Source organism: Cydia splendana, unplaced genomic scaffold (genome assembly GCF_910591565.1).
Source record: "Cydia splendana unplaced genomic scaffold, ilCydSple1.2 scaffold_73_ctg1, whole genome shotgun sequence".
Lineage (NCBI taxonomy): Eukaryota > Metazoa > Arthropoda > Insecta > Lepidoptera > Tortricidae > Cydia > Cydia splendana.
Window position 1 is genome coordinate 182,644 of NW_026946903.1, and position 72,089 is coordinate 254,732.

The 72,089-nt window shown below is 37.0% G+C and overlaps 1 protein-coding gene across 1 annotated transcript; it reads left to right on the plus strand.

The window, feature by feature from the left end:
- The first annotated feature begins 42,155 nt into the window (after positions 1–42,155).
- Positions 42,156–49,049, plus strand: LOC134805888 (uncharacterized). The gene is made up of 3 exons (XM_063779087.1): positions 42,156–42,769; positions 47,615–47,941; positions 48,860–49,049. Exons 1-3 carry the CDS (start codon positions 42,496–42,498, stop codon positions 48,967–48,969), a joined length of 711 nt encoding a protein of 236 aa, XP_063635157.1. The 5' UTR covers positions 42,156–42,495; the 3' UTR covers positions 48,970–49,049.
- Positions 49,050–72,089: the final 23,040 nt, after the last annotated feature.

Consider the following 72,089-nt stretch of genomic DNA (forward strand, 5'->3'; position numbering starts at 1 on the left):
CCACCTTCCGGCTCCATCATCAGACCCTGAGTACTATCTTGAGTCAAATAAATACATATAGAATGTCAGGTCGTTTCAAATATTTTTAATCCTGTCCGGTAGTTTATTAAACTGTACCATTATAAATTATAATACTATAAAAACAGTGCTAGGATCAAAGTCTCTCGTTGCGGTTTACACGCACACAGTATAGCGTTTTACACGGCGCCCGCCGCACACAATGATAAAAAACCTCGTCGTCGCCGTTGAAAATGTGCGGAGTCGACCGACACACGTCCTGCCTCTACAAGCTCTGCCGCGGCACTGAGCTGGCGCAGCGCGCGTCATCGGTAATATAGAGTAGTTTTCAAAAAATTGCCAAAAAATTATAGTAGAATTTCATAAACACTAATGTATACCAACAGTATAAGCAAACGTTGCAGATTGCTTGAGTATGAAAATGACTTCGATATTAAGTAGATTTTCGTAGGAATTGACACTTGTTTCGGAGAGAAAATCGAGTTCGTTTTACTTTGATTTTCTCTTTCTCAAAGGTATGTAGGAAAAATATAGTTTGATATGCCTAAAGTACAGGGTATTAGTAATACAAAATAGCCAGGTTTAGCAGAGTAAAATTCTCAACATTTCCAAATAAGAGCTCGCCATTCAGTGCTTCACGGGGTTTTTCGGAAACGACCATCAGAAAAAAAATCATTACTAATTGAATAAGTCCTTTTTCTAATATTTACAACGATATTTATAAAGATAAGAAGACGCTTTTACTGGAACAAGTACTCATTGTTTCTAATAATGAGCGCAAAGTCCTGAATTTCGTCGACTAGTATCATCAATTTTGCATTATTTCGACTTTTCTTGTAAGAGCGCTCTTAAAATAAATGTTGGTTATTACTTTTATTAGAATTTTCTTTTTATCCCATTCTATATAAATATTACTTATTACCAACTAACAAGTTTTTCATAGTGGTTGATTGTTATTTTTTAAAATTTTTAACTTTGAAGTGACTGAATAAGAAAAACTTATTAGTTAGTATGAATATGATATATAAATAAAACGCCAAAGTACTCACATAATATTTATTAATAATTTAATATTAAAATACAACTTTAATAACTAGTACTGTAACCGCAAATTTTTTTTGAAATTTTATTTATTAATGCCTCTGTGCCATCAATAATTTCATCATAACTATCACTCGCAACATACTGCGCGCTTAGTAATACATTTTCGCTTTGCTCGTCGTTTTGATCCGTTATGCCTTCTTTGATGTCGATTATTTGAATTTTCACCAGTTTATTGCCTTTGCTGGCCTCATTATTTATCACGAAAGATGGTGGATGTCCTAGACTCCTTTTCACTATTTTATTATTAACGCTGACTTTATTACGTTTCTTGGCTTTAGGGTTTTCAATGGTTTTCTTAATTTTTTTATATAAATCACTATCATCAAATTCCTGGGGTAGCTCAAACTCTTGTGCGTATTGTGAAAATGCAATTTGAGTGTCTTCGTTGTCTGCCATTTTTGAAAAATCTAAAATAGAAACCGTAAAAATTAGTAACATATAATAATTGAATGTGTTACGATTCTAGACAAACTACGATGCACAAATGTAAATTTTGATGTTTGTCTTATTTATGTTTGATCTTTTTATGACCATGTCTTGCAAGTGAAATTAAAAACAATTTCATAAAATCTTAATTAAAATGGCTTAAGTTTGTAAATAATATAACAAGATAAGTAAGAAAAAGTAACTTACAAGGTTGATGTTCAGGATTGTCAGGAGTAATATTTGTCGGCGTTTGATGCTATCCAAGTGTTAGAAGAATTCAATTTAACGCGCTTATAAAGGTTTACAAATCATAACTCAGCGAAATTCGAATGCGCAGTAATGCTATATGATAACTTCACACGTGCATACCTCAAACAACATATTTTGATTCAGGTTCGAACCTGTCGTACTTTTATTAATTGTATCATGTAGGTATCTATGACATAAGTAGATTGAAGCTTAGGTGTGCGGGAAAATGACTGTCTCATCATGCATAACAGTCGTAACAGCCATAGGAAATACAAATCGAATTTATAGGATGGTAATAGAGGTGTGGTAAACAATTGTAGTAAGTATTAATGTTTGTTTAGCTCTTATGCATGCTGGATCAGAAAATGGTAATAAAAATGAAAACAACAACATGATAAGACAAAACATTTATTTATATAAAATCATATTTAAAAAAAATATATACAAAATTATTCATACACAATTGACAATTCGTAGGATTTCTCTAACGTAGAGTAGTAACTAATACAAAATTTAAAGATAGATTTAAACTAAGTTACATTTGTAGTTTCTAGAACTTATCTATTAAACAATATTGAGTTATGCCCCCAAGCTTTTGTTGATATTTGGTTGTCACAAATCAGACGTTTATCATCTTTAGCTGAAAGTGCAATTTTATTCACACTTTGTGTAAATATCTCATGCTTAATTGACTTGAATAATACATTTCTTCTTTTAGTTACATTTCTTACAAATAGTGTTATTTCGTAATCGGAAATCCCAAAATCGCGTACAACGGACTTTTTCACTCCTTTAGCTTTTTTAATAACATCATCGGTGGTTTTAATAGAATATACCTTTGATCGCAGCCCTACGAATTGTATAACCATTTCTCCTTTCATTTCATCCTTAAAAAGTCCTGGTACTTTTTTATTTTGAACCGGTAACGAAAATTTATTATCAACATCGTAACAACTAGTATCGAAATAAGACAAAAAATGCGTTTTTAAATCTTTAAAATAGTCTTTGGTCTGTATATAATACACAAAACTATCTGTATCCGTGTAGCACATTTGCACACGATCTTCATAAAAACGTTTAAATACTGAGTAATGAAAATCATACATATGACTTTTAGATAACTCTAAAACCGTGAAACCGATGTAAATGGGTTTATTCAAAATTATGAGATCTGGTTTCAATTGCACTGCAACTAAATTTTCATTAAAAACAGATACACTGTGAAAATTAGGCCTTGCAATCAACTTATCGGCTGTAATTTTCTTTTTTGTTTTGTTATTATTGTCGGCCCACTGATTAACTAAACGCACATTTACCCTTTTCTCGTTATTTTCTAAAGTCTTACCAAATATACTATTATTCATCAATTTACAAAAGTCCTGTTCAAAAACAGACGATGTCATTTGACGTAACTTTGTATTCATATCAATATATTGTTTTAAATAAGGGGCCTGTTTGAATGTTATTACTCTGTGTATCTTTTTTAATTTTAAACCATGTTTAAGACAAGTTTTCAAATGTGTATAATGAATCACATACGAGTATTTGTCATATAAATTAGGTACAAGTTTGGATTGCGTTCCACCTGGCGGAATACATTTTTCGGGACAAAATGGCAAATCGTTATGTTTATCATGTAAATCTTTAGGGTAAATAATATCCACCTCAAGAATATAACCATAATCCGAATCATCAGGGATTTGTGAGATATTTAAAGCACTTATTTCATGGTTTTCTAGAAATCTAAAGTGTGATAAAGGCAAGTACTGGCACATACTGTAACCATATAAATTATTACAGTCGATATAAATAAGGTATGAGTCCATCTGGGTTGGATCATAGTGAGGTAAGTATATATTATTAGCTTTAGCATATCGTCGAGAGACCATACAGACTCCACCTCTTATTCCAGATTGGATCATTCTCAGCATATCAAAGTCATCTATAAGCTCTAATTCTATTCCAGTTTTCAGAAGCATGGCATCAAATGATAAACTAGGTGTAGTTAAATAAAAAGCGGGGTCCAAGTCATAGTGCCGCTTGCATGTAGCGCGAAACTTTTCAAATATATCGGTCAATAGAAGAACATCTGTTTGCAAATAAAGGTCTGTGTACTCGCCTAAATTACGAATTTTAAACTGGTTCCACACTAATTGCGCATGGTCATAATCTTTTTCAGAAATTGTTTCATTAGTAAGCGAATTGGAAAAGGAATCAATACATGGAAGATATTGTTCTTCAAATTTTTGCCATTTATTCATATACTCATAGGGAAACACGCCTTTTCGTGTAAGTAATTGAAATTCATCATCATTACAAAAATACTTACGCAAATGAACAAAGTCAGTTTTTTGCATAGTTTTAGTTAGTTTGTCTAAACTTGTATTTAAAAATTTGAAAGAATCTACGAAACGAAGCTGAAAATATTCGTTCTCGATGGGAATAAATTTAGTAAAAGAAATATAGTTTTCCTTGGTTTTAGGCACAACTTTTACGTCTCCGGGTGCCTCACCCAATTTTTTAATAAATAAATGACAGTCATAACCAGATAGATTATGGAAAAATATGGGTACAAAACATGGACGCTTATATTGCAAGTTGCATAGGCTATGTGCTGCTCCGCGATATCTTCCTGTAATATGACAGTGATCTCGAACCCGATCAGAAAATAGAAAATGGTCACAAATATGACATTGTTTGGCGTTCAAAAAGTTTAACTCGTCATTCTCGTTGAATATTATTTGATTATTTTTGGTCATAACTCTATAAATTTTACTAACATCTTCATAGATTGCACCAATAAATCTGTCGACACAATCAGTACCGCGATAAGAGACATAGCGATTCTGACTTGGATCTGCATTACAAACAATATAATATCCAAATGCAGCCGGTATATGATGATGCAAAGTAAACGTGTTAGACATATTGGTAGTATCGGTTGAATCAGTATCATAATTACTACTACTACTTTCAGGTATCTCGGTTGGTTGTAGCAATGATTCGAAATCTGCATATATCACGAATGGAACATTCTGTTTACGATCAAAATTTTTGAATTTAATTACTGTTCCCTTCTCTGGTAAAACGGTAACTATCCCTGTACACAAGTGGTTAACTAGTTCTTCCTGTTTTATAAAAAATAACAGACAGGTTTCACAAAAGTATATCTTACTATTATGTTTCGTTATTTGTTTACGCACAAGACGACTCAAGTCTTTGATCAGAACATAATGCGGTGGGTGACTACCATCATCCAATAAAAGCAAATTTATATGTTTTCTTTTTTTCTGACAACTGGATATATCAGACTTGTAAAGGGGGCCAATAACAGTTTTATTATTTTTTAAACCAAAAATCGTCAATGAAATCGTTGGGTTATGCTTTTCAAATATTCTAATGTCATTAAATGTGATCGGAAAAGTAATCTGAGAAATATTCAAAACGTCACGAAAATTAGGATAAGATGATACTCTTTCAGGGTGTTTGATAGAGGGATACAAAGCGGCTGTTACACACCATAAAAAACAACATTGATCGTCGTTTTGTATATTTATACAAGCTTTTTTGTTTTTAATGAATTTTGGCAGGTCAACATAGCTTGAACCCTGTAATGGTTGATATTTGTTTATGTTAATTTCTAAATGTGAGCTACTAACAAAAGCCCACCCACTATCACGATCCTGAAATTCCTCAATTTTTTTCTTTAAACAGTTCACAAGCTCGTAAAACAGTGCTTCAAAATCATAACTTAGATATAAAATTTTATTTTTAGTTCCAAACGACTTGATCGATTGACTATTATCTTTAAACATTAAAAACGTTCCAAAAAGCTCAAAATTAACTTTTACGCACGTATGTTTCATAAGTGAATAATCTAAAAGCTGCTTTATTTTGTTTCGACTAGAGTTCATAAATGCATCGATAGATCCGAGACTTGACGCGTTTTTTGCTGATATGCGATAAGTTACAATACGCCTCCGGAATGCTGACTCTACGACTTCAACGCCATCGTTAAGTACTTTAACAGAACCAGCAATTGTTTTGTGCTTATTGCTTCGAAGATGACCTACCCAATTCTTTTTTTCTACAGACGTACTACACGGTACACAAAAAGGCATAATGAAATGATAATAATAACACGAAATATGTAACTAAACGTACGTCCTAACTAAACTAGAGTACTTCTAAATAGTTAATTGTTTAACACGATCTAATGTCCTTATTTTAAACCACCGATGATGTTATTAATAGCATACGTTGTTATTACCTACTCAGAACGGTTGACGAATGCAAATTATATCTCATGAATGTAGAACGCTATTCAAAACATGGATAAGCCCACATGGTTAACAAAAATGCTCCATAAAACTAAGAAAATACCACTTAAAAAAATACAAAAAAATTGCATGACATGTATGTAGTTAGTTTTTAAGTCCAATTAAAGAAAATGCAAATTTCACTTTAGAATAATATATCTTTTGTCTGATTTAAGTGATCTGTATCTTGTTAAATATTAAATGAGAATATATAGAAAATCTATAATGTTTAAAATTACTATAAACATATAATTGTGTGTCTAGATAACAAACACGATCTATTTTTTAGTGCATTAATCAAAGTCGTATCCATATTATACTGTCACTAACTTGCATTGGCCATCTATCCTCTTATAAGTACCTAACGTAAAACATGCCATTGTATTACAATAATAAAACAGTTTTTTTGTAATCAACAGTTAATTACATTTGTTAAGTTGTTTAATTAAAAAGAAATGTCTGTGTAATATCGGTTTCTGTGTACTGACTAATAGTTTTTGTAATTAGTAAAATAAACAGGCTCACAATCTTCAAAAATATTGAATGCTTGACCCAAGAACTTTTGCATTTGATCCCACTCTGGAGAATTCAAATCACATTGCAATTTGACAGATGCCAATGCCTTTTTATAGCGTTCTTCAGGGTTAGTCTTTTGATAATCATCGATAGTATACACTTTAAGATCAATAAAATAATTACCGGCTGCTATTGTAGTACGTCGAGAGGAGCCCGTAGAAACGCGACTTGTAAATGTTGATGTCGTCTTGATGGCTTTCAAATTAGGGTCACCGCTGATTTTCTCCTCTTCTCGTATGATTTTAAAGATGTCCGTTTCAGCTGGATTCTTCGAAGAACTGAAATAAAGATATATTATTTAAATGATATTTCTAGCAAACTCATTAAAATATTACAAGAAAGTCACATTCAATCTCTTTTAAATAGTATCATTTAAGTGAATACATACCTAGAATCAGATTTCTTGCTTTTACTGCTCGATGCTTGAACTTTGCTGGAAGTGCTTCTCTTTTTGGTGGGGGGCGATGGTGATGGGGTGCGCCGTTGTTGGTTAATCAAATCAAATTCGGACCTGATGAAATAAAAATAAAAATTAGCGTACTTAAATATTAAATGTAACTTTAAATACTACATTACATTCATAGAATTCATTAGTTACCTGGATGTCGGAGACACCTTTCTTTTCTTTAAATTCTTTGTAGTCTTTTTCTTAAGGTCAGGCGAAGGCGTACGTACATGAGCGGAATATTCAGAGTCGGACCTTCAAAACAGAAATAAACCAAAATTATGCAACAATACTTTTAACATATTTCAGAAAAATAAATTATCAAAGTACTTACTTACATTTTAAACGAAGGTCACAGCGGCTTCACTTAACAAACAACGAACAGCTTCGATACGGTATGCAGAATATTTAAGAAATAAATGCATAAAAACAGTATATTTGTTCGTTTTATAATGAAATATTTGATGAGTAGATATTTTACCTAAATATAAGATTATATGACTAAAGAACCATGTTCGTGTATTCAAATTTAAACCTAAATGTAAGCATTATTTACCAAGTATAAAATAATACAGATTGCGTACATAACTGCACATACTTAGTCTTCAAAATATGTTTATTTCTTGTTTTGCACAAAGCGCCGACAAAGTATCAAATTATCTAATGAAACCGTCGATTGCATTAACTCGTATTTCAACACCTTACAACGTGTTCATGTATATTAAACCCAAAGAACATTTTATTTCAATAAGTAATTATAATCATCATCATCGTCTTTCCCGTACATTCGTCAGAAATCAGAAATAATTTATTTGTATTGATACAGTATGTTACAATATATGGTGTTACAGATCTTGTTGTACACCTAGCTTGCATGCAAGCGTGCAAATTCATCATCATAATCATAAATTTAAATAAATATAAAATGTCAAATTGAAATAATTAACATAATAGGCATATCACAATACAATTAATAACTAAATATCACTAATTTGAATATTGCTGGTATTCGAGATACGACTCTCTATTCCCTATTAAACACATTACTATAACCTACAAGTGAAAATAATGAAGAAATATTAACAGTTTCTCACGGCATATCTATTAAAAACCTTGAATGTTAAACCTAAACTATCAGTTATTATTTACTCTTTGCTGAGCTCTATATACCTACATATTTATTCAAACTTATACATTATTGAAATTGTAATAGGGAAAATTTCAAGTTTCGTTAAACAATAAAATACTATCACAAAACATAACGCACCTATTTAGACAGTCGGGTAATAAATATTTCTTAACTTGTATCGTGGTACAGGGTCGCATTGGTAAACACGCTGACACAAAATAAATAAAACAATGCTCGAATACTTCGAATTGAAATGTGATCCGTTATAGCGTGAGTAACGATACAGAGGCGTCATGTGTAGGTACTAATTGTTATTGTTACGTTGAAAATATTTTTAAACTATTGTTCCTATATGGAAAATAATGAACTAATTCAGTACGAGTTTTATTTACAAATCATGTTTATCGAGGTAATTTTCCTAGTTAGGTAAATTAGTATTATATTTTGCTAAAGGTTTTCAGACATTAAAATTATAGCTTAATCAAATGTCAATGTAATTAGAGTTAATTGGAAATCATACTTTAAAAGTGTAGAAACATTTCTGAGGTTTACCCTACAAAGGTTGAAACAGTAACCAGTCTGTTTATTTTGTTCTTTGATCTGTTTAATTAAATATCAACACACGCTTGACTCTATCGTATCCCATGCTTTGTCTCTTGTTTATTGCTTGCCAAGCTTGAAGTAAAAGAAGGACGGAAGCTTCGACTATTTACGATTAACGAACACGGTTTCGAGTGTTAATTCACACGTACTGTATTTCACCGTGTATTCACATATACCTATGAAACTTATGACTAAAATAAAATGTAACTTTATTTTTCAATAAGTAAGACTGATTTTGCATTAACCAAATTTTATGATTTGACTATTTAGCATCATGCAACGAAGTTTACGTAGTTTTATAAATGAATAATATATTTTAAACTTTAATATGATTAGACTAAGATTTAAACTGATATGTTCTCTAACAAAACTGAATTCAATCGTCACATTTACGTCATAGGACGTCATAGGTATTGACCAATAGGGTGCTTGGGTCTGCATCGCGCTTTTAAAGTTTTTTGAATCGTTTGTATAAATACAAATAACATTGATATAGCTCTCGGAGAATCCGTGGCTATTACAACCGCTAGTTCACGGTGACTCTTACCATCTCAATGTTGTGAGGTCTGGCCAACCTTGCGAGATTGGTTTGGTAACGCGGTGGCGTGTGCATATCATGCTTGGTTTTAATAACCCTACCTTGGGCAGGGCATGTATGCACGACACACTTCAACGCGGTGGCGGTTAAACACAAACACGCGGTAGCGTATACAGTATCCTGCTTGGTTTTAATAACCCTACCTTGGGCAGGGCAGGTACTGTACTATACAACGGTTTATCCATGCTATAGCGGTTGATAGTATGGGTAACCGATCCACGTTCACATCAAAGTTTCTGGCCAATTCTGTGATGTGATACTGTGACAAACACCGTAATAAACCTAGCCCGGCAAATCTCTACCCGTTGCAAATCTGGGCAATGATGGTGCGTTACGAGATCCTTTTCGAATCAGAACAAGATCTGGTGGGTACAATGCTAGCTAGTACCCGTTGTGTTAAGCCTTTTGCACTTTAAAAAAAAAAAAATTTTAATAATCAACTTAAGCGAAACCTAAACGATGACTTTAACGAGTTGTAATGCAATTTGGATTTTATATTCAAAATCAACTTTGGATTCTACCCCACATCGGATCATCAACAACACAAAAACTGTAGACGATTATGGATACGTATTAGGAACCATCCTAAATATGCAATTGGATTCTACTCCACTGTTGTAGCTAGGATAATGGCATTCTACGAGTACTTCACTTCGGAATCTGCCCCACTGTTGTAGCTAGGATATTGGGACGATTTGGACCCTTTGGAACGAGTGTAGCGAAGCGAAACGAGTTCCAAAATGGGGGCCAAAAGTCCCAATATCCTACTACTCAAGTCATAAATTTGAGTATAAGATAGGACAAAATATAAGAAAGAGGAAAAATAGAGATGAAAATATATATGGTAATAAAGAGAAGAAAAGGAGACGACCTTGCATCTTCTGTGAAGGTGCTCATTTACATAATGAATGTAATGTAGTAAGATCCTATGACGATAGGATAAAGAAACTAGGTAACAAGTGCTACAAGTGTTTCTCAGAAAGACACATAAGTAGGTCATGTCCTAAAAAAGTGAGATGTTGGACTTGCTCGGGACCACATCCAACTGCCTTATGTCGAAAAACAGGTATGTGTAATAAAGATTCTAATCCGCTTACAACATTATCTTGCCAGATTGTTAACAAAAGGACATTTTTACAGACGGCCACGGCAAAGATCCTGAGCAAAAATAAACAAATACCTAGCAGAATTCTCCTTGACAGTGGGAGCCAACGCAGTTATGTAACGTCACGCTTGGGAAAAATGCTCAATATATTACCCATTAAAGAAGAGCTGCTGATGATTTTTTCATTTGGATCAAAGAGCCCCACAGAAACTCCAAGCTCTCTAATAGAAATAACTATAGAAACCAGAAGAGGAATACAAAGGAAATTGGAGGTGAACATTGTACCAAGCATAACTGATCGCATACCCGCTCCAAGTATACCATTAGGCCTCGTCGATATTTTTGCTGATGATGGCTCACACGGTCAAGGTATTGACATTTTAATCGGCAATGACTACTATCTCTCATTCTTCACTGGACAAATGATTAAAGTAAATGAAGAATTATACTTGGCTGACACCGAATTTGGCTGGACATTATCAGGTAGACTAATCGTCAATGAGAAAGAGGATACTCTTGCCATAGTAACTTACCACCAAAGGGATCCAGGTTGCTCATACTTCACAGAACCAGACTTACCTTTGCGCAACTTAGATATCCAGTTCCTATGGTCGCTAGAAAACATTGGAATAATAGACTCTGCAAAGGCAACAAGAGAAGATGAAGCTGTACATCACTTCAATAATACAGTTGAGTATCAAGGTGGCAGATATTTTGTGAAATGGCCCTGGACGCAATACCCTCCCGAATTGCCATTAAATTATGGTCTGGCATATGGCAGATTAAAGGGATTGTTACAAAGATCTGACACAGCTACTCTAGTAGAATATGAACAGATATTAAAGGAGCAGTGTGACCTAGGCGTTATAGAAGTAGTGGAATCACGACTGGATACTAGAACTCAAACAGTACCTCCAATCCACTATCTACCACATCATATCGTGAAACAACCCGGCAAACGAGGACGCATAGTTTATAATGCCTCAAGCAGACTCAAGGATGAATCCAGCTTAAACCAATGTATGTACAGGGGCCCGTGTATGCTACAGGATCTGACAGCCCTTCTGATAAATTTTAGGATGAACAAAATTGGATTACTTGCTGACGTAGAAAAGGCATTCCTTCAAGTTGGATTACAACAAGATGACAGGGACGTAACTAGATTTTTATGGGTAAAGGACACAAGTAAGCCCTTATCTGATGACAATATTATGCATCTAAGATTCTGTCGTGTACCTTTTGGTATCATAGCTAGCCCATTTCTATTGACAGCAACCATAAGATACCACCTGTCAAAAACAAATCAAGATTTAGTACAAAGAATTGCAGATAAGTGTTACGTAGACAACCTAGTAACAGGAGCAAAGACAACACAGGACGCTTGCAATCTATACTCCGAAGCCAGGACAGTATTTCAGGAGTTATCTATGAATATTCGTGACTGGGTTTCAAATGATAAAGCAACAATGGAGAAGATACCTACTAAGAACTGGGCCGAGCGAATTGACAAAGTTAAGGTCTTAGGTTTGTTATGGAATGTCGAAAAAGATACTCTTCAATTGAACACCAAAGAGGACGTCTTTAATCAAGACAAATTGTCAGACACCAGTAAAAGAGAAGTCCTAAGAGTTATAGCCTCAATTTACGATCCTTGTGGATATATATCGCCATTGATAATGCCTGCAAAACTGCTTTTGCAAACCTTATGGCAAAGGAAATGTAAATGGGAATCACCACTACCAGACGATCTACAAGTTCAATGGAAAGAAACTATCACCAACCTACGAGACATTAAAAACTTAGTAGTACCAAGATATATAGGGCCAGAGAGGGAAGATGAGAACACAAAATATCAATTACATTGTTTCACTGATGCGAGCCAGGATTCATATGCCGCAGTGGCCTATCTACGCACTGAAAACACAAAAGGTATTAAAGTATCTTTACTTATGTCAAAAACACGAGTAACACCTTTGAAAGACCGAGAAAATCTAAAAATACCGAAATTAGAACTCCTTGGCTATCTGATTGGAAAAAGATTGCTTTCATATTTGATGAAAACCATGGTAGAAATAAAAATAGAGCAGTTTCTATGGACCGACAGTTTAATTGTTCTAAATTGGATGGAATCAAAAAAGTTACTGCCTCCATTCGTTGCGAGACGTGTAGAAGAAATTAAGCAAGGTACTCAAGTGCAAAAATGTTATGTTCGGTCTGAAGAAAATCCTGCTGACATTGCAACGAGACCAGGGACCTGGCCTAAGAGGAAAGTCCTTTGGTTTCAAGGTCCACCATTCCTGGTAAATGATCAAAACGCGTGGCCACAGAGTATGCACCTAAGCAGTCATCTCCCTTCTGTTTCTTTGATGGCGGAGGGTCTGGATGTCATACAACCAGAAATTGATAGTGGTGTACTCGAAGAGTTAAATCCGGAGCCAATACAAATCACTGAAAATTCGTTCTCAGAATGCGTTGATAATGATACTGCGGATATAACGCAAACACACGTTTTGGAAGATACGCCTAAAGTACAGGAGACAATTGTATCACCAATAAAAGACCCACAGATCCAGGAAATAATGAAGTTACAGTCTAGCTATTTCCCTAAAGAATATAACGGTGAAATAACCCATTTTGCCAAACATTTAGGACTGTTTAAAGACGTCGATGGGCTCTTGCGTAGTAAAGGACGTTTGACTAATGCATATTTGTCGTATGACACTAAGCACCCGATACTGCTGCCGAGACGTTGTGATTTCACTACAAAGATCATTATGAATACCCATGAACGCAACTATCATGTAGGAATACCACATACATTGAGTATAATACGGGAACAGTATTGGATCCCTCAAGGTAGACAGGAAGTCAGACGGGTTATAAGCAAATGTCTACAATGTATAAAACATGGAGGAGGCCCGTATCAGCTACCTGCTACTCCGGCCCTACCAGCTGAAAGAGTAACATATACTGCACCATTTACCTACACAGGTACTGACTATTTTGGCCCGATGTATGTGACAACCACACATGGAAAAGATAAAAGATGGATTTGCTTGTTTACTTGCTTAGTGGTAAGAGCCATCCATCTTGAGATAGTCAGAGATTTGACAGCAGAAGAGTTCCTATTAGCACTAAGAAGATTCGTGGCATCAAGAAATAAGCCAGTACTTATTATGTCAGATAATGCACTTCATTTCAAACTTGCAGCAGAAGTTTTAACAAGTAGATATTGTAAAGAGAACCAAATAACCTGGAAGTTCATCCCTCAATTGGCTCCATGGCATGGCGCTGTATATGAAAGATTAATAGGAGTGGTTAAGCACTGCTTGAAAAGAACACTAGAGAAGCATCTACTTAATGACAACCAATTGTTAACTATAATGAAGGAAGTGGAAGCTATAGTTAATACAAGACCTTTGACTTATGTAGGTGAAGAGATAGATTATGTACTCAAACCAGCTGATTTCTTATCACTAGGTAAATGCATTACTTTGGATATTGAAGATTCACAAGGTACATCTTCCAGTACGATCACAAAAGAGAACTTAGTTGAAGGATGGAGACGGGGCCAGAACATTGTGAAAGAATTTAAAAACATGTTCATTGGACAATACTTACTTAATCTTAGAGAAAGATACACATGCTCCCCGAAGCAACAAAGAGTAAAATCTTATCGTACACCATCAGTTGGAGATATTGTCCAAATAAAGGGTGAATCAAAAAACCGAGAGCTATAGAAGGTAGGTCGAATAAGTGAATTAAAACAAGGACCGGACGGCGAGACTAGAGTGGCTAAAGTTAGAGTAGAGAATACAGACTATACCCGGTCTGTTGGACACCTTTACCCTCTTGAGGCAGATATCGGAAAAATGGAAGTCACTTCTCCTAATACTAGTACCCCTAATGTATCTATACAATCAGAACCTTCTCATATGCAAGGGAATGAGAATGTAGGAGAGACATCAGGAGATGTGGCAGAACAAGGCATAATAAGGGATATAGAAACAGAAGAAATAAGTCCGGAAGACACAGTATCAGAATCAAGTAAATGTGATATTGAGGTTCCAGCTACGAACTCGAGTTCGTTAGAGAGCAACTCAGTAACGCCGGACACACAACGTAAAAGAGAAGCAGCCTTAAGGGCTAAAATTAAGATTGCTGAATGGACAAGCCAACTTTTTTCCCGGTTGTCGTGAGTTGATTGGCCGCCCCGCGGAGTGTCGCGAAGGACGCGATTCATGAATACTTTATATTAATATTATATATTTGTTTAATCACTTAAATAAATGGGATGCCTTATGTTCTTATCTATGGTTTTATTCTGCATTCTCTATGACTAAAATTAAAAAGTGAAAGTGTCAGAATGGGCAAGGTCTTGGTGAGGAAAGAGAGTAAGTAAGACAACGAGAGATAAATAACGTAATTCTTTTATTCAGGTGAGTAATAGATATAATAACATGTAATTGCAGTTGTACTGGTATCCTGGAGAGACTAACTAGAGGTATACAAGTATCTGGAGGTCAGGGGTGGTACAAGGGGTTCGGAGGTGGTACCACAGGGCTCAAAAGCCCTAATCTTCTGTTTGCTTAGATGGAACACTATTAGCCGTATAGTGAGAGCTAATTCACAGATTCATTGTGACTCTCCGGTTAGAGTGTTAGCCTGCTATAGCTTGCAGGGGATTGGATGTTAAGGTTGATGTAGTCTGTAATTGATTTAAAGTCCATATCTCTCCATAATATCAAGTACATATTATATTCTGGGTGACAATTGATAAGTGCTGAACCCTGGGTGAATTCAATTCATGATACTCAATCACGCCAGGCCAGGGTTCGCCACACCAGTAATTGAAATTGCAAATGTCAAATTAGATGCAAAATGCAATCGCAGTTGAGACAGTTATTTATGAGTTTATCTCTTTTCGTCCTGGTGGTCATCTATACCAACCACCTATGTACATACATCCCCTTCAAAATTGACTAAAAAATTTGAAGGGGATGTATGTAAATAGGTGGTTGGTATAGATGACCACCAGGACGAAAAGAGTTATAAGGAAATGATGAACATTATTTACTGTTTTGTTTGTGAATGACATTACAGCAAAGGGGTAAGTGCTAGAGGCTAAGTAAACACTCAGATGACCGGCATCGGCATAGTTAAAATTAATCCTTTGTTTTAGCTTATGGACATGCCCTTCAAGGTCAGTCTTATACACCGTCGAACCTAGCAAGTTAGCATACAATATCAGCATTTGCCCTAGCCGGCGTACTTTCAGATTAGCAAAAATCCCAACCCGTCGCGGGTTAAAACTCAACTGGGCGTCCAACACTTACATAGTATCAACTTAGATAGAATTATATAAGAATTATAGCATTTAATGTAGTTTATATATTGGTCACCGGCGTTTCAATTATCATTGTAAGGCTTCAACACTTAACAAAACTATGCCATTTAAATAATCTCCTTAAAACGTACATAATACTTAGCCATGCCCCGAAGTTAAATATCGGAATTCAATAAAAGTCCGTGTTTTGACAACCTATATATCTATATAGGACCCGACAGCACGCATATGCACAAGGAACGGAAGCTCCCGCGCCCTTTTATGACGCCAGTAAGTAGGAGCTGCGTCTCCGAAGCCTTTGGGGAATCAAGCTCCAATTCTGTAAAAGGTGACGTATTCGTATTGTCTTCAAATTTTACTCGTAGCGTGAATATCGAGTTAGGCAAGTTCCATTTGAGATATAGCGGAACTGTATCTACAGCGATCAATAGCACATCTAAGAGGCTTCGGAACAAAGTATCTATATACTAATATTATAAATGCGAATGTGTGTCTGTCTGTCTGTCTGTCTGTTACCTCTTCACGCTTAAACGATTGAATGGATTTAGTTTAAATTTGGCATAATAGTTTAATTCCAGGGGAAGGGAAGTTTTTATGTCGGTAGACATCCCTAAAGAGGGTGACAAGGGGGGTGGAAATGGGAAAATGTTAATTGGTCTAAGCAATTAAGCATTTATAGTATGCTAAAAGTTATTGCCATTAGATTTTATTCAGGCACTATACTTACCAACTGCTGGCGGATTTAAATCCACGCGGACGAAGTCGCGGGCAAAAGCTATTACGAAATATTAGCGTAATTTATATGAACTATTGAACTCTCAACGTCCAATATAGCCGACGATAGCAGTTGGAGAAGGTAACTGGTCTACTGGCGCCTCGCTCGAAACCGCAGTCGCCCCAGCCTACTAGATGCCCCGGTGCGAAGCCCTCGACGAATATCTTCAACCGCCTCGCGTTAAGGAATAAACTACACGATTCAAAAACTGACTTTTATTTACGCGGTACAAATATAAAAATACTCCTATAACGATTAGGCGGTACAGCTTCGGATCCCTCAGGTCTTCCTTGGTTTTCTTCCTTTGGTTTTCTTCCTTTTGGTTTTTCCTTTTCGGCTGCTCCTGGTGTACTGTACGATCCGAAGCGGTTCCGTCTTACTTTTATACGAAAAATCAAGAAAGAGAGTCACCTACGATAGGGAGATAAAATCATGTCTTAATTCGCGGAATTAATCGGCCTGTGATTGGTCGATTACGTCATACGGTCATTTTCGGGTGAATTTTCATTATCCCGCTATCGTTCTGCGACTCATATTACATACATCCGATTAATTACTGACTTAAAACTATTACAAATAGTTAACTACGTTCATTAGTTATAAAAACAAACGATAACAAGTTCACTAGTCCTTACGACTTGGCTTACAATAGATAGGAAAGCGGCCGAAATGAATACAATGGATGGTTTATGGCCCTTTGCCGACTCGCAGGCCTTTGTCTACCTGTGACTGCCTTATGATTCTTATCTAACTAGGTGACTAGGCTAACGACCTATAATATCTACAAATATTGTTATGATGTAACTTTAACAGGTTACGAATTAATTAATGAAACGTGTATGTTTCTAAGTAAAAATTACGCTGTATCGGAGCGCTGAGCTCGAATTTGGCCGACCAATGAGAAGCGGTCAGTCTGTCCCTTTCATATTGAGACTTCCTTGTCTTGATCCGCCTTTCTTTGGTTAACCAATGACAGAGCCTACATTATTTTACCAAGTTTATAGTGATTACTTGGGAATTGGGAAATAGGTTTAACCATGTTTTTTCCTAACTTACTGGGTGACCTAAAACTTATTACGAACCTACGAGTTAAATAACGGATATTTTGAATACTTATGACTACTGACAATCTAATCGCGGTTTTCCCTACCTATCAAATAAATCTTTATTGAGAATACAGTCTTAATCGAATTTGATCTTAATCTAACTTATAATTATCCGCGTCTTGTCGTAGCGTCGCTAACATGAACCTAATTAAGAAACGTGCTTGATGGTTGTGTACTATGCTTGATGCCGTGTTTTCCCAAAAATATGGTAAGGAATTAAAATCCTTTTAAAATTACTTAGGCCCGCTCTGCCGTGTCACGCCTAACTCCGTTAACTCGAGTTACATGAGTTACGGATAACCAGTCTAAATCGTCTTAAAAACCATTAAAGATATATCTTCTAAAAGAAAATTTTGAAAATCTTCATTATTTACTGAGAAAAGCATATGACTAACTCATGCAACTTCATTTTTTTGCCGATGGCGTCAGGCACAACTCAGTTAACTTCAGTTGCATGACTGACACAACAAAAATGTCACCATCGTTTCTTAAGCTGCCGGAGTTAGGTATGACTGGCGGAGCGTTGGTTTATACGACAACAATATTGGTCAAGTAAAACGTGTCACGTTTGATCACGCGTATGTCATGTAACATGACTTACATGACTTCGTGTGACCACTATAGTATGGAAGAGTTGATCATGCGGAACCATTTAATTCGAATAAAATGAAAACGATTCAATTATGCGAAAAAAAAATTAAAGGGCCTACTTTGTGACCATATTTCCTACATGTAGATTAGAAAAAAATAACAAAATTACGATGAACCGTCAACGATAACAGCATTTGAATCTTTAAAACTTTAAACGTAATTATCTCGAAACTCAACTTTTAAAGTTACATGAGATGCGCGTGACACGGCAGCGCTTGCACCAACCCCGGGTTAGTGAAATGGGCAGGTGGGCCTTAGTCATTCATATGTACCTATAGTTGGTAGAGTTAGTGGACACACAAAAGGCAGTAATTCTTGTCGCGAGGCATGAATTATCTGTCTGCATGGGTTAGCTGTCATTATAATCTATGTTTGATGGAAAATTTCTAAAGCGGAGGTTGGGTTAGGTCAAAAATAGAATATGTAGGTACTTATTAAACGAAATTGAGAAAAACAAAATTGCTGGTATTTTTAACAACACGACGATTACTAATCGTAATCTACTAAACTAATGTTAAAAATAGCCAGAGAGGAAAGTAGTGACAACGTTTATATGGAGAAACGGTCGTTCACTGTCGTCGTAAAAGGGAACTTCAGATCAAATAATTACTTACAACTAAATAAAGGTAAGAGGGCCACTTGCACCATCCCACTAACCCACTAACCCGGGGTAACTGGTTAAACCCAGTGTCAAATTGTATTGATAGGTAACCACGGTAACTCAAGGTTTAGGCAAGTGGCGCTAATAAATGTAGGTATGTTATGTTTAGATGATTTATCTTGAAGAACTTTAGGAATACGCCTGGTTTTGGAGGTTTTATTAAAACTGTTTCAACTTGCCCCCAAAAGAAAACTTAAATGCAAATGTTACGAATTGATGGGCAAGAATGAAGCAATTTCTTCTTTGTCTTGACGTCATATAGGTAGGTACCCTACCAAGTCTTCCCCGAAAAACTGCTCGGTCTGAATGGACCCAAAACACTTGCCCTTGGTGATCTTGATCAGTGTTTAACAATGTCATGGACGAATACATTCATTTTTTACACAATTAGCAGGTCAATGTTTTATTATATTAAACCAGCAAATAAGTACCTATTCTACAATAAGACATGCGTAGCATATAGCTCAATCGGATTAGGACTAACTTCGAAATCTCTAGAACAGTCCTGAAATTTGGTATGTGTATAAATTAAAGGCCCCTTTTTCATCTCCACACTATTTGACATTTGGGGACCTCGAGGAATCGCAGCCATCTTGGAAAATGTCCACCATCATAGACAGAAGTGGAATTCATATTCCTCTAAGTTTCCTATTCAGAGAATATCCACTGAAACGCTAAATCTGGATTCAGCAAGTATTTTGTATAACAACATGTATTTTTTTCGCAAAGTATTCTAGGACTTTTATGTAGCATTTAATACGCTTTAATGTTGCCTTACACTATATATTTTCATAGAAAACGTAGATTTAGAGTAAAACGCGAATTCATCCAGGATTGTACACATTTTCCAAGAAAGCTGCGATTCCTCGAGGTCGACAAATGTCAAATAGTATCCATATACCGGGTGTGGCCTGTAACACGAGCAAATACTTAAAACATAGATTATGAGAAAGGGGCCTTTAATTTATATAGGTATACTTACATATCAAACAGGACTGTTCTACATATTTCGAAGTTAGTCGTAATGCGATTGTGCTAATTTTATTATTTATAATAAGGGCTGATGTGAGAGCGTGGTACAGGAAAACAAAACCTTCTGTTTTTATTATGTTCCATTGCTTTTTTGCACAAGAGGGATAAAAATTGATATAAAAAGAATTTGATTGAGTTGCTTCAAACAAAACATTATTAAAAGTTGCTCCGATGGGCCACGCTGTTTTAACTGTTTTTACTCGCTCATTAAACTGTATAGGTAAGACTACTTCTGCTAAGATGAATTTGTAAACACAAACCTATTTTGTAATCGTAGCTTTGTTAATTTTACTTTTACATATATCATTTGTATTGTTACCTTGCGCTATATACATTGTAGATTTATCAGTAGGTAATCTAGTAATCTGTGGACGATGTTGTTGGGCTCACACTTTATTATCCTTTGTACTTTATTTCTGTGTCTGAACCCTGTGTGTTACTGTTTTTTGTCCCAAATAAATTGAAAAAAAAGAGCGTTTCATATACATAATTCTAACGTTTTTCCAATTGCAGATTGGAAAGTTCACAGACATGTTTGAGCTTCTTTGCGGATATAACAATCTATTAGAGTCAGACCAAGCTAATAATATTGCAGAAATTCTGATAGCATAGACGTGCAAGTATTATTTTAACAGTAGCACAGTCTGTGCTATAAAAATCGCTTCAGAGTTGGCTTGGCCTGATTCTAATTGGTTATTAAGGTGAGACGAGCGAATCTTGGGTTCAAAGTCCGGTTCGTACCAATTATGGACGAAATTGAATATCTTTTGAAGATACATTTTATTTTCCAGTCGCGTTGCGGCGAAGGCTAGCACCGTGAGGAATAATAACAAATACCTACCTGCTAAACTTAATAATTTGAAATCAAATAGGTAGTTAATATGTATTTAGGTGTCCATGCCTTCGCTTGAACCACATTATGAGATAACACCCTTGTAACTCAGCCCTAATCAAGCGAATTCATCAACTAGTAGCGCCATCTATCGCGCTACCCAAGTACTAATGTCGCCCGGTTGCCAGCGCTCGGCTGCTTTCTCTTCAGTACGCTTTTGTAACTCAGCCGAGCAACACGTTTACAAAGCAAGTTTAAAAAGATCAAGAAATTTAAATCGTAAAAATATTTTGAAAACCTCCAACTTCGTGACATTCCGCTCGGTGCCCATGGCCCAGCGACGAGACGCAGTGACCTTCCTACAGGCACCGTCATAAAAAGTACACGGGTACTTACGCCTCATGGCCTCGTCCTGTGGGACAACAAGCGTCGTCCCGTGAGACGACATGGCGTCGTCCCATGAGACGACAAGCGTCGTCCCGTGAGACGACAAGGCGTCGTCCCGTGAGACGACAAAGCGTCGTCCCGTGAGACGACATGGCGTCAACCCGTGAGACGACAAGGCGTCGTCCCGTGAGACGACAAGGCGTCGTCCCGTGAGACGACAAGGCGTCGTCCCGTGAGACGACAAGGCGTCGTCCCGTGAGACGACAAGGCGTCGTCCCGTGAGACGACAAGGCGTCGTCCCGTGAGACGACAAGACGTCGTCCTGTGAGACGACAAGACGTCGTCCTGTGAGACGACAAGGCGTCGTCCCGTGGTATCGTCCTGACACACGACATGGTATTGTCCTGACAGACGACATGGCAGCGTCTTGTAAGACGACGAGCATCGTCTCGTTAAAAGACCTTGTGACATTCCGCTCAGTGCCCGTGGCCCAGCGATGAGACTAAGTGAGCTCTTATAGCCATCATCATAAAAAGAATACCTACGGGTATAAATGGCACACAGCGTCGTCCCGTTGGACGACAAGCATCGTTGCGCGTCTCACTCAGTCCCGTGAGATGACATGACATCGTCCTGTGGGACATCAAGCGTCGTCCTGTAAAACAATAAGGCGTCATCCTGTGATACGACAGGCATCGCGATGAGTTACGTCATCATGTGAGAAGACATTGCGCCATCCTGTGGTATCGTCCCGTGAGAGGATATTGCGTCCCATAGGACTACATTGCATTGTTCCATAAGACTACATTTTGTCGTATCGTGAGACATTAATACGTCGTCCTATGAGATGATATCGCATCGTCCTCTGAAATGACATTGAAATGATGTTGTCTTGTTAAACAAAAACCGTTGTCTCATGGTCTACCATTAATACGGTAGCGGACGTCTTATTGGTCGCTTTATCGTTCGATGTCTGCACAGTCGGCCTCGCATTTAAAATCTGCATGGTCATGAACCAATGCACGACTTAGTGGGCGTTATCATCATTGTAGCCGACCAAATGGTGTGTCACCTTATTTTAGAACGACGAGCAGCAGAATTGCTATTAGCGGGTTTGGCGCGATATTGATAATGAAATGCAGTTACAGTAATTGTCTCAACCTGCCAGGAAAAAGGAAGGTTTCCGTCTTGGTCGTGTACAAATGTTGGTCTAGGTCGATAACAAACAGTTGCCGTGAGATACCAAACAAACCAAAAATATACATTCTGAGGATCCTAAACTGTATGACTAACTGGCCATGAAAAATAGCAGTTAAGAAACTGTGAAAAGGGAAAAGTACAAAGTGAAAAACCTTGTGTTATACTTTGCCCAACTAGATCCTATACCATAAAGAGAGAGGGGGAGGCAAGAAAATTGACGTTAGCCTTAAAGAAGGAAAGAAAACTAAAACTCCCTCTTCTGAATAGGAATACCAATACAAGTATAATGCCAATTCATTTACGGCTCTGTCATAGGCTAACAAGAGATATCTCTTTATTGCGGCTCTAAACCTGAAAAGAATAGAGTTTATGATACTCGTATATATTAGTGAAAAATCATCGCACTAAATCCCTCTTTTGAATGATGAATGACTAGTCAGGTTGATAGTGTCTTTGGGAATACTGAAGCATCTCCTGTATACTCTCTAAATATTGACCATTAGCTAAAAAATTGCGGCCTGTTACAAAGAGAAATCTTTTACTTACTTTAAATCGTCTACTATGTAGCTGTGAAACAGAGACCACTGAACTAAGAGAAACACGTAGAAAACAGCAAGTACCTTCCATCGCATTCCGTCCAATAGACCGAACTGACAAAGGCATTTATAATGTAATTAGTGCTCCATTCACATCAGTCAGGTAGAAACTTGTGAAATTAGGTTCAAATGCTGTAAGTAACAAGCTCCACTTCGGAAGATTATCTAAGCAGCCGGTTGTGTTATCGACCTGCCGTTGGTATAACAATCATGCATCATAAAACGTTGACCATAAACGTTACATAGTTAAATTTCAAAGGAAATGAATGAACTCTTACTGGTAATATAACTATCGGAAACAGGCGGTATATGTCTAAAAGGACCAACTAGTAAAATATTAATTTAGTATGGCAATCCGCATAGTTACCCATGATTGTTCAATAGGTGAAACATCGGTTTCTTTAGTGGTAAATGTTATGCCTATGTAGAAGATGAAGCGCTCCTTCAAGTTATGTAAATAAATAAAGAATTTATGAAAAGATTTTTCGGTAGTTAGAGTGGTGTTACTGATTCTGTTTCGAAAAATCGCGAATTGAATTAGAGGTGAAGCCGACTAAGGGAACTAAGCTGTCGAACCAACAGCCACGGTCCACGGCTTTAAATCTAAACGATGATTGTATAATTTTTCCAAATAGACAAATTAAAATGAAGTCACTTCAGAAACTTTGAAACCATGTGGACTGCGGGGCAAGCCAACGTACAGAAAAACGTATAACGTACGTAAACGTACACACATGCGTAATATGTAGAAAAAATTTGCAGGCAGTCACCGATAGCAGATACCGGATTCTGAAAGAACACGGATCAGAAATATCCTTCTTTCGATTTCCAGATGAGAGGTTCCCTTTGCAGATAAGGAAGTACTCGCGTGATTTTATAGAAGAATAACAACATACGGTGGTTCAGGCAAAATGCACGATCTAAGCGAAATATGACTACAAATATGTTCGCCGGTTAAATAGACCCTGCAATTTACTCTGAAAATCAACACTAGTTCTGCAGTCATTGCCAGATCTAAGTATTATAAGCTTAGCTGAAAGGTTGTAGTCCAGGGTTTACAGCATACTGTTGTAACAGGTCTCGTAGAGCATGTAATTGGAAACGTCATCTTCAATGCAATCAATTCCAGGTGTAGTACCCTACAAAATCATCGTGTCTTGGTTATAGGGCAGATGCGCCGCTAATCGAATTACAGCATTAGTTGTGAAGACAACTACAATTCATATATTTATATATTCATGATAATATGCTTATATCATTAAATACAGTATATATGAGATGTCAGTAGACATATATCAACGTTACGTCAGGCGTAGCTCACTCCGCGATTTCGTCGCGTCGCTAATTTTGGTGTCTAGCACTAGTAGTTGCCGCGCACCGCTATAGAATGGACGCCTGCTCGCGCTTGCACCACCTTGTGGTCAAAATCTGTCGTAATAGTACATACTATTATTTATACTATGATTACGTCAAGGTAGTGACATAAATATAATATGTCGCAGAAAGGCCTAGATCATCAAATAATTGTTTATTTGTGGGCATCATGATGCCTAATTAACCCTAGGGTTCCCTCAAGATAATCAAATGATACACAACTTAATTGCACGAAAGCCAATAAACAACATACAACGTCCTTGTATTGCTAAATTTCTAATCAAAAGTACCTACAAATTAATAATAATAATAATTCAGCCTATATACGTCCCACTACTGGGCACAGGCCTCTTCTCACTCGCGAGAGGGCTTGGGCTATAGCCCCCACGCTGGCCTAATGCGGATTGGGGCTTCAAAGTACAAATTAAGTAATCAAATTAATATTTGGTAATGAACGCGTCTACACGTGTTAAGGTTTGACAGGAATTGTGCCACAGCATCGCCCGCGCGCGCCGGTGCTGGCAGCACTTGAGATTAGATGACATCATGACATCATGAGACACCCGTGGTTTATGCCACTGCAATGGTATAATGCCAAGAACTTACTGGTTCGGACCATATATAAATAATAATAATGTTTTAATTTGTCTGGGTGTTAAGAAAGTTCCGCAATTGGTTTGAAAAGGTTGCACTACAATTTAAAGTGGATAAGTCCACCTCCCCTACTCTTACTCAAAGAGTCTTTCATCGTCAGTCAAGAGGTTTTTACACTCTTATTAGAAGATCGTATGTATACGAAAGCATTAAAAACTCACAAATCGTGCTAAGTCTAACAATAAAGCACAATCCATTACCAGCGCGCGAACCATATAATCTTCAGTTTGGGAATCAGCTTGCCACCAGAAAGAGTGAACATTAAACAACCTACAATTACAAGCCTTTATTATAATTAGCCTAAAAATTATAGGTGAAGGCATTGGAATTATTCAAAGATTAAAAAATCTTCTAAAATATCCTACCTGGTAGACGGATCTTCAGTCTACGCACAACATCATGGTGAGATGCCATCCACAACAACTAGAGTTGTCAGCATCACTTTAAATTCATAATCATCGCCTCCATACGGTTGTCACCTGCGTGTCAGTGATTCTGTTCATTCGTTTATTCGCTTGCATGACTGACAAGCACATCATTTAAAGATTGGTTGACCCGGCACCAGCCTAATTGGCAAGTTTTCAGTTATCTGTGGGGAGTAGTAAATTTAGCAGCATAAATGACACTTAAAATAAGTAGGAGCCTACCATTTCATATAAGAATTAATATCTTTTCATGGCTTACTATTAATATGGTAGTTTTTAAAGCAACCCTCACCTAAAACTAATCAGTAAGGAAGAATGTATTATCGCCTCAGTTGAAACTACTGCTAGGTTGTTGAGAGTTGTTACTAGTAACGCATACATTAAATCATGAAGTGTTGTATTTTATTCTTCACTTTCTGACGCTACTTTCAGGCAGAGGAGTACTTGATTCGAAATAAATCTCAATTACTTCCACAAATAAGAAATAAGAACATCATGTTTATAATTTCTAACACATTTACGGAATATGTTGTCCTTATGTAAGGATAGCCCATTAACAAATAAACCTGGTATACCTAGTAGTCAATAACTATGTATTAATATCTAAATAATGTTAATATCGTATTCTAGTGGGTACATATACAAACATTTGGTTATTTGTCCACATTAAAAGTCATATTACATTACATCTGGTCTATGATGCAACTTACCAATTTACATTAAATTGTTGGAAAATACAATAAATCAGAGAGGACCCAAGCTTTTCCAATTAGTTACAAAATTTTAAACAGTGGATGGGCCGGCAGTGCTATATTTGTGTTAAGCAGTAGATAAGTAGTAGTAATATCATTACATCATACAACAAAACCTTTTTATCACCTAGTGGCTATTGTAAGGAAAGCATCAGGTAGTTTGGACGGGTTAAATGTAAAACTCACTCGATGAGGTTCACGTTACACGCATCAGAGCTACTACTTCAGATAGTGGTTACACTTAAATTTGTACGACCTACAAGTACCTACTTATATGTCTTTAATTATGATATTAGGGACAGTCTTACAACTAATAGTCACACAGTTTTGTTTTATATAAAAAGTTTTATAGTCACAATGGATAACTTATGTTGCCAGTCCGTGCTAACAATTGTCTCATCTATCGGTAATTACAAATAAGGAAAATCTAGTAAGGTTTGACGTAAACAATCCTTTAGTATATCGATATGGAATAAATTTCAAGCCCATATTCTTATCATGTGATTTTTGCATAAATTTAAATATTATCAGTCACAGTACGCCCGGGCCAGCGCCGGCAGAGGTTTAAACACGTCTCATAATGTGGTTCAAGCGAAGGCATGGACACCTAAATAGAACCGTTTTTCCCCCGAAGGGTAAAAAACGGATATTTAGGTTCCTGCCGAAGCTTGAACCACACCTAAGGGCCTTGCCGGCTTATGTGGTACTGAAGAGAAAGCAGCCGAGCGCTGGCAACCGGGCGACATTAGTACTTGGGTAGCGCGATAGATGGCGCTACTAGTTGATGAATTCGCTTGATTAGGGCTGAGTTACAAGGGTGTTATCTCATAATGTGGTTCAAGCTTCGGCAGGAACCTAAATATCCGTTTTTTACCCTTCGGGGGAAAAACGGTTCTATTAAATTTGTATTTAGGCAACTAAGGCCAGATGCATATTATGATGCTTAACAACCTTACGAACCAATACACCAACCTACATACAACACTTATAATCTTAAAAATAGATATAACAATCTATTAGAGTCAGACCAAGCTAATAATATTGCAGAAATTCTGATAGCATAGACGTGCAAGTATTATTTTAACAGTAGCACAGTCTGTGCTATAAAAATCGCTTCAGAGTTGGCTTGGCCTGATTCTAATTGGTTATTAAGGTGAGACGAGCGAATCTTGGGTTCAAAGTCCGGTTCGTACCAATTATGGACGAAATTGAATATCTTTTGAAGATACATTTTATTTTCCAGTCGCGTTGCGGCGAAGGCTAGCACCGTGAGGAATAATAACAAATACCTACCTGCTAAACTTAATAATTTGAAATCAAATAGGTAGTTAATATGTATTAAATTTGTATTTAGGCAACTAAGGCCAGATGCATATTATATTTATGATGCTTAACAACCTTACGAACCAACGCACCAACCTACATACAACACTTATAATCTTAAAAATAAAAACCGGCCAATAGCGAGTCGGACTCGCGCACGAAGACTACGAAGAGTTCCGTACCATTGTCCATTACGCAAAAAACGGCAAATAATTCACATTATTTGTATGGGAGCCCCACTTTAATATTTATTTTCTTCTGTTTTTAGTATGTATTTGTCGTTATAGCGGCGACAGAAATACATCACTTGTGAAAATTTCAACTATTTAACTGTCACGGTTCATGAGATACAGCCTGGTGAGAGACGGACAGATGGAGTCTTAGTAATGGTCCTGTTTTTACCCTTTGGGAACAGAACCTTAAAAATCAATTTTGTCGCCAAAAGATTTTTTTATTTTTATAGCTGTTGGATTTAATTGCCGGCTCGGAGTGAAGTGACATGATTAACTAGATCAAAGTGAAGGGAAATTTTGGAACTTAAACAAAGGGTCGTTTGACAGAGGGGCTCTGCCAGGGGCGCGCGGTCTCTGGCTCCAGTCTTACCGTGAACGGGCAACGCGTTCGACGCCCGCCCGATAGTAATATATTCGCATAGTTGTTCACGAAACTTTCCACTTTTTTTGAAAGAAGTGATTAAAACCAAAAATATTACTTAGCTAATCCGCGAAAAGATAACGTGCTAGTCAATCAGTGCGAACCCCCCCTATAGTGCCTAATTCTATTTGAAAGAAGTGAATCATCTAAAATCACGCGTGAGTACTTATACTACTTATATTTATGTATAATGAATTATATGATTAATTTATTGATAAAAACAAAGAGAGAAACAAATAAACATACTAAAACTTTAAAAAAATACTTATACAACATTCAAAATGTTTTGAAGGTGTTATTCCGGTATATTTCCAAAAGTAAAAAACTCAAGAGCATACCAAATTTTCGAAAATCAGTTCGTAACTTTTTTTCAGAAATTCGAAAATGGTGAAATTTTAGGTTTTCAGATGAAGTATAGTTCATAATAGAATTGGTACACACTAGAAAATAAATATTTTTTTAAGCAAATAATATATAAGATTGTTATGACGAATTTTAATATGTAATGTATTGAGCTTTTAAATATGTATAATTTAAATAATTACGATTTTTTTACTGCACAACCCTTTTGTCGACATTTTTGGCGTGTTGCTTCCATGTCTATCGCAACGAATTGATATCCCGGATAATTTTACTAGTCTTGTTTATTTAATTTTTTTTGAAGTTGGGGACGATTTGGAGGATTCATCTCGCGGGGTATGTAATTAACTTGATTATTATTTAGCATACCATGCCAAAACTTTTTTGAGTAGTGGGCATTTTCATATTATTTCTACTCAGAATCACGAGCTTTTTCCATTTTTACTGAGAAAAAAAGTGTCCCCATAATTTTTGGTCCGTTTGGTTACGGTTTTCAATACAACCGTAACAAAATGGACAAAAAAAATTCTATAAAATTTTGGGGACACTTTTTTTGTATTGGGATCAAAAAAGTTCGTGATTCTGAGTCGAAAAAATATAAAAATTCCAAAATCTAAAATGCAAGTTGGGGGTACAACTTTAAATAGAAATGCCTTGTGGCAGATGGCTAAATCTATTCTATGTATAAATAAAAATAATAAATACATTTTTTTTTTGTATAAATAATAGTTGGATTCTAAATATTCTAATAAATTGAAAAACTCATTTCTCTATGCACTTTTTAATATAAAAGTCCGACTTCATTGTTGACGGTTTAATAAAACTTTTCGTCTTAAAGACGCAACTACAAATTCCTTGCCATTATCATAATTATGTTTTTTTTACGAACTTGTAAAGTTTCACGAATTTATATTTTACGGGTACATTTCCTCTACTATGGGCCATGTAAAATTTCGAACCGTTGATTAAAATCGAGTTTTCCATACGTCTCGTCGTCCAACAACAAGCAGTTAACCTTCGAATGTTGACCCTACACTAGTTTAAAGCATCTTAAGCGACTTAGCTGTCTTCGTCTCGGACCGATAAGAATGTTCGAGGTATTTGTGCACGATCAGTCGATCAATCTCCTTTTATCAATTTCCATCGTCGAAAACTTTAAAATACATAAAGCTAGGTACATTATATTTTAACCATGAATACTTTGGAGCTTGGTGATTAAACTGCAATTGTCAATTTTTTTCCCGTCATGAAAAAAAATCTAATCACAGCTAATTATGTGCCAATTCTATATGAACTAAGTACTTAATCTTTAGAAAGTAGATTATTCTGAAAACAAAAGCCGATGTCGAAAAAATTAAATAAAAAGGTCAGGGGCAGATAGATTGTATATCGCTCAGAACAAGAAATGTTTGAATCAGTTGAAAACCGTAGGCTGGGCAGGTGCCATTATCATTCGTGCCGTACTTACTGATTTTCGAAAATCGGTACACGCATACTTACACATTTACTGTAATTGCATCGAGTTTAGTTCGGTTGTGCGATCGTATTAATGTATTTTTTTTTAAATGGAACTCTCAGATTTGAATGGTAAGCAGAAGTAACTAGATCAGATACTATTAATAGTACTACATATTTATTTTTGGGAAGGCCAATTTTTTTTGTGATTTCGGAGTTAGGGGCTGTCCATAAATTACGTCATCGATTTTTGACGATTTTTGACCCCCCCCCCCTAAAATCATCCAAAAATCATGCTTCGTATGACCCCGTTTCCTCCTTCGTCATGCTACCATCATCCGATGTCCAGACCCCCCCCCCCCCTAATTTGAAATGACGTAATTTATGAATAGCCCCTTAGTATGTCTGTGAAGTTGGCATATCAAAGTCTAGCAGATCACGTTTTTATTGGAGTTCTATTAGCATGCACCATAGTTCTAGAGTTCCTGATACTTTTTAGCAATAGTTCTGGCGTTTTTACCGTGAAAACCAATACTACGGAATTTCACAAAATGATATGCTAAGTTCACATTCACACACTAGCATATCATTTTGTTACAAATTAGGGCTCGCGGTCGTGTCCGGGTTTCGTGTACACGTGTTCGGTACCCGTTTCCGAACTACACGTACACGGTTTTCTGACCCGTTCTACACGTGTAGTCGGGTACACGTGTAATTAAGATCCGTGTATCCGGGTACCCGTGTACCCGTGTACACGGCGAAACGGACCTTAAATACACGCGGGCCTAACCCGTCCTTGGCGTGTAGCGGAGATTGAAGTAATGTATAAAGTTTTAAATAAAACAAAGGTTCAGGTTCAGGAGCTCCGATTGTTTAGCAGTTTTATTTTATCGGATGTTCAATGTGATTGATATGTGTTGTGCCAATTTAATTGTTTTTTCACCTCAGCAGCTCGAACAAGGGTACTTTGCTACTTAAAAACAGTGAGCAAAATGCGATTTTGCTAAAGGAAAATATAACATATTCCGTTCGTGATAGTTTCAGTAAGCATAACTATGTACTTTTGTATTAGATAATCATTTAGGTTTACTTTAATTATCAAAAAACTACATCAATTAAGAAAATGAAATACCTATCAATGAAGTCAACGGTTACTAAGATATTGTTAATTTTAATATTATGATTATTGAAACAAAGTGTACTTACCTACCTATTATTGACATTACCAATCAATCCAGTAAAACTGCAAAGTAGGTAATTGAATCTTCCTAACCTCCCACATATTCAATCGTATGTCTTCATAGCACGAATCTCCGCTACACGAGAGTGAAGGGTCGAACCGGCGGGTAAATAAGATCCGTTATTTCGGGTATCCGTGTACCCGTGTACACGGGTACCCGTGTAAACGTTTCCGAATCCGGGCGGGTTCGTGTAGTTCGGGTTCTTAAGCCCGGCGGGCTTAAGAACACGGGTACCCGTGTCAGCGTGTAACACGTGTATCGGGAGCTCTATTACAAATGGGATAAAAAAAATATGCTCGCCTCGACACATGGTAACAAAGAGTTCCTGACACAAAAAAGGCATCTTTGAGAACATTTACTAAAATTTTTAACTAGATTTTAAATTACAATATGATATGCTAAGTTCACACGTGCTATGCTGATGTCATTTAACAACGCACAGACATATATTTGGTTCCAAACGAAAGCTCTTGCTCTATTGTTTACAGAACTAAGGAGTTCTCGGATCTAAATCGAGCAAGGAAGTCATAAAAATGTAACTTTCATAAACTTAAAATTAAAAAAAATACACGCGTAAATATAAAAATATATTTTTAAAAGTTCTAAGCGTGTTTTGAGTCTAAAATGATAGCTGTGCGCTGTGCGTTCTATGTATACAGAACTAGGGAGTGCCTGGCCCTGGCGTGACGTATAAAGTGTAGAAAACCATTATCTTTAGAGTTAGTCCCATAGAAAAAGTTGTTCAGTATGGACTACCTAATCACCTCGCACAATATGGCTAGTTGTTCAAAAAACGCCTTGTATATTTATAGAAATTTATATTTTTGATATATTCTTCATCCCTTAATTTCAAATTATGTTTTTTATTATAAAATTTCAGTTTGGTTTATATTTTTATCCGTACCTAATGACGAGATTTTTTATAAAACGTATTTAAAACTTGCGACTCTGTATTACCTAAGTGATTTTTTTTTCACCACACTAGCTGATAAAGGCTCTCTTGATTGTTCAAAAGACTGATAAGAAAGTTGCATTTTATTCACATGTGAGGCAAAGTAATTAAATGCAAATATTGAGTTGTTTTCTTATATTTGCTGGTACAATTGACTTTTAAATGATAAATATTTAATAATAATAACATTCATTTTGAATCGATTTGGTTTGATTTTGTTTCATATTTTACAGTAAATATTTTTCTTGTGTTGTTGTGGTGAAAAAAAAAATTGTCATTCGGGGGAGAAATTTATTTAACCCTTGTACCTTGAAATCCTCGCCTTTCTAAATGGAATAAAAAATACAAAACATTGGATTTTCTGAAAAGAAAATTTTATTATTTTAATTAAAATAAATAATAAAAAAAATAGTTAAAAAAATACAGCATTATTTTAGGCTACAAATATAATGTTACCACCAAAAAATACTTTGGTACCCTAAATAAAAAAAACATGCTTACCAAAATAAAAAATAAGGCCTAAAAATACAAAAGTACCACCGTTTTAATTACGACTGCACTTCAAATTGTATTCAAATACCAAATATATTGAATGATCACCAAAAATCATTAATGATCACCAAATCTTGAAGACCAAATTAATGCGATATGTTCACCTAAATAAACCACTATGATTACCAAAAAATGTATACATATTACCAAATAAAGTAAACTGATGCCAAAATTACTAGCCCCTCCCGCTCAACCCCCCCGTACCCCGCACCGCATACCTACCTAACCGAACCTACTTTTCTAGTAGCATTTCGTTATGCTACTAGAAAATTAGGTTAAACTGCTATCAGTTTGAACTACTATCAGTTAAGTGGGTTAGGTTAGGTTAGCACTGCGACCCTTACAGAAACGAAATGGTACTATAAAAGTGGGTTAGGTTAGGTTAGAACTGCGATCCTCACAGAACCGAAATGCTACTAGAAAAGTGGGTTAGGTTAGGTTTCAACTGCGACCTATACAGAAACGAAATGCTACTAGAAAAGTGGGTTATGTTAGATTTGAACTGCGGCCCATACAGAAACAAAATGCTACCAGAAAAGTGGGTTAGGTTAGGTTTGAACTGCGACCCTTACAGAAAAGAAATGCTACTAGAAAAGTAGGTTAGGTTAGGTTTGAACTGCGACCCTTACAGAAAAGAAATGCTACTAGAAAAGTGGGTTAGGTTAGGTTTGAACTCCGACCCTTACAGAAAAGAGATTCTACTAGAAAAGTGCGTTAGGTTAGGTTTGAACTGCGACCCTTACAGAAAAGAAATGCTACTAGAAAAGTGGGTTAGGTTAGGTTTGAACGGCGACCCTTAAAGAAAAGAAATGCTACTAGAAAAGTGGGTTAGGTTAGGTTTGAACTGCGACCCTTACAGAAAAGTAATGCTACTAGAAAAGTGGGTTAGGTTAGATTTGAACTGCGACCCATACAGAAACGAAATGCTACTAGAAAAGTGGGTTAGGTTAGGTTTGAACTGCGACCCTTGCAGAAAAGAAATGCTACTAGAAAAGTGGGTTAGGTTAGGTTAGAACTGCGACTGTTACAGAAATAAAATGCTGCCTACTAGAAAAAGGTGACGAAGTGGATTAATTAATTTAATAGGATAACGATATATTAAATATTTGTACATTTTTAATTACGATGTGGTTACAATTTTGGTGGTCATTTACAATTTTTGGGTTTACAATTATTATTTTGGAGTAATTTTCTTTAATAGGATAGCAAGATTTAGAAATTTGGTTATAATTTTACATTAAAATGGAGTTCTAATTTTGGTGGTCATTTACTATTTTTGGGTTTACAATGATTATTTTGGTGTCATTTTCTTTAATAGGGCAGCAAGATGTAAAAATTTGGTTATCATTTCACATTAAAATGGGGTTTGAAATTTGGTAATCTTTTACTATTTTTGGGTTAATAATGATTAGTTTGGTGTAATTTCCTTTAATAGGATAGTAAAATGTAATCATTTCACATTAAAATGGTGTTATCATTTTGGTGATCATTTATTATTTTAGGGTGGTAAAATATATTTTTTTGGTATTAAATTTTACTAAATCTGGTGATCAGTTAAATAGCAGCCATTATTTTATAGTTAGGGCCGATTTGAAAAATTATTTTCACCTCAGCAGCTCGAACAAGGGTACTTTGCTTCTTAAAAACAGTGAGCTAAATCGCATTTTGTTCACTGAGTGAGAGAAAATGACATTCAAGTGACCTTTATAGTCAAATGTCATTTCAACATGCGGGGTCTAATACAAGTTCGAAATACTTGGATTCTAATATCTCTGTCCCTTTCACACTGTTAGCAAAAAGAAACGGACAAAAAAAAGTTAAAACGACATTCAACGGTATATTGAGGGTTTATAATAGACCCCCGAAAACTTCAGACCGCATCGTTCCAAACCACGTACGCCTATGAATTCTTAATAATTAATTAATAAAACTAAAGTTTAAGATTTGATAAAAACTGATAAAATACTATATTTTAGGTATTTTATGGTACAATTAAAATTATGAACTCAAAAAAATACACAGATTATCACGCAAAATTAATTATTTTACTTTTAAGAATTTCTACCATTGTTGACAAATAGTACCTACGTATCCGCAATTCGGACCGAATCTTACAATGTTTTTTTTTACAAAAAAATAGTTGTCGATTGAAGTGTCAGTTGATGTTCGTTATTTCCATATTATTTTACTGAAATTTATTGTTACGTTTTGTTTTTGTGTTCGATTGCGGTAATTAAGCTTAATTGCTTGTATATCTTAAGAAAACATGAGTGCTGGTATTAAGTGATGAAGAAGGATTACATTTTTCAAGTTGTCTAATAGGTATATGTTCTCACTGCTCAGGTGAACATTTTTGTGTACTACACGAGATCAAAGTTATTTACATCTCGTGCGCTTTTGAGTTTACTACGCTCAAGATTCTAAATTAGTTTCACTCGCTACGCTCGTGAATCTATTATAGAATCTTTCGCTTGCACGGGACTCAAAATAAGCACTCGAAGAAATACCAAACTTTGATTTCTTGTTGTACAAATAACTATTCATTCGGTGGCAAAATTTGTTTAACCCTCGTGCCTAAACCCTCGCCTCGCAATGCTCAAGATTCCATTTTTCGAACCAGTCACTACGCTCGTGGTTCAATTTTGGAGTCTTTCACTTGGTCGGGTGTTATACAACAACTTTGCCCCGTTGTGAAACAAATAACTAATGAAACGTCAGTCTTTTTGATCGTATGTGGGTACTCACGTACGAAAATTTTATAGGTTTTTCTCAGTAAATTATTTTATGGTATTTTTTTTTTCTAAATGGAATAAAAGTGCAAATAATTGGATTTTCTGAAAAGAAAATGTTATTATCTTAATCAACATAAATAATAAAAAATAGTTAAAAAAAATACAGCATTATTTTATACTTAGAGCCGATTTTTTACCATTTAACTCGTTCGATAACTATCCAACGAATTATGTAGGTGAGTTATCTGACTGTTTAATGGTGGTTTAAGGAATTGTCAATTTTTGAATAGCATTTTATCCGCAGAATAGTTATCTGTGGTCATAGGTGGGAAGGTGGCATACCTACTTCATTTGACGCGAGAGCAACTAGTGCAAGCGAGATGCACAGATACAGAATTCGGTATGTTAGACTGAAATAGGCAAATACTAAAAACAGAATAAAATAAATATTTAAGTGGGGCTCCCATACAACAATGGTGATTATTTTGCCGTTTTTTGCGTAGTGGTACGGAACCCTTCGTGCGCCAGTCGACTCGCACTTGGCCGGTTTTTATAGGTTAGTTTAGTTTAAGCCTGACTTGTAGTTAACGTCTTAGTTCTTAGGATTTTTCGCTATTGTATTTTTAGGGTTCTGTAGCCAAATGGCAAAAAACGGAACCCTTATGGATTCCTCGTGTCTGTTTGTCCGTCCGTATGTCACAGCCACGTTTTTCCGAAACTATAACCCATTGACACATTGGATTGGGGGGGGACACACATTTTACCACTTTGGAAGTGTTTCTCGCGCAAACTATTCAGTTTAGAAAAAAAAATATGAAACCTCAATATTATTTTTGAAGGCCTATCCATAGATACCTCACACGTATGGGTTTGACGAAAAAAAAATTTTTGAGTTTCAGTTCTAAGTATGGGGAACCCCCAAAATTAATCTTTTTTTTCTATTTTTGTGTGAAAATCTTAATGCGGTTCACAGAATACATCTACTTATCAAGTTTCAACAGTATAGTTCTTATAGTTTCGGAAAAAAGTGGCTGTGACATACGGACGGACAGACAGACAGACAGACAGACAGACAGACAGACAGACATGACGAATCCATAAGGGTTCCGTTTTTAGCCATTTGGCTACGGAACCCTAAAAAGGCCTTACGTGTATTAGCAGGTGTACATCCCAGACACTCATGTCGACAGCTCTTCAAGCAATATAACATAATGACGCACTACTCTCTCTATGTCTATGAAATTATTATGTTCACACGCCGCGCCGTAACATTCGTTTATTTAAACGCATAAACAGGCACGCCCCCTTCTTATCCCGCCATCGATCGCCAGACCGGCCGATTACAGTCCGTGCCGCGGCGCCTCGCGCTACTCCATGGTATAATAATATACTCCGCCTGGTACTCTATTCCGAGATTCGCGTATGACCTAACTGACACGGGCCTACGTCATCATGCTGTTTACAGGTTCTCAAACTTTAAAATGTGGGAGAATTTTAACCAACGGTGAAAATTATTTTAACGGCATTAATTTTAAGTTATTCATGTAGAAACATAGTAAAATAAAACAAATCTAATGTATTAAATTAAACTTTATTTATCTATACAAGACAAACGTTTGAAAAACTAATTCACAGTTACACATTAATTACCAAGCTTACGACGTGAAAAGTTTGGAAAACACTGCGACTGCTGACACTGAGCGAGAAGGAAATAACAATTAACACGCGTTCGACAAGGATGACGGTCAGGGCATGAAGTTATCTAGATCCGAATTGTCAAATGTGACAGCGCTATCCTGTGTTGCCAGTAATGTAAACAGAATTACCCGAACGTCTGAAATTTCTTTCGTGAATCGGAATATCTTCTAGCAATATCTTGCTAACGAATAATTAAAAATGACGTGTTATTGTAAAATTTAAGATAAAATACATATAAATGAAAATTATAAAATTATAAAGAAATATTTTAACTTATTAACCATAGGTATAATGTACCCATGTAACATGTTATGTTGAAATAAAGTGGCAATGTTATTGTGACGTAGGCCCGTGTCACTCTGGGAATAGAAGACCATGTTTTATTAGACCATGCGCTACTCGACAAAAACCCACGCGTAATAGGCCCGGCGATTTATCAACGTCTACCCGCCACTCTCAAAAATGAATCATCGGCTGATGTATTTGGGCGCCGATTGAAGGAACTTTTATTGAACAAAACGTTCTATTCTGTCAAAGAATAAAATCTTGATTAGTAAAATTTTTAATAAGTATTTTTATTATATTAATTAGTAGATTTTGACATACATTGTTGCTTTTTTCCTATTATTGTAATATCTTAATTTTGACTTTTTGACATTATCTAGGCTACTCGTATATTTTTATAATTATTTTGGACATTTTTATTTTTCTTAATTATTTTGACTGATTTTTACTGTTTACACTTCTATTTTATAGAAAGTGGTATTATGTATTATAATATAATAATAATTTCAGCCTATATATACGTCCCACTGCTGGGCACAGGCCTCCTTTCATGCGCGAAAGGGCTTGGGCTATAGTCCCCACGCTAGCCCAATGCGGATTGGGACTTCACATACACCTCTGAATTTCTTCGCAGATGTATGCAGGTTTCCTCACGATGTTTACCTTCACCGAAAAGCTAGTGGTAAATATCAAATGATATTTCGTACATAAGTTCCAAAAAACTCATTGGTACGAGCCAGGATTTGAACCCGCGACCTGCGGATCGAAAGTCGGACGTCATATCCACTCGGCCACCACCGCTTTTTTTTATATTACTGTTTTATTTTTTTAGATTATTATTCTATTAATTATTATTATTGATATTGTGTTGTGACGATCTTTTTGTGAATGCATTTTATTTTGACATGTAAAATTTAATGTACCTATGTAACATTTTCAATAAGAAATAAATGAATCTAATCTAATCTATAATTTTTATATAAAACAATACCTGCAAGCACCTGCCTTTTTCTGGGAAACGTCATCAACGAATGTTGGCCGCATTTGTTCGAAGGTAAGGGAAACCCAGGAGCAGGAGCACCTTAGCAGTCATGCCAACTTAATTCTTAAATACAATCCAACTTAATTTAAATGTCCTACAAATATGGTATCATGGCTAAGAATATTAATCTAAAATAACCTGCATTTTTACAGAGAAAATTACACAAAAACTATTCTAACACATTTTTAAATAACAATTTTAGTAAATTTCTTGATTGTGAGGTTTTTTGGCAAGCAGTGTATCTCAATTGCCTGTTAGAGATCCTTCAGAGCGTAACGTAACGCTGACGTCATGTGTCACTGACAATGTTATTCACCAAAGAACTTTAGTCATAACGTATCATAATCAGGTCAATTATTTAAAACTAGACTTTTATATTAAGCAATGAAGCTCAATGTTCTGATCGTGTACGAGCTGAAATACGAGGATCTCACAGTTACATTCTAACTTTATATCACTCAAATATAATTCAATAAAGCTACATCTTGATGAAATCGCTAATAGAAGTGAACTCTAGTACTGGTGAATAAAACTCAAAATATCATGACCAAATATATTTAGATGCGAGGTCTGCAAGGTAACTTTACAATTTCTATTCGACTTTTAAACAATTAACTAGAAATGCAACGGATAGTTGTTTGGCCGGATACCGGATACCGGATATTCAGCCTGATCCTCGGCCGAATATCCGTATCCGGCCGCCGAAAATTCAGCCAGCGGAATTATACCTACATTTCGGGTTTTTAGGTGCGCATTCTGCAGGTTTGACCTGTTTCCTAGTGAACGTTCGCACGGACACATTTCTAGGTTCGAAATGAGTGCGCGTGCAAGTCAGTGAAATGTTTAAATTGTTTGAAAATAATTAGCAAGTACGATTATGACCGTGTCTGTTTCTTAAAACCAATTCGTTTACTCCAAAATCAATAATTGTTACTATCCGGTATCCGGCCGAATAATAAAATAATGGCCAGATAGGCCGGATACCGGGTAGTAACCGAATATCCGGTGCATCTCTGCAATTAACGCTACAAATTTAAGCTCACTGGCCAGCAATTTCGGAACTAAAGTTTTTTAATAGAAAGGAGGATGGGTCAATTATACATAGTGCTGCAGACATTTTGGACTAGTCATTGAGTTTTCACTTCTGTCAGCACTCCCGGAGTGCAACCCGTTGTTGTTTTTTTAAAGTTGTTGAACAAAAGTGTCATCGTTTGAGGAGTACAATCTATGTTTTAATTCTTTGCTCGTGTTACAGGCCACACCCGGTATAATCCAATATTTCTAAATCTTGTGCAATATCTAAATCGTCGATACTATTAAATAGATCCATAATGGTTATGAACAATATCAAAATAATCACTAGTAACCACACTAAAACTTGTTAAAACGACAAATAATAAAATAATGCCACTTTAAAATAACCTAAAAACGTCAAAGTTATCAGACTGACAGCTCTTAACTGGCCCTTGAAGGGACAGATTTTAACTTTATCCCTCAGTTAAGGGGTTTATTCGGCCGTTAACTCCTTTCTAACCACTGAAAAATTGAGAATCGTGCTATCAGTTGAATAAATCCTACTAGTCTGTTTAACTGGGGACTGAAAACTCGGCCCTTATTGTTATTTCTAATCTGTCGAAAAATGTTTAGATCACAACGTTTACACTCAAATACAAGTGAGTTAGTAACCGTTGGGATTTAAATATTTTAAAATATGTATCACGAAAGTTTTTATCTGTTTCGTGTTATAAAATTTTTAATATTGCTTTTATCAAAATTATTTTTTATTTAAATAAAAATACTTAACACGTATTACCGATTTCTTTAAAAATGAAATTGCCAAATATGGGACGTCACACCAGGGGGGCAAAAGGGTGGGATTAATAAAAAAAATGAATTTCGTGTGACGTAATTTATGGATGAACCCAAATGGCGTTATGAGAAATTATAGAAATTATTGGGCATGCCAACGAAATACATATTAAGTAATATTTTAATGTTGTTTTAGGTGTAATATCTACCGGAACCCGCCACTTCGTGCCTCTGGGCTCTCTGGAGTATCAGGTATGTAAATTTGTTTTCCTGCATGCATGCTTGCAATAATAATTCTTTTCCAGCTTATTATAGTACCGCGTTATCGAACGAGCGAGCAAAGCGAAGTGAAGTTCTTACATTCAAATTTGAACACACGGCTGGCTAGGGGCACGTCCCGGCATTTCGATGTTTTTAGCTGAACTATCAGAGGATAGTTTGATACTCAATAACTTAAAGTAAAGGCCATAGTCGGTTTTCCATAGTAAGTTGGCCCTTAAGTCAATTTGATTCGGTTTTTTTTTCGTGAGTACCTCTTATGGTGAAGGATATTTTTGCTGAGTATCAACATCCTACTAGTGACAGTTTTTGACTTATGATTTAATTTTTTTTTCTTTAATGTATTGTTTTTCGGGATGTATTCAAGCGATTTGCTTCAATTTTTAAATAGTGTTCTTTATTTAGGTATGCATCGATACTCAAAAAACGAATACCAGTTGTCATATAAAAAAAAAGAAAAAAATAAAACAAAAATAAAACATTTTTTTTATGTTGTGGTGAAGTAGTGACACCTCTAATTTTTTTTCTAGTCGTAGGCCAGACATTGGCCTACTACTTGCCTAAATATCAAAATTTTCCAAACGGTACTTCCTGTCAAAAATTAGCAATGTGTGTGGTCAAGTTCTGTACTCCATCGGTGTTTTTCAATGTAGTATACAAACATTAAGTTGTCATTGGCATTTACTCTTAAATACGACAACCTGATAAGAAATCGCAAACAGAATCGAAGAGTTTGTATATTACGGTTTACTAACGAATGGGCCAAAAACGTTTCCCACAGTATCACATCCCAAACTATGTTTCCCAAATTATCATTTCCCAAAAAAATGTTTGGCAAAACAACTTATCGCAATTTTTCAGTTAGCAATAGTCTTTTTTGGCAAGTTATTGCTTAGCAAATAATTACTTGGACAAGTTTCATTTTACCAAGTATTATTTAGTCAAATGTATCATTAAGCATAACATATTGCATGGCATACAATTTACATACCAATGGATATTTATTTTTGCTTTTATTTGAAATACTTAATCCCGACCTTGGTTTTTTTATCATTTTGGTTAAGTTTTACGCATACGGATGTGATTAGTTGAACCATAAACATTATAATTTTTAAGAAAAAAACTAGGGATGTACCGACTAGTCGCCGACTAGTCGGGAAAGCCGACTATCCGGCCACATTTTTGTCGGCGATTAGTCGGCGACTAGTCGGCAAAAATGGCTGATTAGTCGGCACTTTATTAGTGAAAGAAAAACAGAAAAAAAGAAATCAACAGTCAATATTTACCATATGTTTTATGTCTATTTTACTAAAATACCTATTCAGGGTGCATTCAAAAACTTTTGTTCATATAATTGACCGTTTGATCGTTATCGTATGTTGGTGGGCTGGTGTTTTCCCCTCCAGTACCATTACCATGAGTTTACAGTGACGATGCTCGCTAGCGACTGCGTAAATGATTTCTATGGAGAATAGTACAGCGCCGTCGGCGGTCACTTATAGAACTAAAAATCGGCAGTATGAGTTCAACGCTAGCGATTACTTTTCGATAGGTATTTTAGGTTTTCGCTAGCGAGTAACGTTTGTAGCTGTTGCCTATAGAAATTGGTACCATGAGTCACATTTTTGACATACGCTATCGAGCAATACGTTATCGACTGTAGTAATCTATTTCACTGGCATATTGGAGCGTGAAAACTTATTAGAATTCGTGTTATAGTATATTTTCTTATCATTATTTATGTAAATAATGTCAGCAAGGCATTATTTGGCATGGGATATGTTAGCGAAAGCTGCATATGAAGACGAACGACGTGAACAAGGAAAATATCAAGCCGATATGAGAAAAATATTAAGAAACCCACTTCAACACATAAGTGAGAATAATTTTATTAAAGAATATAGGCTTAGCAAGGAAGCTTTTGAGGATTTGTGTGATTTGTTAATAAATCATGCGGATTTGAAATCCACTCAAAGAGTGTCAGTGGAATCAAAGTTAAGTATAAATTCTATAAAAGTGTTAAGTACTTATACATTTTATTTGACATTTATGAGTGTTATTTTGTAATTAACCAACAAACTAACTTTTGCAGGTTTTATGTGCATTACTATTTTATGCACAAGGTAGTTACCAACGCATGACTGGCAAGGCACACCATTTTTCGCAGGAAACAATGAGTGTTTACATTGAAGAGGTAACAGCCGCGTTGAACCACCCCAATATTCTAAAAATGTTTATACATTTTACAACCACACGCGAAGAAAGAGATGACATTAGACAAAGGTAAAAATAGACGAATCACAACTTAAACTAGGTACTGACCTAATTTACCTATCTGGGGGCACGGCAGTGTCCCCGCCAAGTCGAGCAAAACAAAGAGGCACGGCCGTACCATCCTTTTCTCGAAGCGATTCAGGCCATTTTCGACGTCCTGTAATATTGTGCTGGCTGAAGCTAGAACCCTGAATTTTCAGTAATATATAGGGCTTAACATGCTTAAGATATATTCTCAAATACATTCAATATGTTCATATTGTAGTTTAAGAATGATTGTGAATCAAAGTTCCTTATTTTCGACACTGACGCACTCACTCACGTAATATTCTTTCCTCTTATGACCACAATACAATACTTACAAACATTGACGTATTATATCTATGGACTGGCCTTACGGGCACTAAAAACCGGACAACTGCGAGTCGGACTCCCCATTCTTATTGCCCGTAAGGCCAGTCCTGAGATTTAATACGTCAATGCCTACAAACCAATCTTCACATTTTAGTTTTTTTCAATAAATATGGAATCCCAGGGGTGATAGGAAGCATTGACTGCAGCCACTTCAAGATATTTACACCCAAAAAGGAAGAAGAACACTTATATTTCTGTAGAAAGCATTATCACTCAATGAATGTACAAATGGTAAGTAGGTCTGTTTTTATCTGTATAGGTACCTAACCTACTCCTTAATAAATTTAGATTGACATGTTTATCTAAAAGCGATTTACTTACTACTCGTAATATTATATACAATATTAATTTTTCAGATATGTGATCACGATTGTACAATTTTATCCATTAATGCTAAGTTTGGAGGTGCAGCCCATGATTCTTTCATATGGGAAAATAGTAATGTTAACAATTATATACAGTCCTTACACAGCCCATATAACCATTCCAGTCGCAGAATCACAAAGTGGTAACTAAATGTCAGATGTGTCGTAACAGAGTCCACACAATGTGTCTAGAATTGTTTCGAAACAAAGTGTCGTCGCCGTGTCTACACTTTTCCGTAACAAGGTGTCGACACATTTGTGTGCACTTTGCGTGCGGTTTGCGACTAAATCTGACAGCAAATTTGTGACAGCAAATGTCAATATAAAATACCTCTTGAAAACCAAGGTTTGTCAAACTACTATTAGTGTCTCGTGTGCTCGTAATTCTAGTAAGTCATCATGGGCAATGCAAATGATAATAATCGACCGAAACCATATAAACACCCAACACCCGTCAACCTTTTACAGAAAAGTTTTTAAAGAAATTCAATAAGCTACTTAGGTCAGGCAACGAATGTTCCAAAAGTTGTAGAGGGAAATGCTCGGAACACAATTTTTGACTCCGTAACTCGGTTTGACAAGTTAGGAGGTGAACATATCAAAAGTCCCCGGCCGTAGCCCTTGAGCGGGGGGAGAGAGGGGGCTTTGAAGGTCCCATTTTCCCGTTTTTCGATTATATCTCGGAAACTATGCATCTCAGCGACATGGCCACTTATACAAAATGAAAGTTAATTTAATTTGTTACAAGTTTATTCAATCAATTTTTTCGATATGTTGAATAGTTTTTGAGATATCCGCTCTTGAAAGTTTATTTAGGGCTCTCAATTTTATCTTGATATATCTATATCAGTGAAGGTGCTAGGCCGTGTTTGGTATCGTTTTCGTATAAATCTGGGGTGCTGAATCCATTTAAGATATCACATTGACACCATTCCACAAAATAAAAATAAATCTTTTTAGGGTTCCGTACCTCAAAAGGAAAAAACGGAACCCTTATAGGATCACTCGTGCGTCTGTATGTATGTCCGTCTGAATACACAAAATAGTTCTTTACCTATAGATGACAGGAAAACCTATTAGAAATGTGCAGTCAAACGCGAGTCGGACTTAATGTACGGAACCCTTAATACGCGAGTCCGACTCGCACTTGGCCGGTTTTTTTGAAACTCTTCTTGACGCTTAACCGCTGAACCGATTTCGTTGAAATTTGGTATAGAAATAGTTTGCGTCCCGGAACAGGACATAGGATAGATCTTATAACCAAAATCATCTTTTGAAGGTGTGAAAAGTGGCGTGGAAATTTGTACGGGAAATCAATAACCGCTGAACCGATTTATATGAAATTTGGGATGGTCTACATCTTTGATTTAGTTAAAAATGATGAAAAAACATGACTTCAAACCTAAACTTAAACAGTATTAACTTCAAGAAGTCAATTCTGAATTCCCCCCTACACCTCATTTCACACCTTTAAAGGATGATTTTTGAGATAACTTATTATATCCTGTCTCGGGACTCAAAATATATGTGTACCAAATTTAAATTAAAACTGTTCAGCAGTTTAAGCGTGAAGAGGAGTTTAAAAGAAAGTATTTTAATAAGTTTATATGTTTTTACTTCGGAATGGTGTCAATGTGATACCTTAACTAAATTTGGTACTGCGAATTTATACGAAAACGATACCAAACATGGCCTCGTAGCTTTACTGTTGTAGAAGTCAAAATAAAATTGAGAGCCCTAAATTCTTATTACTTGGCCAAACTTGTGTAGAAGGAAAAGGTAAAATAAAAGGCAGGAATATAAGACACAAATATATATATTTTTTGCGTTACTATTTCATTCATCAAATATAAACATACCTTGATTATACTATTCTAGTGAGATCCTCATAGATAAACAAAAACATTTATTTAAAAAATTACAAGGTCGAAATGTCACGGAACTTGTGAGAGTAATATGTGAAAAATAAAAACTTTTATGACAAAAAAAATCTGGACACAATTTAAGAATCACCCAATTGCGTCGAGGAATCATCTGTATTTTTGCTTGTTTCATTACCTCCTCGCTTCTTTTTTGTCCTTTGTATTCTGTAGCAATTTGTTAGATCTGAAAATAAAGATAACTTGCGTCGTCACGGATGTCGATTTATAGGTTTTAGGGAGTGCAGAATTCGAAAACGATGATCATTTTATAATCCAAGATGGCGGCTACGTATTTTGTCATAAAAGTGGAATCCAAAATAGTCATCATTTTCGAAATCTGCGCCCCCTAAAACCTATAAAACGATATCCATGACGACTTTTATGACATAGTGCATTGCCGCCATTTTGAAATTGAAAATGTTATCATTTTCGAAATCTGCGCCCCCTAAAACCTATAAAACGACATCCATGACGACTTTTATGACATAGTGCATGGCCGCCATCTTGGAATCCAAAATAGTCATCATTTTCGAAATCTGCGCCCCCTAAAACCTATAAAACGATATCCATGACGACTTTTATGACATAGTGCATTGCCGCCATTTTTAAATTGAAAATGTTATCATTTTCGAAATCTGCGCCCCCAAAACCTATAAAACGACACCCATGACGACTTTTATGACATAGTGCATGGCCGCCATTTCGGATTCCAAAATGGTCATTATTTTCGAAATCGGCACTCCCTAAAACCTATATATCGACACCCATCTCGACTTTTATGACAAAGTGTTTTGCTACCATCTGCATGCAAGACATTTCTATTATTTTTACGTACAAAAATGGCCCCCTGTCAACTTTCAATCGAGATTTAATCGATAATTTATTCGATTAATATTCAGATTAATTCAATTTCAATCTATGTTAGGTCGACTAAACTAATCGCGATTAAAATTTGAGAATTAACTTTTTTTATTCCATTAATTAGTCGAATAAACAGTTAATCGATTAATGCCCATCTCTGACCACGGCATTTTTACACTTTGAGAATATCTGAAAACAAATCAACACAAGGAGCCATTTTGCAAATCCAGTAACATACCAGTAACTTTGTTATTACTTTTGACAGCGCGTGTCATGTGTCAACACAGAGTCGACACAAAGTCGAAACATTGCAACTACTTTGTGACTGCAATATTTCTCAGCCTTAAACCATATTTATACATCATAATTAACAAGTTTCGTAGTATGTAAAGCGTTATTTCTGTTATTTAAGTATAGTATACGCATCGAAGTACTAAAAATGCTTCAAATAATATAGTTATGAACACAGGCACTGAGAAGTAAACAATTTCATTTCCGGCTAAACTAAAACAATGTGGTGGCGCGTTGATTATATTACACTTAGTTTATCAAATCACTCGAGCAGTTTAATTCCCCTTAATAATTTAAGTCCTATTGTAATATAAATGCAAACTATATATAATTACGTCTTGTAATCCGTTTTAGAGATGGCGTATTAATGTCACTTATTTTTATTTAAGTATTTTTCCATCTGACAGTTTCCATTTGACAGGAACAAAATGAACGAATGAACGAATGATTTTGGCATAAAGTAGTCGCAAACCCGAAACAATGTGTGCACACGGCGACCACACTTTATGTCACTTTGTGTCATGTGTCGACCCTTCCCCATTTCTGGTAACTGTGTCGACACGGCGACGACTCTGCGACTGGAATTGTGACCGAAACAGACGGTGTCGACACAAGATGTGTCAACACCGCGTCGTAACGGCGACTGGAAATGGTTGTATGGGAGGCGTAATGAAATTGTCTGGCTTTTAGGTAAGACAATATATTTTGAGTATAATGTAAATTATGTTTCATTTAAAACAGCATTTATTTTTGTCCTTAATAAAAAATATTCCTATTTTACAGGTGATTCTGGTTATCCTCAACGGCCATGGCTGATGACACCATATTTGAACCCAACTCCCAACTCTATTGAAGAAAATTTCAATGCAGCCCACACTTCTGCAAGAGTTGTCATTGAAAACACTTTTGGGCGATTGAAGAACCGTTGGCGCTGTGTACACCGAGATAGGAATTTACATTATAGGCCAGAAAAGTGCTCACAAATTATTATAGCATGTTCTGTGCTACACAACATTGCCTTAAAGTACAATGTTCCGGATCCCGAAGAGATATGTGAACAAGATCAAGGTACCTATTATATAAGAAAACAGTACTAATAAAAAGGGCCTTCGGGAGGGGATATAGGCTATACATAACTATGTATAGCCAGTATAGCCTATATCCCATCCCGAAGGTCCTTTTTATTAGTATACTAGCTTTTTCCCGCGACTTCATCTGCATGGAATCAGTAATTTAGGTAGGTATTATTTTATCCAATCTGCGTTTTGTTGATTCCCCATACAAACTTCCACCCCCTTAAAGGATGATTTCTGGGATAAAAACTATTCTATATCCTTCCCCACAACTCAAACTATCACCATAGCAAATTTCATTTAAATCGGTTCAGCGGTTATTGATTGCCCATACAAATTTCCACCCCCTTAAGGGGTTCTGAGATAAAAAGTATCCTATGTCCTTCCCCGGGAGTCAAACTACCCCTATACCAAATTCCATCTAAACCGGTTCAGCGGTTTAAGCGTGAAGAGGTAACAGACAGACAGACACACTTTCGCATTTATAATATTACTGGCTTTTGCCCGCGACTTCGTCTGCGTGGAATTAGTAATTTTGTTAGCTATTATTTTGTCCAAACTGCGTTTTGTTGATTCTCCATACAAATTTCGACCCCCCTTTTCACCCCCTTAAAGGGTGATTTTTTGAATGAAAACTACCCTTTGTCCTTCCCCGGGATTCAAACAATCTCTATACCAAATTTCATCTAAATCGGTTCAGCGGTTTAAGCGTGAACAGGTAACAGTCAGACAGACAAACTTCCTTTTATAATATTCGTATGGATAGTATGGATATACCTACTGGTGAAAGAATTTATGAAATCGGATAGGAACCTAGTTTAGGATAACATACAAAACTTCAAAATTACATTTTTATAATATTAGTGTACTTATAAAATAAATAATTACCTATACAAGAGCTCACTCTTTTCAGAATTTCATCGAGAGGAAGTGGTGTTGGAAAATGGAGGTGCTAGCGATTTATTAATGGGAAGAGCACTACGGGATCAGTTAGCTAGAAGACTTGCATCAAGGCGGTCATAGTATAATTGTTTAAGAGTGTAATGTTTGCAAATAGGTACCAAGTATCATTTGTTAAATAGGTAAAACAAAAAATATACATACACATTTATAACATTTTTATTTTTTTTCCCAATGACTTACAATTCTATTTCCCAATACTAACAATTGACTAAAACAATCTAACCACCTTTCTTGCATCCTTATCTGTAAATCTTTTAACCTATTCCTCTCCCGCTCTGCCTCCATTTGGAAATTTCGCCATTCACAGTCAGAGTCTAGGGCTTGCAATATCGGATGGTTTCCAATTCCGGAACTGATTTTCGATATTGGATTCCAATTCCGGAATTCCGGAACTGGTTCCGGAATTAGGGTTTATCATATTTTTAGTAGATTTTTTAGTAAAATACAACAAAAAATGTGAAATTCTGATACTTTACGTTTATTAAAGTTAGTATTGTTTAAGAGAAATTTAATTTGAAGTATAGGTACGTTTTATTTTCCCACCTTATTAAAATGGTTACTTTTATTCACTTCTATGATACGGGGTATTTATTTGGGGAAACTATAGTTGCTAGCAAACCATTCGATGCATAATTTTATAAAATAGTTAAATGTAATAGCTTCCTACTCTTCCTAACCTAGTAGGTAGTGGTGTTGTTTAAGAAGTTGAAGGTCTAAGTTTGGCTTTTTCCTTCCTAGTTCCTAATTATGATTCAGAATATCACATATTATGTGCTTCTACAGGATTCGAAATCGATAATAGAGAAAACCTTTCTCTCTCTGAATTCAAGATAAAAAGTCCAAATATTTTTAAATTTCAATTCTACAAATTCGCTTATGTAAGATTCAGATTATTCTGACTATTATAAGCAAGTAAATCGCTCTGCTTTATTGTATTTTTATTTTTTATTATGAGTCCATATTGTCCCACTGCTTTAGCAAACGGAAAAGTAAAATATACCTATACTATAGTTCACTGAATGACTAAGAAGCACTTAATAACTACAAAAAACACCCGTACAGTGTAGTTTCTCAACAAATTTTAATAACAAACGTATTAAAACCTACAAAAAGTACTTAAATCCAATTCCGGAATTTTCGATATTGAGTGGTATCAATTCCGGAATTGTAATATCGGAAAAATTGTCCGAGATTCCGGAATTTCGAAATTCCGGAATTCCGGAATGCAAGCCCTAAGTCAGACCTGACGAAGGCTTGCCTTGCCAAATCGGACTGTGTCTGGGTACGAGTACGAGAGGAGAATGTTGGCGTCGGACGTGTTCGCCGCCGCCGCGGCGTAGGTGGTAAGGGCGTAGGACTCTGCGGCGCATGCTGCCTGCCTCCAGCAGCCACCCGCGGGGCCCGAGTCGCAGGCTCCTGCGCCTGTGTCATGCCGGCCTCACTCCTGTCTAAAGATACAAAGTAATGATAAATCAGTATTTATTGCACATACATACATTCATACCTATTATACATTGCAGGTTAAAAGAACACCTCTGCAAGATTAGGCTTTAAGTGTGTTGTGGGCAATGGGCTATAATATTACTGAGCAGTACTTACACCTATAAAATGTGTCAAATGCAAAATTTATTATCTGCTTCTAAATGAGGTTTAGTAAATAAAACTCTACCTGGGCTGTTAACTATTTCAGGCTCCTCTCTGCCCGCCAAGTCTTGGTTATTCCTGTCCACAGGTAAGGGTGGAAAAACTGGGGGTTGAGCCGATGTCCCTGGCCGATTCCAGTCTTCAACATCTGCAATAAAAAATAAAAACAATAAAATAAATACTTGGTAACAAAATTACAGCCAAAGAAAGATTGGTCTGTACAGTCAGCTGCAGAGAAAAGGTACCACCCTTGCATAGAAATTTGTATGAAAAGGTGTTAACTGCTAAGCTAATAGTATTGCTGACTGTACATTGATACTGGGCAATAGTATTCATACAAAAATATATATCCAATAATTGTTACACATAAAATCATTGTCATCATAAATGAAGAAAATATATTTGTGCCGCTACCCTTTCCAGGATACCGAGTCGGGACAACCAGCTTTCTAGGCAGAATCAATACCAGCTAGGCTATGGTGACTGTTAACTATGTATGTTGTTAGATTCTTTCTCAGGACATGCATTAAATTAATTCCATTGATCTTATTTTCATAGTAACAATGATACGGAAACTCACTGGAACAAGTTTGTTGAGCTAACTCATCATGTAGTATAAAAATAGATGGGCTGTCATCATCATCAAGTGTCGGTAGTACAGTCAATTCAGTTACTTCTTCCTGTAAAATATTTTAATTTAGGTATGACCATAGAGTAAGATTAAATAAAGAATAACAAACTCCCATAGGACAGCATTCTGTGTGAAGTATGGGAGTTCTTACTCTTTATTTTATTCTTAGGGTAACATTCCATTTCTGACCGCAGCTGCACTACTGGTACTTAACGCGTCGCTGTTACTGTCAATTTCCATAGTAAAATGAACAGTAGTGCAGCTGCGGTTGGAAATGGACTGTCACCTTAAGTCTAAGGCCTGAATGGACGCTCGAGTGGGGCGTGCAGCGGGGCGGGGTGTGCGGCGTGCATGTTAGGTAAACAATTGCAACCGTATAGGAGCGGCCTTAGTACACGCTGCTCAAATTACTTGTGAGCCCGATGCCACGCTGCACACCCCGCCGAAATTGTTATTAAGCATGAAGTACCCATTACCCTACCTCCAGGCCAACCTCCGGAATTTCTACAATGCCTGTAGCTGCCCGTGTCCCTGTTATAGCCAGCACCCTCTGCTCTAGGTCACTTAATTTTAATTTACAAGCAGGACCACCACCAGTTCCTGCTCCAGCTCTGAACATCCGAGCAGCCTTTTTCTTCAGGTCACTCCACACCTTCACACCCAACACGCACACGCGCACACACACACACACACACACACACACACACACACACACACACACACACACACACACACACACACACACACACACACACACACACACACACACACACACACACACACACACACATACACACACACACACACACACACACACACACACACACACACACAAAATCATTGAAGAGCGAACCAAATGTACATGCAAAGAAAAAATGTGAAGAATGAATAGGTAAATGAAAACATTATAAATATAAAGCTAATGGGTTATACACACAAAACTTCCGTGAGACACAGACATATTAAATATATTAAAAACCTGACATTGACATTACCCCAAACCCGATATTAGTGACCCGTTTTTAATATATTTAATATGTTATACACATACCTTTCTCCACTTATCTGTATTGTTAGTGACGCCTGTCGTATCCGCGTTCAAAAGTTGTGTGAGCTCGGCCCACCGTCGTGTATTAAGTTCCTTTCCGTGTGGCCCTTCATTTGGTTTGCTAAGGTCACCATGCCTGTAACACATGAGATGAGAGGGACCTTAAAATACTTTGCTAACCACTTGAAACTAAAATATTTCATCTATTATAAACTAGGGAGACTGTATAACTCAAATTAAAGTTAAAGTACATAGATACTTACTTTTGCATGTAGTCAACTAGAAGTTGAAATTGTGACGTACTAGTACGCATTTTTTTGAAGTGAAAACTTCTTTAGCGGCGCTAGGCACTTTTTTATTCACAGGAACACTATTAAAAACACACTACAAAAGCAACAACAGTCAACGGACGTCAAGCCAGTCAACTCAAACTTAAGTAGAGAATTGTCACATTGACAAAGTAACCAACACAAATACAAGACCCCACTAACACTTTACATAATAATACTGTGCCATGACGCTTTAAATTAGCACGGTTATGTTTATATTTTTTAAACGAATGCTTGGATACTTAGGTTTTTGCCCAATATCGTCCTACTCTGTCGTTTCAGTATAGTCAAAAAGAGATAGCTTTCTTTGCTGTGAAGTTAGGCACGTCACTCCAAGGTAATTCCCTATCGTAACGTTAACTACACGATGAATCGAGCTTACGTTAGCGAGTATAGTAAACGAGTAATTGACTCATGGTACCAGTTGTTTCGAAATCTACACGAACCGCGTTTAGGCGCTAGCGATTGTAGTAACGTAATGTAAGTTCTCGATAGCAACTCATGGTAATGGTACAGGTCGATCTCAACTGATTCTCGTGTAATTTCATGGCCAAGTTCGATACTTAAATGATTTTATTATTATTTAGGTTTTGGTTTTTTTTTTAATGGTGGAGCCATGGGCGACTGTTAATGTTATTGCATTTAGAGACTTAGACAGGGCACGTTGATCGTAAAGACGCTGACCACAGGAGATAGGTTCTTAACTGGCGACTACGTACGGGAAAGAGAGCCTTGGAAATACCTCCTACAAGCTGTACTGACGGTCTGCTCAGGATCGCAAATAAAAGAAAGACAGAAATTTAACACGATTCTTGTGATAGGTCTTTGAACCTGTAGAGAACACCTTTTAGCCAAACTAATATGATGAATAACGCAACCAAAGGAGCAAAATTATTGTTTTTCACCAGAACTATATCATCATATAGACTTGTATTTTTTTTCATTAGCCTGGCGGTGGTGTAAAGTAAAGAGTGGCGGGAGTGTGCATCGGATAGGACCAAATGGCGGGAAAGAGGGGAGGCCTTTGCCCAGCATTGGGACACTCCTATAGACTTGTTTAAATCGTATAAAACTGTAAATAAGTAGGTATGTACCTACTATTGTGTGCCCTCACAGGGTGTCATGAACTGGCCTTTTAAATTGTAACACCTTATTATGTAGGTACATGAGAATGCAATATTGAATAAATTACTAAATGACTAAACTTATTCGAAACTAATGATCTGGCCGACTAGCCGACTAGTCGGCCGACTAATCGGCCATTCGAGCGCCGATTAGCCGGCTAGTCGGCTAGTCGGCCAAATCAATAGTCGGTACATCACAAAAAAAAACCGATTTCTATGGGGGCCGGTGAAAGATTATTGTAGATGGTGCACTAGGTATGTAGAAAGAGGTAAAACCACCCACTTTTCTAGTAGCATTTCGTTTCTGTAAAGGTCGTAGTTCTAGCCTAACCTAACCCACTTCTCTGATAGCAGTTCGGTTCTGAGAGGATCGCAGTTCTAACCTAATCAAACCCACTTTTCAACCGACGAAAAAAACGGAGGAGGTTCTCAAGTCGACGCGTATTTTTTTTTTTTATGTATGACCACGCATAACTTTTTACAGAGATGTTCGATTTTGATAATTATTTTTTTATTGGAAAGGGTATACCCCGAAGTTGGTCCCATATAAATTTGAAAAAAAAATTTCAACCTTAAGGGTAGGAAAATAGGGGATGATTGATTTTTTCACTCACCGATTGTAACGTATGACCACGCATAACTTTTTACAGAGAAGTCATAATAATAATAAAAATTTGGAAAAAAATCCTACCCTAAGGGTGGGAAAATAGGGGTACTTTATTTATATTACAGTACAAAATAATAGTTAAAGTAGGATTATTAATATAACAGTTAATAGCTAAAGCAAGGTAGGTAGCTATTTTAAAAGTAATCAAAAATTAAGCATGTAATAATTTATTATAGCCACAGACAATTATAAAATAAAAACTTTTTAACAAAAAAAATAACCGCCGAAAAAAACTAAAAGGAAATAAAAAAACCGGCACTAACACGAAACGAATCGACCAACAAAAAGAATGAAAAAAATGAAAATGAAAAAATGAAAAAAATCGTTTATTGGTCACAATCATTGTGTTACAAATTGAGAAAGGGTTGGGACCTCCTAGTAAGTATATCAATACTTGTGACAGGAGACCCCGCTCTTCCAGCAGCAAGTTAAGGGTATACAAACCAATACAATACTCGTTAATTATGTAGGTACAGAAAGTAATATTTTAAAATATAAAATTAGACTAAAGTTACTAAAGTAACAACAGTTGTTAAGTTAACAATTCAATGTAATAATCTGGAGTACTTATAGGGGAAATAGGGGAAATAATAATTTTAGTATAAAACATGAAAGTTTTGTTTTAACATTAGGAAAACAATAGGCTATGCTATGTTATGTGTTATGTTAAATTACCTATATTAATAATGTGTATGAGTGTGTGTGGGTGTGGGTATTTGGTGTTTGTTCGTGTGTTTACGCGCGCGCGCGCGTGTGGGTGTGTGTGTGTGCGTTTGTGTGCGAGACCGTATGTTAATGATAGGTATAAGTATGTTGATTATCTATCTAAATCTAATAAAATTATATGATGAATTAAATTTATATCTATTACCGAGTATTAGAATGTAATAATAACTCTGTTTGCTCATAGTTTAAATTATTTAACCAATCCCGGACTACTTTTTTACATTTATATGTCTGGAGTGGATAGATGGATAGTGTGGCATCAACTGAATTATACAAGTGGGCTGCTTGTGAAACATATTGCCGCTTCGCGAACACAGACTTTAGCTTGGGAATGGGGGCAGCTTTAGGTTTTCTCCTACGTGTGGTATTTGGTTCTGCATATTTGAGAGATTTGTGTAATCTTAATATAGTATTTAAAATATATAGTTTCCGCATTGAGAGAAGATTAGATATTTGGTACAGCTCAGTTGTAGGGAATCTGTAAGGTTTCGAGTTCATGAGTTTTAATAGGCACCTTTGGCCTCGTTCGACATCAATAAACTTGGTTTTGCTTGATCCTCCCCAGATGGTAATGCAGTATGTCATAATGGATTCGGCCAAAGCAGTATAAATTTGTTTTAATAAATCAAGAGACGCGATTTGTTTTAATTTCTTAAATAACCAGGTTAACTTTCTTATTCTGCCATTTACATATTCTATATGCCCATACCAGGAGAGAGCTGATCGAGAATAACGCCAAGGTATCTAATGGATTCAACCTTGTCAATGCTATTACACTGACAAAGCCGAGTGTTTGTTAGGTTACATCCGTGAATTTTTAGTGATAGGGTGTTAGGTGGTTGCGAGTTATTGTATTTAGTGAAGCACATGTATTTTGTTTTGGACTCGTTTAGTGTAAGTAGGTTGGATCTTAGCCAAGCAGATATTTTATGTAGTCCTTTTTCTGCCTTTGTATACACTTTGTCCCAAGTGACTTCACTAAAAACAACAACAGTATCATCTGCATATGAAATGATGCTACCTCCGTCAATTTCAAGATTTGTCAGGTCATTGATGTAAGCTAAAAATAAGGTGGGACCAAGGACACTTCCTTGAGGTACTCCAAAAGAAATAGACTTCTCATCACTACTATAAGGACCAATTCTAACTTTCTGGGTTCGACTATGAAGATAGCTATTCAATAGGTCGAGTGGTTTTCCCCTGATTCCCATAATCTCAAGTTTGTGAACGAGAGTGGGGAGAGAGACGGTGTCAAATGCCTTTTTTAGATCAAGGAATATAGCTAAGCATTTACGGTTTTTGTCAACAGTTTCAGTTATTATCGACGTTAGTGCCATAACCGCATCCTCCGTGGATTTACCTTGTCGAAATCCAAATTGTTTGTCAGATAAAATTTTGAATTTGTTAAAATAATTAGAAAGTCGCGTGTTTATTAATTTTTCGATTATTTTTGAAATAGCTGGAAGTATAGATATAGGCCGGAAGTTATTGACATCATCCCTCTCTCCACTCTTGTGCACAGGAATAACAATAGCTTGCTTAAGTAGTCGTGGGAAGACTCCCTCAGCAAAGCTAAGGTTTGCAAGTCTACATATAATCGGGACTACAATGTTCCTAGCGAGCTTTAAGAAGCGGGTAGGAATATCGTCCCATCCAGAGGCACTATTAGATTTTAAATTCATAAGTATACTATCTACTTCGGATTCATCAGTATCAAGCCAAACGAAAGATGAAGGATTAAAGTAGTTTGTTAAGTTAGGGGCTGTATCGTTCTGAGCTGGGTGGGTTAAAATATCTTCCGCGAGGTTTTTACCCATGTTAGCAAAGAATTGATTTAAGTTGTTAACAGCATCCAGAGGGGTTAGGTTGGAATTTAAGAGCGCGGAAGTCTCATTATTTGTCGATTTATAGTAAGTTATGTTCTTAATTGTCCTCCATAGTGCTTTTGCGTTGCCCTCTGCTTTAGTCAGTAATTCTCTCTCATATTTATTTTTTAGTTTTTTTAACAAATTTGTACAATAGTTACGATATCGCTTGTATGTGATCCTCAGGACTTCGTTATCAGGATTATGGCGTAGTTTTAGTTGCATCCTATTTCTATTCTTGATACATCTAAGTATACCTGGTGTAATCCAAGGTTTGATAGAGCGTAATTTTTTAGGAATGCGTTTTACCACTTTGCTTTCCATTAGGGATGTTTTAATTTTTTTAATAAGTTCAGGGTCATTGCTTGCAAGTAATGATTCGACATTATTATGACGCAAGTGAAGTAATGCTTTTTCGTAATCTATTTTTTCCACTGTTTTTGGGCAACTGACTCTCGTACTACTTGTCAAAAGAGCTAAGAATATCATATGGTGGTCTGTTACCGAGGTGTTTAGGACTGCTATACGAGCGGTTAGTTTACTAATGTCTAGTTTCAGCATGTAATGGTCTAGACAGCTACTTTGTCGAGTTGGTAGAATATGTCCAGGGAGAAACCCAAAAGAGGAAAGCATATTAAGGTAGCTATTTCTATTAGATATTTCATGTGATGGTTCATGTGCCCGTGGAATAAGATTGATGTTTATGTCGCCAGTAATAATTATGTTGGTGTAAGATTTTATTGTTTCGAGGTAAGCGCAGAGTGAGTCTATAAAAATGGAGGCATTACTATTCGACGGTGAGCGATAAATACCCAATATCAACAGATTATTTATTTTTATTTGCACACAAGAGGCGTGTTCAAGTTTAACCTCTTTGACCGTAGAATTAAGGTGGCAACTTGTATAACATACGACTCCATCGTTTTGATTGAGATTGTTAATAGTAGCTAAAGAATTATAGTTTTGGACACAAGGTATAGGTTTAAAAGGACTAAGTCTACATTCCGATAATATTAGCACATCTATGTTGTACTTAATGTCACTTAAGGTTAATTGTAGGTCATCGAAATTGCTGTAAATGCTTCGCATATTTTGTGAGATAATCGTTATATTTTTATTCTTACTAATTGGTATATTTTTATGCAAATCTTGAATGTCACACATAATCGAAGTCGCTGTCTCAATACGATCTAGGTCAGCTAATGTAGTTAAATGACTACTCATAACGTCCCAGTAACAATATACTAGCAGTTTTCAAGCTATGGGAGGTATAAGTTTTATTATTTAACAAAACGGCAGTGTAGTATAGACGAGAGCGCACACATTTATTTTTTAAGTAGTTAGTGTATTTTGTGTGTAGGTTAGTTAATGTTTGAGAGCAATCATGCGAATACAAAGTAAAAATTACACTCATTAGGTTAATTACATTATGAACAGAGTAGGATTGGCTAAGAGCAATATTGACATTATAGCTAGTTAAATTCACAATTGAAAAAACGGTTACCAGGCAGAAATAAAATAATTCTAGTCAGATTTGTTCAGACGGCAGCGGCTGGGTCTCTGAGACCCTGGTCAGTGGTTCAATGGTGAAGTTCGAGTTGGTCGGCCACGCGCTAGAGGTCGCGGCAGGCGCTGCGGGGTTCAGGACAGACGAAGCAAAAAGTACACTTGGGGTCCTTTTGTCGTTGTTTGTCGGAGCGATAGTTTGAGTATTACCGAGGTTTTCCTTACTTAGTCTTTCTATTTGGGTTTCATTATATATCTGTATAATTTGGGAGTTATCATCTTTACGCACATACACTCTTCCGTAACTGGTCCAACAGTGTTTAAAAAGCTTTCGCCTTTTAAAGCCCCTGCTACACGGCAGCCGACAAGCCCCAAAACCGCGTGGCCTTGGTCTGTCCCGGACCGTGTAGACAGTTGTTACCAACAAAATTTCGTTTGACCTCCGGACGCCCTTGGCATGCGAGCGCGCGCCAGCGACCGCGGTCTGAGCGGTCGGTCCGGAACCGTGTAGCCGCCCGACGCCGACCGCACTAGGCCATTTCGCTTGGAGGACGCGCCGTGTGCGCTCGTGTGGTTAATAGACATGCCATGGGTACTCAGTAGCATTTCTAATAATTTATCAAATACTTTCCTCTTCATTCTCAGAAAGTTATATATGTCCCCGTAGCGTAGTCCAGCGAATTCATTAAGTTGAAATGACTCAACAAATGCCGTTTTTTGAGCCAGCGTTTCATTCATATACCCTTTTCTTTTTTTACAAACTTTTTATTAACTTGCAATATACCTAATCGTAAGTATGTAAATATGTTTGTACGGGTCAAATCTTGCAAGTTAAATTAGACCCACTTTCTAGTTTCCGATGGAGCTGAAAATTTGCATACATATATAAGTCGGGTGACAATGCATTATTATGGTACCATAGAGCTGATCTGATGATGGAGACAGGAGGTGGCCATAGGAACCCTGTGATAGAACAACGCGACCTAATTGTGTTTGGGGTTTTTAGAATTGTCTCGACGAGTATTAGTTGCCTCTGGAAAGAAAAGTACAGTCAGCGATAAAAGCTTGTACCAAAAATTGTTTTTTTGCCATAAACTTATTTTTTTGTCATTGCACTAGTATGAGTAGGTAGGTTATGAAATTTGGCGCCGCGACCAATAAGTTTTGCTGCCCCAGAAGTGAAGGAAGAAAAACAAAATGCAATCCGCCAGGGGTGGCATACGCCGCCCTTAGGGCCATACGCCACTGAGTAGGTACTAATGCCACGCCAACTTTCTGAAAGGTTAGGGGCCATTTTGTCCGCTTGCAATACGTGTTGTCCGTCCGCGAGTTCTGAACACACTGTGGTTTGCCACCGTCTAGCCAGACAACTCAGACGGACCCACACACCAAGGACAGACCAAGGTCAGACGGTTAGTAGGCTTGTCGGCTGCCGTGTAGCAGGGGCTTAAGATCGCGTGCTAAGAAATATAAGCGAGACGCGCGTACAGTCAACTGTTCAGCTACAAACACGGGGGTGTCCACAGAGGTGCGCAAGCCCAGGTGTTTGGCACATAAGTTCATTTTATTCCTAATGTTATGCGCTTTACACATTTTTAAAATATCATTTTTTATGAAAGTTGACGATGTTTCCACGATTATGGGAGTATTATTCACGTGTTTCTCTTTGGGGCGCACTCTGTATATGTCTTTTATTTCAGTTTTATTTATTGGGCAGTTTACGGTTTTAGATAACGATATAATCATGTTCACGAGGTCCTCCTTGGTCTCATTCGGTAATCTTGGGACATTTTTAATTTCCAGGTTTGTTTTGCGGCTCTCACGTTGCAGGTCTTCTATTTTGTATTCTAAATTTTGTACATATGACCTATCCTCAGCGATTTGATTTTCAAGACTGGTTATTTTTTGCTGAAAGTCTTCGAACTGCGACGAGAGGTTTGCAACGGAGGTCTCAATATTTTTATTTGATTGCTGAATCTCATTAAATGTATTGGTGTTGTTTTTCATAATTTCAGCCAGTTGTGTAGCCAACATTTCAGTCATCATAGCCCTCATTTCCTCTTTTAATGTAGAAAAATCGCCGGCCGGCTCATCTTCCCGTTTTCTTTTAATAACCCTGCTATTTACATTATTATTCGGCGGCGTAGTCATGTTTTCTGTCCGTCTCAGATCGGCCTCCGATAACGCCCGTTCTCCCAAACCTTCCATACTAGGCGATTAGAAGCTAGCGGTGGAGTTGAGAGAACCAGTTTTGAGCGCGCTGCCGGTAGGTCGCTGTGGCGCTGTGGCAGGGATCGTATTGTTTTTGCTGGACCAATAACAGCGCACGAACGTCACAGGCACTGATAAGACTTCATTGAGTATTATGAACTTACGCGTGCGATGTAACCAGGAGGTCAGAAGTTATAGGCGTTAAAGGAATCACTTAGACCGAACGTCTTTAGTTTATGCACTCCTATTTTTACGGTGGGATTTATTTACGTGTAAATTGAATAAAATTTAATTTAATCACTTAAATAAAGACTGTGTACACTTGCGCACCTTACGGTGGTCCGGGGGGAAGAGGGTTTTGGTTGCAATTATTGAGGTTTTCCATTTATCCAGGTGCCAATTAACCAGGTTTCACTGTATTTATATATTTACAATCTGTTATTTTTGGAGTCGGTGCAGGTGCTTCACTAAAGTGCTCAAGTTTGTTTGAGGCTGGCACCGACTCCAAAAATAACAGATTGTAAATATAATATACACTAGATGAAAACCCGGCTTCGCTCGGGTAAAATAAATAATAGTAATAGGTAATACTCATTTTGAATTAAGTAATTATTTACTTTTAGACTTCATACCTTCATCAAGGCGGTTACAAACCTATCTCATCTCAGAAAACTTTAAATCCGTAACATACAATCATAACTCGAAAAATTTGCTATTCCGATATATCTAAAAACAAATATGTAATTAAAAAAACCTAATCCGCTTTTCTGGTAGCAGTTCGGTTCTGTAAGGGTCGCAGTTCTAACCTAACTTACTTCTGGTTGCAGTTTGGTTCTATAAGGATCACAGTTCTAACCTGACCCACTTTTCTGGTCGCAGATCGGTTCTGTGAAGGCCGCATGTATAACCTAGCCCACTTTCCAATCTCAAAAGAGGGAACCCTTTTGTACCTACCCTTCATGGCACTAAAGTGAAAGTATGGAAATTATCACTACTATTTCATTCTTTAATATTAATGCCTATCCGTTAATATTAAATTCGTTTACAAAAAAAAAAACTGAATAAGTGCGAGTCGGACTCACCCATCAAGAACGGAACACTTTTTAATATTTGTTGTTATAGCGGCAACAGAAACACATCATGTGTGAAAATTTCAACTGTCTAGCTATCACGGTTCATGAGATACAGCCTGGTGACAGAGGGACAGTGGAGTAAACTGAAATAAAGGTTCCGTCACACCGGCGCGATTTCAGAGCCGGGCCTGAGCGTTTTATATGAAAAAGCGGCGCGCCCCGCTCACGCGCCGCACGCGAAACGCGCCTGTGTGACGGAGCCTGAAATGTCAAACCGGGCAAGTACTCGCGCACGAAGGGTTCCATACTTTTTAGTATTTGTTGTTATAGCGGTAACATAAATACATCATCTGTGAAAATTTCAACTGCCTAGGCCTATCACGGTTCATGAGATACAGCCTGGTGACAGACAGACAGACAGACAGACAGAGGGACAATAAAGTAAAACTGAAATAAATGTCATGTACCTACTAAGAAAAACCGGCCAAGTGCGAGTCGGAATCGCTAATAGGTTCCCGTTTTTTAGTTACCCTTCAGGTACGGAACCCTAGTATGAGTGTTATAGATTTGTAACCGGTCAGCAATGTGAGTCCCTTGGAGAAGCAGAGGTCTAGTCTAAACCCCCACTTACCATCGGCATTAACAGCCTTGTATTCTTGTTTGCCACCAACATGTCATATTAAAACATATTAATAAAAATTTACTCGGTCAACAATGTGAGTCCCTTGGAGAAGCAGAGGTCTAATCTAAACTCCCACTTACCATCGGCATTAACAGCCTTGTATTCTTGTTTGCCACCAACATGTCATATTAAAACATATTAATAAAAATTTACTCGGTCAACAATGTGAGTCCCTTGGAGAATCAGAGGTCTAGTCTAAACTCCCACTTACCATCGGCATTAACAGCCTTGTATGAGTTGTATGCTTGTTTGCCACCAACATGCCATGTTAAAACATATTAATAAAAATTTACTCGGTCAGCAATGTGAGTCCCTTGGAGAAGCAGAGGTCTAGTCTAAACTCCCACTTACCATTGGCATTAACAGCCTTGTATGCTTGTTTGCCACCAACATGTCATATTAAAACATATTAATAAAAATTTACTCGGTCAGCAATGTGAGTCCCTTGGAGAAGCAGAGGTCTAGTCTAAACTCCCACTTACCATCGGCATTAACAGCCTTGTATGCTTGTTTGCCACCAACATGTCATATTAAAACATATTAATAAAAATTTACTCATTTCATCAGTCATATCCAGCCTAGCATTGCATTGGCCCCGCTTAAATATTTCTTTAATTTGTTTTTAGTATTTGTTGTTATAGCGGCAACAGAAATACATCATTTGTGAAAATTGAAACTGTCTAGTTAATCTAGTTATCACGGTTCATGAGATCTTGAGATACAGCCTGGTGACAGACAGACGGACAGCAGAGTCTTAATATTTAATAGGGTCCCGTTTTTACCCTATGGGTACGCAACCCTAAAAAGTGACCAAGGCCTCCAGTGCCCTAGGCTGGAATCAAAGCAGCGTCCTCTGCTATTGCAGCAGGTGCCTGTGCCATTCTGCCACCGGGCCACCCACGGCGGCATAGGTCGAATTTTTCCAAGGATACTTATGCACTACTTACTGAAGGTTTATGGAGCCTCGCCATCCCTAAGCCTAAATTAAATATTTTCTGAAAATAATTTGTTTTGATCTAATAACATATTGGAGTCCTCGTAATAGGGGTCCCGTTTTTACCCTTTGGCTACCGAACCCTAAAAATCAACCTTGTTTTGGTACTATGTACTATGCTTCACTATGACTCTGAAATTGTAGCAGGAATTAATATTTTTTTTGTTGTCACCTGTCAAATTAGAATAGAATAGAATAGAATAGCCTTTATTGACCAAAAAATTAAATTTCAGCACATATTACATTTAAATAAATTCACATTTCATTTATATCAATTAGTTTCAATATTTTTTCCTTAGTAACTTTATTAAATAATTTTTATGTCATTGCTTTTTAATAATTATTTCAGTCTGCCTTCTTGGCATAGGCCTCCCCCAGCTCTCTCCACAGCTCTCTATCCCTTGCCGTCCCTATTCCAATTAGGTCCCGCATGCTTCTTTATGTCATCCGACCACCTCATTATTGGTCTCCCTTCTCTCCTTTTTCCATCTCTAGGATACCATTCCGCTTCCTCTCTATCCCACTTATCTTTACCTTCCCTTGCCATATGTCCAGCCCAACCTGTTGCAGTCAAAAGTGTGAACTGGCCAAAGAACTTTTAACCGACAAAAACAGGCAAAACTGCTTTGACTGAGCATGTTGGTCAAAAGTAGTTTTACCTGAAAATCATACCTATTTCTGGCAGCAGTTTCGTTTTTAGGGCGTAGCAAAAAAAAAATAACCCTAACCTACCTATCTCTGGGAACAGTTTAGTTTTTTGGGCGTAGCAAAAAAATAACCCTAACCTACCTATCTCTGCGAGTACTTTTGACTGATAGTAACAGTCACAACACAATTACTATTAACCAATGATTTTCAGGTATAACTACTTTTGACCAACATGCTCAGTCAAAAGCAGTTTTGCCTGTTTTTGTCGGTTAAAAGTTCTTTTGATCAGTTCACACTTTTGACTGCGACATATATACTATCTATATATCTTATTATATTTAATCTTATATTCAACTTACATTGACTCCGGAGATAACTTATTAGCTTTATGCAGTGGACTTTCCAATTCACCGATACACCTCAAATTTGATTCATAGTCTAAAGCACAGTTATTAAATATGTCCACAATACACTGTAGCTTTTTGCACTGTTTCACACTGGCAATGTACTTAATTAGAGTGTGTTACAGTCAGCTGGCACTTAACTCAAAGTTTCTTTGAACAACGTCATTTTCATCTCGCTCACTTATTAGTTTATCACAGCTGATTCAAGGTTGCTTTCACTTGCATTTCCAGGTAGCTAGTAGTGCCTTGACATGTAAGAATATTTGGAATCATTCTGAAATATTAAAATACAACTGAGAGACCGATGTTTATACTAAACACAATACACCCATGGAACGCTTTGAAGTTCAAATCTCGTTACGTTACGATGGCGTTTGCACTTTGCACTATGTTCGGTGACTATTTTTTATTGTTAACACACACAATACACTATTTAACAGGTTTTTATCACGTCTGGAGTACCGGATAAAGTATTTTCGAATAACAGCCGTCGTTGACGTCTAGCAGTCTAGGCAGTGTTGCTATCGTCTTAAAAGCCGTAACAGACTATCGCACGTTCTGGCTTAAAAACAAATTTATGTATTAATCAACTGTACGTCATTCGAAGCCTAATAAATGAGAGTGGCAACTCTGTTTTTCGTGACTATGTTGGTTGAAGTGCCGTTTTTCAGTACTGGTCACCCTACATTCCCGCCATTTGTTTCCGTTTAAAACCCCACCATGGCAGCCATGATGGATTCTCGAATTGAAATCGAGCTTCATTGGCAATTTTGTTTTCCGACTAGAAGGTTGTTACCAGAAAGCACGCTCGATATTTCTGCGATCTGGTAAAAATAAGTGCCTATTTTTCATTATTCATATCTATTTATGTATATATTGAAAACATTTTAACGGTGTAACCGTTCGTATGATAGATTTTAATTAGTTTTGTTTTTCAGTACGTACAATGGGCGACGACGAGAGTAATTCCTCATCGTCAGATAGCTCGGAAGCGAGCATGGAATCGGTGGATCCGTCAATACCAGGGCCTTCAAAGAGGAAACGGAGAGCGCCACACAAATCTTCAAAAAGGAAACGTCGAGAAGACGGTATGGTTCATAACCTCGCCAAAGAGGTGAGTGAGGTAAAACGCTTTTTATCCTCAATGGTATACCCACATGCTCCGCCGCCCATGCCCGTGCCCTCGTTGAATCTTAGCTCGGAAGATGGGGACGATAATATCAGTTTGAATGTCAGCGGTGAACTTTGTCCCGACAATGAACCACGTGGCGCGGGTACATCTGAATCGGCAGATTTAAGCATTAATTTACCGTTTAGTACTACTGTAAAAGAACCGACAGTTCCTAAATCATGCCAAGCTCATGTTGATTTTTTAAATACTGTCCAGCATTTTGGCGCACCCGATTGGGCTGACGTGCGATACGCGGAAGTTCAGAAGACGTATAGCTCGACCCCAGGTTTCATCGAAACCGAGTGTAACGATGAATTTAAACCGTACGACCGAAATATCTCGCTTCGTGTTACTGAGAAGGGCTTTGCCGCCATTACTCAGGCATTAATTAAACAAAAGGAATCGTTGCAATCTGGGTTAGAGTCTTTACTCTCGTGGATTTCCACATCTACTGAAGATGTTACTGTAGCTGTTTTAAGAGAGAAACTTAATGAAATTTTTATCAGTGGGTCTTTTAATAAAATTTCTGTGGACCTTCTCCAAATGGCATGTGGACATAGAGCAGATTTAATTCAACAAAGGCGCGACGGTATTTTAAGGTATGTGAAGGATAAATTCATTCGCGCGGGCCTTCGCAAGATTCCGCCAACGTGCGAAGCGTTGTTTGATAAACAATTGCTATCTGCTGAGCTGGAGAAGAACGGCGGGATTGCGAAAATCCTTTGGCCGTTACCAAGTCAAACTTCATCAAAGTCTAACTGGCCGGCTGCGCAAGCTGGACCGTCTCGTGCTAGACAGCCCGCGCAGGGCTCAAATAATTGTCCTAATACGGGCTATTTTGGCAAACCTTTGCCTACTCCACCAGTGCATGGTTTCCCATACTACCAATATCCTCCGCAAGGATATTTCATGAATCCGCCTTCTCAGCAGGCGCCTTATTATATGCCACAACGATTTTCGCAAAATCGAGATGGCAAACAAAATAGGAAATATAATAAAAATCGTAGTACCCCGAAAAATGACGAACAAATGCCAAATTCTAGCTTTAGATGCCGTCGAGACAACAAAAGGTTTCGAGGCAAGCGAAAATTCTGACTCGGTCGCGCAGACTTTCATAGCGGGTCGCCTTCTAGAATTCATTCATGTTTGGGAACAAATGAAGGCGCCAGACTCCTTAATAAAAATGATTCGAGGGTATCGATTACCTCTGAAACAAAAAGTGCCTCTTTGTTGGCCAAAGATAAATCACAAGCATCAAACAAAATTCTCATGCGAAATGAAGTTAGCTGTAAAATCATTAATAAAAATCGGGGCACTGGAACCGGTGTTGCCATCCCCAAGTTACATATCCCCAATGTTTTTGGCCCCCAAATCAGACGGGACAATGCGTCCGATTTTCAATCTGCGCAATTTGAACAATTACCTAATTGTGTCCAAGTTTCGACTGATAAATATTCAACGAATACCAGATTTTATTCAACCACACGATTGGTTAGTAAAAATCGACCTATCCAACGCGTACTTTCATCTCCCCGTTGCGGAGTCACATCGAAGATACTTACGAATAATGTTCAAAGGCAAAATATATCAGATGACGTCATTGCCGTTCGGATTGGCCACGGCACCGAAGGTATTCGCCAGCTTGTCGAATTGGGTCACCCAAAAATTAAGAGAAAGGGGTCTCAGGGTTATAGTATACCTAGACGATTTTTTGTTAGCCCACCAAGACAAGCAGACTTTATCTGTACAAGCAATCGAGGCTGTACACCTCCTAGAAACCTTAGGATGGCAGATCAATTATGCGAAGTCCATACTGACCCCACAAAGACGTCTAGAATATTTAGGGATCACATGGGACCCGTGGCACGGGATAAAAAGCCTCCCAAATGCAAAATGTACGGCGTTGAAAGAGAAAATACTTCATGTTTTGTCTCGACAATCGGTTCGACTAAAAGAAATTCAAAGCCTCATAGGTCTTATAAACTTCGCAAGTTTTGTAGTGCCACGAGGTCGCTTGAACCATCGAGAGCTAATCCAATTTTCCTTAAGCTTACCGGCCAACAATTTCTCTCGCCGCTATCAGGTCCCCAAGCAGGGTCTAAAAGAATTAAAGTGGTGGCTGAGACATCACAACTACCCGTCTGCCCTACACAAGCCACCAATCGATCACTTTCTGGCGACCGATGCATCAGGCTTGGCGTGGGGAGCGCGGCTAGACAAATTGCAACTATCGGGCAGATGGTCACCGCAGGAGACTCTCCTACACTCCAATCAAAAGGAAATGCTCGCTGTGTTCCACGTTTTGCGAGAACGAGGTCCTTACCTAAAGGATTCGTCTGTGATGTTACAATGCGACAACAAGACGACAATAGCGTACTTGAGGAAGGAAGGCGGGACGAAGTCTACCAGCCTGATGAGCATAACCAGGAAAGTGTTCAAATTATTGGACCGGTACAACATTTACCTGACGGCTCACCACATACCAGGGAGATTCAATGGAGAAGCGGACCACATATCTCGTCTCAGGACCGATCCAGAATGGCATCTTCTTCCCGAGGTAACACGAGTCATATTTCAAAAATGGGGAGTGCCCCGTGTCGATCTGATGGCATCAGAAACAGCTCATGTAGTACCCCAGTATGTCAGTCTGGACATATTGGATCAAAAGGCACTGTTTCACGATGCTTTCAGCCGAAATTGGGACTTTCCTCTAGCATGGGTCTTCCCTCCGCCGTTCCTAATTCCGAAAGTACTTTCTCACCTGAATTCTGCCAAAGGGACCTATCTGATTGTAGCTCCCAAGTGGGAGAAAGTATTTTGGAAGCCAGATATACGGAACAGATCCCTGAGCCCTCCTTTCACAATACACCGCCTTCACAGGGTCCTAGTAGATACGCTAACGGGTCTGCCCCCCAAGAAAGTCCACGAAATGACTCTTCAAGTCTGGAGATGTGGGGGTGGACTTGTAAATTAACAGACTGGACTCCAGAACAAAAATTACTTTTACAATCAGGTTGGCGCGAATCATCTCTAAAGACCTATAAAAATGCATGGAGTAAATGGTTAAAATGGTGCTCAGATAATAATATATCGTCTCCTTATGATCCTAGTGGGTCACAATTAGCTAGATTTCTCTCTGATTTGTACCAAAAAGATAAGTTATCATATCGCACTATTTTAGTTTATAAATCGGCAATTGCTACTTTATGTAATCCCGATGTATCAGACAGGCTAAGCTCAAATATTTTGGTAAAGAAAATTCTAAAATCAATAGCTATTCAAAAACCACGCGAAACATATAAACCACCAATTTGGGATACAGATATTTTGACTAATTATCTCATAAATAATAATTGCGATGAAAATAACTTATTTCAGTGCTCCAAAAGGACGGCAACACTTTTGTTGCTATGTTCAGGACGTAGGGTTCATGACCTCACATTGTTGTCAATAAATCAAAACCGATGTGTAATAGAAGAAGATTCAGTGTCCTTTTTTCCAATGTTTGGTTCCAAAACAGACAATGAGAGGCAAAGGCAATCTGGCTGGCGCCTATTGCGCAATAAAAACAACATTACTATTGACCCAGTTCACTGGGTGAAGCGGGTCATTACATTGTCTGCAGACCGGCGAAGTGTGTGTAATAACGACAATCTGTTTCTTACTTGCTGTGGACCACCAAAACCCGCATCACGTACAGTGATTGCTGGGTGGGTGAAACGGACGTTAAACGAGGCAGGCATTAAAGCTAGCCCAGGGAGTCTTCGGCCGGCGATGGCATCCAAAAACTGGGTGCTACAACTACCTCTAGACGACATCTTAGCGCAAGGTAACTGGCGTAGCCAGGACACATTTACTCGCTTTTACCGCCGTGAAATCCAACCAATAAATTTGCCCCAAACACCTGGGGTATCCTCGTTTGTGCCTATATAATAGTATAATTTATACTAAAATGACTGATTATAAATATAACCTCATTTACATATATATATAATGAAAATATCATTAAGTTTTTCTCAAGAATAAACAATAACGTGTTGATTTATTTGTTTACAAATACCATTTTGGTGTTTTGCGATTTTTTAAAATGATGTTGGTTTATTTTTCTGTACATTTGGTTTGTGTAAACAGACATGGTCCAAGTCTAAAATGTGTTTTAGCTTGAGATGATCTCTAGATTGCTGTATTGTTATTGTAGCAAAGTTATTAAATCACAAAGAATTTAACCCCTCAGAAGTAGTAATTATGAATAATTGTAGGAAACTAGAATGTGATAATTAATCAATTCTAATGAGCTAAAGAAGCTAACACATGTAAATATTAATTAGATTTATGTATAAATACATTGTCATTGTATTATATAATCCCTCAGCTGGCATACACAATTTTGAGCCGCTAGTTAGTATAGCTGCTGTCAATTAATTAAATTAAAGTTTCATATTCCCGCTGGGCCGTCTGCAGGAGTTTGCCGGATGAAGGGATAATGTGATTATCCTTACAGATAGCTAATGATTACTGTTATAAATATAAGGAGATTGGTTTAAAATATGTCTAATATTAACAGTGATTGATGTATCTCACAAGTGTTTCTTTCTCAAAATAAAGCATTTAGGTATTATGTGCTAACTAAATCCTGATGTTTTTGAATAACTTAGCATTATATGGGTTTTTGTGAGTATGACAATAAATACCGTTTATTGTACTGGATGTCTGCATTTAATTTCTCACAAGTTGTGCTTATCCCGGCTTTCCCTGATTAGAAACTGAGCTAAGTGTCTTTTACTAAGCTTCAGAGCATATGATTTTCCTTAGCTTGGTTTCTTTTGTATAAATCATAATAGGTAGTAAGTGAACATACATAATTATACACTTGTCTGTCAGTTCAATATCAGTCAATAATACCAAGTAATACTTACTACCAGTTATTTTTCTAGTGAAACATAATGATTCTGAAGACTGCATACCTTTTCATATAATTTTGCTTTTCATACATGATACTTACCAATAGGCCCAAGGAATCACTTGGGATATTAAGTACCTGCAGAATCATTTCATCACATTGGCTAGAAATCATAAATAAACCCCACCAGACGATAACAAACACGTCTCATTTATTAGGCTTCGAATGACGTACAGTTGATTAATACCAGCGTTTTACCTACCAATAAAACGCTTATTAAACAACTTACTCATTCGAAGCCTATTTCTATCGCTGCCTGGTGTAAATAAGACGCAATGAAGCTCGATTTCAATTCGAGAATCCATCATGGCTGCCATGGTGGGGTTTTAAACGGAAACAAATGGCGGGAATGTAGGGTGACCAGTACTGAAAAACGGCACTTCAACCAACATAGTCACGAAAAACAGAGTTGCCACTCTCATTTATTAGGCTTCGAATGAGTAAGTTGTTTAATAAGCGTTTTATTGGTAGGTAAAACGCTGGTAATAATTATACCGGTATACATATCCATATGAAACGAAACTTAATGCAAATAATAACCATTATACATACCGGAAAGTCATCAAATAAACAGTAATATTAGTCTTGCTTTTTATTTAAAAAAGAACGACCAACCTAACTTGTAAGCATGTTTGCAGTTTCTAAACGCAACGCATAGCTGTCAAATGTCAACCAACAAATTCAGCCTTTAGTATTGTTTGTCGAAATTTTTTCACTTTTAAATGCAAAATACGCGACAATACGAATTTTGCGGATATATGTTGTCGATTCAAAAGTGTTATTTTTTTACGCTCTTTTGTTTGAGCATAATTTAATTTGTTTCTACCGTCAAAGCCGCTCGCGTTTATATATAAAGATAGTTCATAGGTATTCACTTGCGTTATTGAAGACAAAATAATATTTTTTTTCTTTTCAGTGTGCTATTGTTTTTGTTGGTCGATTCGTTTCGTGTTAGTGCCGGTTTTTTAATTTCCTTTTAGTTTTTTTTCGGCGGTTATTTTTTTTGTCTATTAGCAATTCGTTTCTGTAAGGCTCGCAGTTCTAACTCTAACCTAACCTAACCCACTTTTAGACCAAGAAAAATCTGCAGCGATTTTGAAAGCCCACGCAGTGCAAGTGTTATTCTGCCGTCATAATCCCGATAATTCACAACAAACACCGATAACGAACTCTGCGAAACATGAAGTCATAAATGTCCTGTGAAAAATGTCGTTCTGACTTTTTGACTATTTTAAGGTTAGGCTACAGGGCAAACCCTTAACCCGATCATCTTTGTTTTAGGCTCAAATTGTAGCTGACTAAATTGTCCAGAATCGTTTTTCTCAAATGTTTGATATCGTTCTTCGTTTCCAAATTATCGAGCACCAAAATCAAAAATTCGGAAAAAATTGAATTTTATTTCCACAATTTCGACCATAACTTTTTTTGTTTTTGACTTTTTCGAATAATTATTTTTGCACCTTACAGCTCTCGTGATTATGCGTCTTTTGAGACTAT

Bases quoted from the DNA above. Each gene is read 5' to 3' on its own strand.
- LOC134805888 (XM_063779087.1), top strand. From the start codon at position 42,496: ATGTCAGCAAGGCATTATTTGGCATGGGATATGTTAGCGAAAGCTGCA. The intron at 42,770-47,614 runs GTACTTATACAT...CATTTAAAACAG, and splicing joins AAATTCTATAAAAGTGTTAA to CATTTATTTTTGTCCTTAAT. The intron at 47,942-48,859 runs GTACCTATTATA...CACTCTTTTCAG, and splicing joins GATATGTGAACAAGATCAAG to AATTTCATCGAGAGGAAGTG.